This window comes from Nelumbo nucifera, chromosome 3, assembly GCF_055504915.1.
Source record: "Nelumbo nucifera cultivar China Antique chromosome 3, China Antique-T2T, whole genome shotgun sequence".
NCBI lineage: Eukaryota > Viridiplantae > Streptophyta > Magnoliopsida > Proteales > Nelumbonaceae > Nelumbo > Nelumbo nucifera.
The window spans coordinates 44923714-44991978 of record NC_142651.1 but is presented as its reverse complement, the minus strand read 5'-3'; the positions used below and the strand labels follow the sequence as shown (position 1 = coordinate 44991978).

General features: G+C 37.9%; 5 protein-coding genes across 5 annotated transcripts in view; 2 read left to right on the top strand and 3 right to left on the bottom strand.

The window, feature by feature from the left end:
• The window catches only part of LOC104611414 (small ribosomal subunit protein eS4z), a 4531-nt gene extending 172 nt beyond the window's left edge, over window positions 1-4359 (top strand). Inside the window, exons 2-5 of the mRNA XM_010278432.3 lie at window positions 1618-1695; window positions 1778-1958; window positions 3453-3550; window positions 3635-4359. Coding sequence (XP_010276734.1) covers window positions 1618-1695; window positions 1778-1958; window positions 3453-3550; window positions 3635-4078 — 801 coding nt within the window. The 3' untranslated portion in view covers window positions 4079-4359. The remainder of the gene's footprint in view (window positions 1-1617; window positions 1696-1777; window positions 1959-3452; window positions 3551-3634) is intronic.
• Window positions 4360-13689: 9330 nt separating this feature from the next.
• Window positions 13690-30281, bottom strand: LOC148801182 (uncharacterized). Its single transcript, XM_088901067.1, has 2 exons — window positions 29662-30281; window positions 13690-14784 (listed from the first exon to the last, which is right to left on the bottom strand). Exons 1-2 carry the CDS (start codon window positions 29899-29901, stop codon window positions 14344-14346), a joined length of 681 nt encoding a protein of 226 aa, XP_088757193.1. The 5' UTR covers window positions 29902-30281; the 3' UTR covers window positions 13690-14343.
• A 3577-nt stretch (window positions 30282-33858) lies between these two features.
• Window positions 33859-35889, top strand: LOC148801181 (F-box protein SKIP22-like). Its single transcript, XM_088900002.1, has one exon. The coding sequence runs from the start codon at window positions 34018-34020 to the stop codon at window positions 35551-35553; it is 1536 nt and encodes a 511-aa protein (XP_088756128.1). The 5' UTR covers window positions 33859-34017; the 3' UTR covers window positions 35554-35889.
• An 11855-nt stretch (window positions 35890-47744) lies between these two features.
• LOC104612838 (uncharacterized) lies at window positions 47745-51821 on the bottom strand. Its single transcript, XM_010280430.2, has 2 exons — window positions 51181-51821; window positions 47745-48861 (listed from the first exon to the last, which is right to left on the bottom strand). The coding sequence occupies exons 1-2, from the start codon at window positions 51754-51756 to the stop codon at window positions 48031-48033; spliced, it is 1407 nt and encodes a 468-aa protein (XP_010278732.1). The 5' UTR covers window positions 51757-51821; the 3' UTR covers window positions 47745-48030.
• Window positions 51822-53172: 1351 nt separating this feature from the next.
• LOC104612916 (uncharacterized) lies at window positions 53173-54045 on the bottom strand. The gene has a single exon (XM_010280577.2). The coding sequence runs from the start codon at window positions 54043-54045 to the stop codon at window positions 53173-53175; it is 873 nt and encodes a 290-aa protein (XP_010278879.2).
• Between the last annotated feature and the right edge of the window lie 14220 nt (window positions 54046-68265).

The following is a 68265-nucleotide window of genomic DNA, read 5'->3' as shown; positions in this document are numbered from 1 at the left end:
TTATGCCATTTCATGTCTTCAAATCTATTAGTGATCCAGTTCTCAGATCTTTCGTATTCAGTATCATACATTTTCTATGCTCCTGTAGAGATGGTTCTTGTGTCTGCAGTTTCGACATGGTAGTTGTCAGTGGAAGTGGCATATTAGCTAGAAGTCATATTGGAAGGAATTGTATTTTACCTTGGTGAAATATGGGCTCTGTTTAGGAGCTGCATATTACATCGGGGATAGCTTTATTGGTTCTTTTGTGCCCAATTGTCTACGAGTTTTCAAATAACTAGTACTGCTTCCTTTCTTTTGTTTGATGTAGAATTGCCTTTCTTGACACTACCCATTTATAGTCCACATTTTCTCTCAAAATACAGAGGTTTAATGTTTCTCTTCCAAATGATTACCGTGAAACTTAATTGAAGCTTCACTCAAATCATGAAGGAACAACATTGATCAAAACAAAAAGAATTTATAACAGAAATAATGTCGTTCTTGTACTTGGGATCGAATCTTGCCTGCACCTAGGTTAGGTTGGGGGTTTATGGGTTTGGGGGATGGGCTACCCACGTTGTGTAGCCCCTTGGAGCAAAAAGATAAAAATCCACTACTGATAAAAAAAGAAGCATCTTAAGCATTCAAAACCTTTGAATTTTATAGGGTTGTCACTTTGTATTTGGGGATGATTGGAATGCTCCAAATACTGTATTATCTTCTTCCTTTGAATGTCTGTTGAATATGCACTTTCCATGTACTTGGGTTTGAAGTCAATGGTTCTTGCATACAGTTATCCGTATCGTATTTTGTTGATATAAATTCTTGTAGAGATGGTTGTTAGATGGATTTGATGAGCGTGTGCTTAAATAATAATCCTCCGTTGTGGTCATGGTTCTTAAAATTTGGTGATTAAAGGTTTATGGTGTTGGTATTTCCCTGAAGTTACAAATGGGTTTCTAATAGAGAAAGTTTTATGTTTTTTTTTTGTTGTAATTCATCTTGGGCTAGTTCAGAAATAGGCTTTCCATCCTATTAGACTCTCTTTGGCTTGGGGTAGAAGCAGATAAAACAGGACAGAAGAGGACTCACAAATCACTACTTTCCGGATTTTATCCATTTTCCTCTGAAAACGGATCTAGCTGGAATCCAGAGAGCAGAAGAATTTTAGTCATGTTTCAACCTTTTAGTTGTTTTTTTTTTTATACAAAGGAATGATAAACCAACAGAGCCTAGGAAAAGCACTACCTGCAACAGCAACCCTTTTTAGTTGATTTTGGAATTTTCTGAGGGTCCTGGTCTTTCTTGTTCATTTGCTTTTGACTTCCCCTTTTGATTTCCAGTTCTATTCATTGAATCCAAACACACCTAGTATCAAGTGAATGTCTAACTCTAACCCTCCCTTTAGGTTAAGTATATATCTAACTCTTCCACATGAGCAGACGAGTTATGAAATTGCTATTTGCTTCCCGAAGATAAAATTTTGACACTTGGACTTTTGTTATATTTTATGTTATTCTTGGATCTTGGTTTGGTTGCTGAGTGATAAGTCTATTTTTTGTAATCTTTTTTTTGGCTTTCCTTTGGTTGTTAAATCTCTCCTCTAATTTTGAACGATTTACTTTTGGACTTCAGGCTAGAGGGTTGAAGAAACATCTGAAGAGGCTCAATGCCCCGAAGCATTGGATGCTTGACAAGCTCGGGGGTGCATTTGTAAGTTTAGACTTCCTTGGCAGACATTTCTTCTGTTAACATTTTTTATGCTTGTATGTTAATGAGATTACTTTTTTTATAGGCTCCTAAACCATCATCTGGGCCCCACAAAGCCCGTGAATGCTTGCCACTGATCCTTATTCTGCGAAACCGGTTGAAATATGCTCTTACATATCGTGAAGTTATTGCTATCTTAATGCAAAGGCATGTTTTGGTTGATGGAAAAGTTAGAACAGACAAGACATACCCTGCCGGTTTCATGGGTAAATACTCACCCACTTCTATGCACTATCCTTGTTATAGGAATAGTATTCACCACAGGGCTGCTTTTCTGTCTTAGATAAGTCTAATTAATCCATTAAATTAAAACTCTATACTTCTTGATCTACTAAAAAGTACATGCATCAATTTGGTATAATTACTAATTAGAAGAGGTTGTGTCCCCTGATTATTTCTAGAACATGAAGGCAGATTTTCCTTTAACTAAAAACTATGGTACTCATAAAAAAATCCATTATCTATTTTTTTCTCTTCCTGATTGTCATAGTAGGATATTTTTACTTTTCATGGTTATCATTCAGTGGTTTTCACCAATGAGATAAACTAGGGTAAAGACTTCTTCTTTGATGTCTTGTTCGAATCCACTGAACTGGCTTAACATGATCAACGAATTCTGACCAGTTATTTAAGTTTCAAATTGGCAAGTCATAAAGTGATTTAAGTATGCGCCAGTGGATATTTGAGAGGGGGGCTCTTAAGAAAAAAGGTCTAACATAATCATACAAGGGTAAAAGGTCTAATATTCCAAGTTTGGAATTCATCATTAACGTCAAACAAAAGTTTTTGTTTTTCTGAAGAATGGGAAGGAGAATAGTCATTATATTGTGAAAAACATGAATAGTCGGTGTTGCTTAGTGCTAGAAAATAGTTGACATTGAGTGATTATCACATTTATTTGCTTTGATGTTACTCTCAAGTCCCAACATAAAATCTCATTTTATCATGAGATTGTTGGGCTTGTTCCAAGTAAATGATGACACATGGATGTAATAATGGCATGTTTGATTCAGTGTTTTAAAAGGCGTGGGAGGCGTACGCACGCCTCCAGGCAAGGTGCTCCCAAAACGCCCTGAGGCGTATGCCAGAGGCGCTGACACCTCTGAGGCGTACGCCTCATGCACCTCTGATATAAAAAGACAGAAAAAAAAGAAAAAAGTAAAGGAAAAGAAAGGGAAGGGAAAGAAAAAGAAAGAGAAGAAAAAAAGGAGAAAAGGAAAGAAAAGGAAAGGAAAGGAAAGGGAAGGGAAGGGAAGGGAAGAAAAGATAAGGGGAAAGAAAGTGGTTTGTCCCCTGCCCCTTTGGCTGGGGGGCTTTCCGCTTCGACAAGACCCCCCCTTTCAACTAATTTTATGCATTTTTATTCTTCTTAATATAAAAGATTTTTATTAAAAATAAAGAAAAAATGAGATCCCCCATTCCTCTTCATCCTCCTCCTAATCCCCCTCCTCTTAAGGAGGCTTACGCCTCCTTGTGTTCGGGAGGCTTATGCCTTTTGCGTTCTGAACTATGCCTCACGTCTCTAGGTAGTGGAACGCCTTGCTTCATGCCTCCGCGTTTTAAAACATTGGTTTGATTATTCCATCATAAATTAAATGGTGCATCTTCTTTGCTGTATTTTTGCTCATGAATCTTGCGTTTTTATTCATTTACTTGTTTAGTATTTCATTTTTGCTTCTTTCCCTGATCATCTTTTGCAGATGTTGTGTCAATTCCCAAGACTAATGAGAATTTCCGACTTCTATACGACACAAAAGGTCGCTTCCGCCTCCATTCTATCAAGGATGAAGAGGCAAAGGTAAGACATTTTTTAAACCCCATCAAGGTGGTCTAGAAGGCAATTCCCATGAAATTCTCAACAACTAAATTTTGTTGTCTGCAGTTCAAGCTATGCAAGGTCCGATCAGTTCAGTTTGGAGACAAGGGTATTCCCTACCTGAACACATACGATGGGCGCACCATCCGCTATCCAGACCCTCTAATCAGGGCAAACGACACTATCAAGCTTGACCTCGAGACCAACAAGATCATTGATTTCATTAAGTTCGATGTTGGGAATGTGGTCATGGTGACTGGTGGTAGAAACAGGGGACGTGTAGGAGTCATCAAGAACAGGGAGAAGCACAAGGGAAGCTTTGAGACTATTCATGTCCAGGATGCAACAGGGCATGAATTTGCCACTCGTTTGGGTAATGTTTTCACCATCGGCAAGGGGACCAAGCCGTGGGTGTCTCTTCCCAAGGGAAAGGGTATTAAGCTTTCCATCATCGAGGAAGCAAGGAAGCGCATCGCAGCAGCAGCAGCAGCAGCAGCCTCCACTGCATAAGTTGGCGAGTTGCAACTAGGCAAAGTTCTCTTTAGAGCTTTTCTTTCCGAGTCTTTTCGTTCATACTTCTTCTGTTTTTAATGGTTGATTAAGTGGTAAACTGTTTCTCACATAGAGTTTAGGTTTATTGTTTTCTCCATCAGTACATCTTGTTGAAAATTTTGTAGACGTTCAATTTTTGAGAGAGGTTAAAACCGTTTTGCTTGGCACACTATACTATATTACCGTGTCTGCTCACCTACTTAAAGTGAAACGTGGCTGAGTAGTTGATATTTGTTGCCTATTGGGATTGCAAAGGTATCATGTTGAACTGGATATGCATAGAATATGGGATTGGTTCTTTATTTTTGGATTTTTTTGGTAATGCTTTTTTTTGGATTTATTTTTGAAATACCCTACCAAACACCTCCTAAACTTATTTGACATGTATCTTCACTTTGTGAAATGGCTTGTTATCACATGATATATTTAGATTTTTATGATGACAATTTTTGAATTTCCTCAAAACATATTTGAGGACCAAACTGCCCTTTATGCTACATGTTTTTACACTTGTTCTGTTCATAAGATTTCGACAAGTAGATCGACGACGGGAATTCAGAATTTTTTTAGGTATATTAGTAATTAAAAAGTGGAGCATGTTTGGTATTTCGTATTTGAGAATAAGGAATTTTGATATGCATTTAAAATGTAAGGGGCATTTACGTTATTGTTTACTTGTCAGTGGTTTTAACTTTGAACCTCTTCATTCTTCTAAATGGGCGTGGATGGTGGATCAGTGGATCTATTGTCTGCATAATTTTATATAGAAATACTTTGGCCATTTATTATATAGCATATAGCGCATATAGTAACCATTCAATTTATTCTGGGTGGACAGAGCCACAAGATTTTGTAGATGGAAATATGCGATTTTTTTGCAGATCAGAACCATCTACAGATTGTTTCTAATACACCATGATACGGGCGTTGCCGCCTCATCATAGCCACGTCAGCCACTCCGAATATTTTGTTCGAACCACTTGATCTTTCGTACAAGTTGTTAGTATTGTGTTGAGTGTCTCATCATTAATGTAACGGTCTTTGACTGCCCATGATTATAAATGATTGAATAATGAAAACGAATGATTGAACTTGCCTTATCATTATTAGTATTCTCTTGGGTCTCGTTTTTGGCCATCCCCTTTGAGTGGTGATTCTAACCATAGCTCGGGGAAACTCGAAGCTCTTTCCTCGACAACGGGAAGAGGTTCTTAACATCTTGGTATCAGAGTAAGCGAACCCCTGGGCAGCTCAGATACTGGCAATGGAGGATAGCGTAGGAAGCTTGGAAAAATCCCGTGAGGAAATGAATATGAAGTTCGTTGAAATGCTTGAGCGTCTAAACTACATCGCTTCACAACTGGACCAACAGGAGGAGTCTCAGCACCGGTCATCCACTGGTGGTGGCTTCGGGAAGTGGCTTTATCTCCCCGCAAAAGTTTTGGAAGGTGGAACTGCCGAAGTTCGGAGGCACCGAGCTAGATGGGTGGCTTCTCCTCATCTAACAGTACTTCCGCCTACAGGAGGTACACGAGGAGAGATGGGTTGCAGTGGCGAGCCTTGGGTTTGAAGGGTGGGCAGTGGAGTGGTATAGCTGGTACAAGGATCATCAAGCTGAGCCCACTTGGCATCAATTTATAGTTGCCTTGGATGTTCAATTCAATGGGCCCCTGGGAAGCAACCATGTGGGGCGGCTGGCAAAACTCTCTCAAACCTCCACCGTCCATGAGTATATGGAGGAGTTCCAGAGGATTTCCAGTCGAGTGAAGGGGCTGAACGAAGAATCTCTAGTCGGGTGTTTCATTGCGGGTCCCAAAACAGAGGTACGAGCAGGGATGGAAAAGTTCGAACCAATGACTTTAGCTAGAGCCTTTCGCCTGGCGCTGCTGGAGGAAGAAGAGCGGGCAACTCGAAGATGAACAATTAGGCCGGAGTACTTGCAACCACGTCTTGCAGCGGCAAGCGACCCTCAGGCGAGCAGACCGTCTCCAAGGAGGTTTCCGGAAATTCGCCGGCTCACACCAATGGAAATGAAAGAGAGGCGGGAGAAAGGATTATGCTACAACTGCGAGGAACACTATGTCCCTGGGTGTAAGGTATAAAAGTTGTTGTGGATCAACTGAGAAGCAGAGGAGGAGGAAGGTGACGACCCTGGTCCGACCCTGGAGGAAGAAGAATTGGAGCCTACACTGACCATCTCCCTGCATGCCATCTCCGGGGCTGAAACCCCACAGACTATGCGCTTAAACAGGATGGTAGGGGCACTTTTGGTGACTATTCTCATGGACTCAGGATCTTCATACAACTTCATGGACCTGAGGGTGGCAATGAAGGCGAGGGTGGTGCTCACTTTTGATGCCAGGTTCAGAGTGACGGTAGCAAACGAGGATCAGGTATCCGGACAGGGCCGCTACGATGGAGTTCGCATTCGGACACAAGGGGCTGAGATTATTGCAGATTTTTTCTTGTTATCATTGCCTGGATTGGATGTCATTCCTAGAGTCCAATGGCTTTGGACCTTAGGCCTAGTCACATGGGACTTCAACAGCCTCTCCTTAGAATACCAAGACCAAGCCGACATTCACCTTCTGCATGGCCACCGATCCCCTGAACTGAGAGCAGTAGTTGGGGATTGAATGGAGAAACAGGTACACAAGTCTGGGAGTTGTTTCTTGTTACAGATATTAGACAACCACAGCATGACGGAGCTCACCATTGATCCCGAGATCCAATCGGTACTAAAAGAATTCGAGGATGTCTTTAAAGAGCCGGTGGGTCTACCTCCTCCACGGGCCTTGGACCATGCCATTCCGTTGCATCAGGGGGCGGCACCGGTGTGTGTGCGTCCTTATCGGTATCCCCATTATCACAAAGGGGAGATAGAGAAACTGGTTTAGGAGATGGTCAACCATGGGATCATCTGGCCCAGCGCAAGCTTGTTTTCCTCACCAGTGCTACTAGTGAAGAAGAAAGATAGAGGCTGGAGATTTTGCGTAGAGTACCAGCAGCTAAATGCAGTAATGGTGAAGGACAGATACCCAATGCCTAACATTGACGAACTTTTGGACGAGTTGCACGGATCCCAGGTTTTCTCCAAATTGGACCTTCGAGCCGGGTACCATCAGATCCGAGTACGAGCCTCAGATGTTCCTAAGACAACATTTTGAACGCACGATGGGCATTACGAATTTCTGGTGATGCCCTTCAGGTTGTCCAATGCACCAGCCACCTTCCAAGTGCTCATGCACGAAGTCTTTCGGGGGTTTCTGAAGAAATTCGTCTTGGTTTTCCTAGATGACATCCTGGTCTACAACTGATCAACAAAAGAACATATCAAGCATCTCCGATTTGTTCTGGCAACTCTCAAGGCCCACAAATTGCACGACAAGAGAAGCAAGTGCTGCTCTGGGGTGGACAGGGTAAGCTACCTTGGACATGTGATTTCAGTCGACGGGGTGGAAGTGAATCCCAGTAAAATCGACTGTATGGTGAAATGGCCTAGGCCCAACTCCCCTACAGAACTCAGAGGATTCCTAGGACTCATAGGGTACTACCAGAAGTTCATCCAAGATTATGGAAAACTGGCTCGACCACTGACCGAACTGCTCAAGAAGGGTGCTTAGGGCTGGAACCCGGAAGCCAAGGTTGCTTTCCAAAGGTTAAAAGAGGCCTTGACATCCACTCCGGTACTGGCGTTAACAGATTTCAATTCTCCCTTCGAGCTGGAGTGTGATGCGTCAAGTGTTGGCATTGGTGCCATTCTATCTCAATAGGGGAGACCGATAGCCTTCTTCAGTCAGGCACTAAACCCCACCAACGCAGCTAGATCTACATATGACAAGGAACTCTTAGTAGTTGTAATGACTATCCAACGGTGGCGGCAGTATCTCCTGGGGCAACAATTCGTAGTGAAGAGCGATCATCAGAGCCTGGGATACCTGCTCAAGCAGAGGATCACCACTCCTTACCAGCAACGACTCCTCATCAAGATCATGGGGTATGACTTCACATTGCAATATAAGAAGGGTTGGGAGAATGCTGCAGCGGATGTGTATCCCGCTACGTTGAAGGGGAAGTGTAGGCCATCTTGAGCCCGTTGCTACAGTGGGTGGAAGAGCTACTCCAGGAATAGGAGTAGGACGAATGGGTGAAAGGGCTGATAGAGAAATTAAATAGGGACAGGCCCCCAACACAAAGTACATATGGAAGAACGAATTGGTATGGCGAAGGGGACGTGTGGTTCTTGGGCTAACCTCTGCCTACCATCGGAAGTTGTTTACCAAAGCTCACTCCGGTCCCTTGGGAGGGCATGTTGGTTACCACAAGACAATGCAGCAACTGGGAAGGATCTTCTTCTGGAAAGGGTACCGAAGGCAGGTGCATCAATGGATCCGCTAGTGCGACACATGCCAGCGGAACAAGAAGGAAAATATTCCCACTCCAGGACTACTGCAGCCCCTATCGATACCTGAGTACATTTGGAGAGACTTATCGATGGATTTCATCGACGGACTGCCGCCTTCTAATAAGAAGTCAACTATCATGGTGGTGGTCGACCAATTGACCAAGTATAGCCCTTTTGTGGCCCTATCAAACTCCTACACGGCTCAGGTGGTCGCTCATGCGTTCATGGAGGACATCTTCAAGCTTCATGGGATGCCCAGCAGTATCGTGAGTGATTGGGATCCAGTCTTCACTGGTTACTTTTGGAAGGAATTGTTCCGTCTCCAAGGTACGCAACTATAGATGAGTTTGGCCTACCATCTCCAATTTGATGAGCAAACTGAGGTGGTAAATCGGACCTTGGTGGCATATCTGCGCTGCTTCGTCGGACAGAGCCCGCAAACTTGGACCAAATGGCTAGCCTTGGCAGAGTGGTGGTATAACACCTCTTACCACTCCGCCATCCGCACCACCCCATTTTAGGCAGTCTATGGATGCCCTCCTCCCAATCTTCTCACCTACATTCCCAGTACCACCAAGGTTCAAGCAGTAGAAGAAGAGTTGAAGGATTGGGAGACGACACTGATGAAGCTAATGGAAAACTTAGCTCGGGCACAGGAAAGGATGAAGAAGCAGGTAGATCGACGGAGGACCGAGCGAGAGTTCGAAGTAGGGGATGAAGTCTTCTTAAGGCTACAACCATATTGGCAGGCTTTCGTCGCCGCCTGTCGCTCGCAAAAGCTTTCGGCCAAATATTACGGCCCTTACACCATCACCGAGCGTATCGGGCCGGTAGCCTATAGGCTGGCCCTTCCCGCAGAGAGTTAGATACACTCGGTGGTTCACGTGTCATGGCTGAAACGCTCGGTTGGAGATCCGGCCCGTATTCGACCCGAACTACCACCACTTACCCCTGGAGGAGACCTTCTTCCTCACCCGAAGGCAGTGCTTGATAGGCGTATGATAAAACAGTGGAACTGGGCAGTCACCAAAATCCTCATGCAGTGGGAAGGAACGAGCCCGGCCGGCGCCACGTGGGAAACTCGAAGCCAGATGCAATGTCGCTACCCGACAGCACGCCTCGAGGGCAATGCATTTTTTGAGGAAGGGATGATACGGGGCATTGCCGCCTCACCATAGCCACATCAGCTACTTCGAATATTCCTCTCCAACCACCTGATCTTTTGTATATATTGTTAGTATTGCACTGAGTGTCTCATCATTAATATAATAGTCTCCGATCGCCCATAATTATAAATGATTGAATAATAGAAGCATGTGATTGAACTTGCCTTATCATTAATATTCTTTTGGGTCTCACTTTTGACTATCCCCTTCGAGCGGTGATTCTCACCATAGCTCGGGGAAACTTGAAATTCTTAACACACCACGTCCCGAAAAGAGACGCCATGGTTTGAACCATGGAGTAGGTGAATTTCAACTTTTTTTTTTTGTCAAACTTCTTCACTTAGAATTTTAAAATTATCTAAGAGTATCCATAGAGTGCTTACTACTCAGTTTGCCCACGTGCCTACCTGATCAAGTGATCAGGAGTTCTTGTCAACATCAATGATTTGGTTTTAGTGCTTTTAAGGGATTGAATGGTAGAACTGTGGAGTATGCTTAAATTATTGGCATTGTTGGCAAGAGTGCAGAAAAAAATAACTTTTAAAAGGTTGTTAATTGGGGTATGTCCTTTCAAAACAAGTATAAAACTAAACTGTCAACCTAATGAGACCAGGTGGGAAAATATAGAATTCCTTGTCTTAATGTTAATTTTTTCTTCAATTTAATTCATTAGTTTTTTATGTTTTGTTTTATTTAACTCGAATTAATGGGTTTCCGATTAAGTGGTTCAACTCGGTTAAATTTTATCAAGACATTGACGGCCATGATGGCCATATATAAACTTTTTTTTTTTTCTTTTTTGCACTTAGCATTGATGGCATTGGTGGAAGAGATTTCACTTGGCACATCTGTAGATAAAAAAAAGAGAAGATTTTATTTTTCCATGGAGATAATGGCACTTGGACTTCTAATAAAGATGAAATCCGCAAAACTTTTCAAGAATGCCATTCTCAATGGAGGGTGTTTTACTGAAAATTCCGGCCCATCATATTGGCCAATCTCACTCGAACTCATCTTTACCCTAATCATTTAGACTCCCTTCTAAGGCCTCTCACATTTGAGGAGATCACCACAATAGTGAAGCAGATGCATCCTCACAAGAACCTAGGACTAGATGGTTACACAACTTCTTCTATTAACACTTTTGGAGTCACATTGGCTCGAATGTTTATATCCAACAGTCAACTTCCACAATAGTCTTCATATCCAACAGTCAACTTCCACTGGATTTCTTAAGTTTCAGACCAATTAGTTTGTGCAATGTGCTATATAAGATTATTTTTAAATGGTTAGTTTTGAGAATGCGACCAATTCTTCAAGATATCATATCTCCCTTGCAATCAGGCTTTTTGAAAAGTAGATAGATTACGAATAACATTCTTTTGGTTAAGGAGATTTTGCATGTTATAAAAACACAAAAATCATGGTTTTCAAAATTGGACCAGACCGGACGGTCAGACCAGAAAAATCGGGAACCAGTCACTTGACCAGTTTCGTTTTTCCCCAAACCCGCTTTTTTCCCCAAAACCGTTGATTTTGGTCAGCAAACTGCTGAATCGGCCGGTTAACCGTTTGAACGGTTTTGACTTTTTAAAATTTTTAAAATTTTTTAATTTTTTTTGTCAGAATGGGCCGGCCGTTTGGGTCAAATGGTCGGACCATTCGAATCGGTAACCAGACCCCTGACCGGTTCAATCACCAGTTCGATTTTAAAAACCATTACAAAAATAGTTAAAAGTTATATAGCCTTTAAGTTCGATATGTCAAAAGCTTTTGACAAAATGGATTGACAGTTCCTTTGGCAAGTTCTAAAATGAATTTTCCTTGTAAGTGGTGCCAATTAACCCATCAATGCATTTCTGTTTCTTCCTTCACCATTAGGATGAATGGTCAATCTTATGATCACACTTCCATTTTTAAATAGGCCTCAGATAGGGTGATCCATTATCTCCTTTTCCATCATAGGTATGGAGGTTCTTACTCAACTTTTGCATTCAGACAATATAGAAGGTGTGGAGTAATGCAAACAAGGTACTCCAATTACTAACCTATTATTTTTTTTTGGCTAATGATTGCATTATATTTTGTAAAGTAGACCTAACACAAGTCAAAGCCCTCACTTAGGACAATATTCAACTATGATAAATCCAGTGTGATGTTTTGTAGAAATGTCCTTGAACAACATAAAAAATTCTTGGGAGAATGACTGTTCAGCAAACCCTAAGAATTCTTAACCCCACTATACAATTGGGTATAGGTGTCAGCTCGGAATTGATGTCAATACACGGGCGGGCATTGTTTTTTAGGGTGAGGGTGTTTGTCATTTTGAATTGTGTAGGGTTGCGTAAAATTCAGAATTCTGCACTGTGGTCTCAAGTCCTTAAAGTTAGAAAGCCATTCTAGGGATCTAAGCACCTAGGATCCAAATTAACATTGAACACCAAATGTCAACTTTCCCATCAAGAATTGTTGGATTGCATACAATTCAAGTTGAATGCTTGGAGTTCAAAGCTCCTCTCTCAAGTGGTTGCTTTCCTATAGTAATAGTCCATTGTGTCAACTCATAAAGGAAAAATACTTTTCTAATCAGTCTATGTTCAATGTTAATTTGGATCCTAGGTGGAAGCAAGCCCGTGGCTTAATTCAGGAATTAAAACCCAACATCTTGTAGTTAGTCAAAAATGGAAGAGCTCATTTCAGCTCTTCATGATCTTTGGGTGCCGATCATTGAAGGAGGGGTTCCAAAACCAAGCAATAATGCACCTCATCACCATCTCTTGAACCTCAAAGTAGCAGATTTACTTCATCTAGATGGATCATGGAATTTGTAAATATTATACCAGCTTTTTGAGCCAACTTCTATACACCATATTACTTCTACACCAATTCAAATGGATAGAGAAAATGACATTGTGGTATGGAAGAGGAATAATTTAGGCACTTACACTGTAACACAGTAAAATCAACATATAGATCTTTCTTAAGTGCTTTATTATCTTCATCATCTACTCATTTCAATTGAAATCTACTATGAAGCTTAAGATTCCCTATCGTTTCCAAGTCTTTACTTGAAAAGCACTATGGGATGAAATACTAGTTAAAGCAAAATGATCAAAATGGATTCCAATACAAGATCAAACCTGTTGTCTTAGTAAGTCATAGAGGGAGACTTTTCAACACCTATTTTTCACATGAGTTGTTAACCTTTTCTTCAGTTGGTTAGGCTCTTTTATGGCAAACAAGAGATCTCCTGCTTTTTCAGCAAGTTCTGTGTTCTCTTATATCTAATTTGGGAAGCAAGGAATGAAATGGTTTTTGAAAACTCAAAACTGTCACCACTGGAAGTCATTTACAAAGCTTCAACTTGTGTTATTAGTGAAGGCAGCTCTACTCAGGATCTTACATGGCCAAACCCAATTGTAGAAAACACACCAGATCATGTCTTAATCCACATTGATGGTTCTCATGACCCTTTTTATAGGTTCTGCAAAACTCGATAGCCTTCATCCTCCAATGCACTTCCACCAATTTAACCATTGTTAAAGGAAAGCCATGTTGGGCAGAAGACAACTATATATGATGCAGAACTCAGAGCCTTAGTAAGTGCCTTAGGAAGCAGGTTCCAATGCTAACCTTACCAAGATCTCTACTCTCAAAAACTTATAAACCTTTTGAATAACAGGAACAATACTATGACATGGATAGATAGAACATCATTGGCTTCACATCAACAGTATTTCCAATCTACTATTTTTTTTGTCATGTTAATAGAACGCAGAACCAAGTTACTCACATTCTTGCTTATTTTAGCTTGTAAATGTGTAAAGTGGCTATAAGCTACAGTTCATGTTCAATTTTTAATGAATGAAGCTGCTTCTTTTCTTTGGAAAAAAGATGAGAAGTGTCGATGTCTATAAAATCCTATCAGAAGCAAAACATGGCAGTAATTTGTACTGATACTTGCAACTGACTTGTTTATTTTTGCTCATCGACAGCAGGTTGGGAGTCAAAACAAAGAGCTTTGAACTGCAAAATATTACGAAGGATTTCCGTATTATAACACAGTACTAGTGCAAGATGTTTCATTCAACAAACAAACAAACACATGTAAGATGTACACACAGACAAGAAAAAAGAAGGGCCGGAGGGAAAATCAAAGAGTCACATATCCAAATGCATACGTTCAAACTTGAGAGGGAGAAACAAATGCATAAACATGCTTCCATAGTTTCTTTTTCGTCCCCTCATATATATGCCTGATAGCATGGTGAATGTTAAATGTTGATTCCCTGATTTCTTCTCCTCCGAAGCAGTTTTACCAATTTTTTCAGCCCTCTTTTGGGCAGGCGAACGGTGTGGACCAGGAGAAGAAGGTCCATGAGGCTCAACCACACAATGATCACAATCTTCAACTTACGAAGCATACTATTATATTCAGATTCTGGTGCCAAGGCATGCATCTAATGACTTAATGTAGGTTAAAGCCTTTGCTGTGTTGGCGATCCACATGGTCACCATCAGAATCCACAAAAAAATCCTGTGTCTCATTGGTAATCCACTTATCAGCAGTAGAATTATGCTTAGAGAGGCTATTAATCCCGCTGTGTTAAAGTTGATGAATTCATGGAATACGTCTGAATACATATCAGCCATCACAGAGGTGCCTGCAAGTGTGAGTAAGCATCATTATTTTCTTGCCAAACTCCACCCGGAGGATTAAATCCTGCTTGAAAGGCCATGGTTGCAATAAGTGATACAACCACCATTAATATGTCTCGCTTCTTCTCCACCCAGTCTTCGTGGTTCCGAGGATTTTTCCACAATTTGAAATCCTGTTGTCTTTCATGGATTACTTGATCATCATGTTGTGCAGCTAGAGGGATCTGTACTACGGGACATGTTGATGTGGTGTGATGATGGGCTGTTGGAGGTATATCCCTGAATCTTAAAGCTCCGACACCTCGAATAGCCTCTTCGATGTCCATGTCCATCAAGTTTCTAGGACCATTTGTTAGAACATCCAAAGCCGTGAGGGAGTTGATGTTAAATAAGTTCACTTTGATGGCTGTTTTCTCTAGCAAAAACCTTACCATCTGCACTTTTTTTTTGCACCATTACATTCTCATCTTGGAAATGTATTAAAAGCAAGTATGATTAAGGAATTCTGTCTAAATCATTAGAACTAGGAGAAATGAAAGTTGAACTGCATAACATACAGCAGCTGAAAAGATTCACAATGTTTGGTAAGGACCTGATTGCTTTTTCCATTACCAAGAGATACGATTACATATAGGAAGGAAAAAAAAATGCACCATATTCACAATTAAGTTGAGGAAAATTGTCTAAAACTAACCATGACTTTTCAGCATTTCTCTTAGGTTCACCATAACTTTTCATAACATCCAAGAAATTAACCCCTTTATCAGTGCGTTTTTGTTTTCCAAAACTCAACATCCATTAGAGCACCGTTAGTGTTCATGACCAAACTGCCCCTGAATGGCCAGTCGGCCTTTTTAAACATATTTTATGACTAAAATTCCCTTAAGCACCCAACTTCCTTATATATAAGATTTCTCCTCATTGAGAGACGATTTGCTCTCATTGTGTTGCTTGGATATTCTAAGTAAACTAAAAGAATGGGTTTTGAGTCGAATAATAACAGGGATATTTCTGACATATTAAAAAATGGGTTGAATATAATAAAGGGAAAAATAAAAATTTACTAATACCGTTAGTCTGTTTAGCGTGAAGTTACTGACCTGGGGTTCCTTGGACGTTTTGAAGAGTTACAGTAAGTTTAGGAAAAATGCTAAAAAGTCATGGTACGTTTTAGACGATTTCTCTAAATAAGAAAAAGAAACTGACATTAATTAATTCTCATCTTATATTAACTATATTCTTAACATAAAAAGGAAAAATATTTTCTAACTGAATTAATTATAATTTATTCATTAAATTAATATTAGGGTAAAATACAAAAAACTCCCCTAACGTTTCTGATGTGATCGGTTCTGGTCACGTACCAATTTTTTTGTGATGTACCAATTTTTTGGCTAAGTACCTCGTCATTTGACTTGCTCCCAGGTGGCTTGTGACTCAGAGGATGATGGAGCTCCCTGGTGGCGAACTGCCTGGTGATGAGCTACTTGGTGGCGAACTCCCTGGTGGTGAGCTACCTGGTGACGAGCTCCCTGGTGGAGAGTTACCTGGTGACGAGCTCCTTGGTGTAGAGCTACCTGGTGACGAGCTCCCTAGTGGTGAGCTACTTGGTGACGAGCTCCCTGGTGGTGAGCTACCTGGTGACGAGCTCCCTGGTGGTGAGCTACCTGGTGACGAACTCCCTGGTTGTGAGCTACTTGGTGACGATCTCCCTGGTGGTGAGCTACTTGGTGATGAGCTCCCTGGTGGTGAGCTACTTGGTGATGAGCTCCTAGGTGGTGAGCTACCTGGTGACGAGCTCCCTGGTGGTGAGCTACTTGGTGACGAGCTCCCTGGTGGTGAGCTACTTGGTGACGAGCTCCCTGGTGGTGAGCTACTTGGTGATGAGCTCCCTAGTGGTGACCTATCTGGTGACGAGCTGCTTGGTGTAGCGCAACCCGATTGCCCTCTGCATGAGGTGATCTCCTCTCCTTTGCAGGCAGCGGGAGCTGAGGAACCTGTGAGAACTCAAATTTTTTATTCTCTCCCCCTTGTCTTTGGGGGTCGGAGTCCTTATATAGTGGTGACGAGCTCCTGTCAAGTCCGGCGTAACCGCCTCTGTCTCTCTGCCGCAGCCATTATTGCCAGAGCTGAGGTGGCGGGTGTAGGCTGCTACTGCGGAGTACGGCTTTGCCAGTCAAGGGACAATTCTCAGGACTGGCAGGCACGGCGCCGCCTAGCGAGAGGCGTGGGTGCAGGTCTCCGGATCTGTCAGGTATGGTTGTCAGGCAGGAGATCTTCCTGCGATACGCCGAGCTGCCCCTAAGTGGCGAGCTCTTCGTAAGATGCCAGGCTGCCTGCGGAGTGGCCAGCTGCCTGTGGCGAGCTGCCTATTCCGAGTTGGGGAGAGGTATGCTGAGCTCCCTAATGGCGAACTGCCCGGGGGAGAGCTATGCCGAGCTGTCTGTAAGTGGCAAGCTCTGCCGAGCTGCTCGAGCTTCCCGAGCTGCCCAGTTGTCAAGAGGCTGCACTTGGTTTGCATGAGGTGCCAGGTGTCACAATTTCATTGGAGGGCCAAATCCGCCCTCATCATTTGCCCCCCACTCCCGAGCCGAGAGTAACTCAGCGAATGGAGTAGATTTCTTCTTTTGGCCCATAAGTCGATGAGCTAGTAAGTGCTGATCCAATTCCTTAGGCTTTGGGAGCTGCCTGTATGTGGTGAGCTGCCTGTAAGGTGAGGAGGTCTCCGCCAGTTCAGTAGTGTAGCCCTTAGGCTATGGGGGCAACTTATAGTTCACTTTTGCTGATTTTGCTCATGCTGAGGAAGCGACTGGGTATTTAGCAATAGTGTGGCCTGTAGGCTTTGTGAGCGACTCGTAGTCCACTCTTCTTGACTTTGCCCATGCCAAAGAGGCGACTGGGTCTTAAGCAGTAATGTTGCCCGTAGGCTTTTGGGAGTGACTTGTAGTCCACTCTTTTTTGACTTTGCCCGTGCCGAAGAGGCGGCTGGGTCTTAAGCAGTAATGTGGCCCATAGGCTTTCCCTGTGAGGTGCCGAGCTGACCAGGTGCCGAGCTACCTGTGAGGTGTCGGGCTGACCATGTGCCGAGCTACCTGTGAGGCGCCGAACTGACCAGGTGCTGAGCTGCCTGCGAGGTGCTGAGCTGACCAGGTGGCGAGCTACCAGTGAGGTGGCGAGCTACCAGTGAGGTGCCGAGCTACCTGCAAGATGCTGAGCTGACCAGGTGCTGAGCTACCAGTGAGGTGCCGAGCTGACCAGGTGGGTGCCTTAGAGCTATGATTGCGCTGCATCAGCTTCATAATGCCGGTCACCCACTCCTACAAGAAGCTACTAGGAGCTCGACCTTCGGGGGCATCACTACTAACTTTAGGTCGCCAGCTCACATGGGAGCCTTGGAAGGCTCGACAGGTAAGGGCGCCTATGTAGTCTGTTGGCCGCCAACTCCCGCGAAAGCAACGAAGAGCTCATCTTTGTAGGGGGGACCTTGCGAAGAGGACTGATGAGGCTTTATCCGAATTGAAAGTAAAGTTACTTAGTCTGTTAGCTCCCTGCATAGTCTTTGAGTTCATAAAAAATGTAAACTATAGAGCGAGAGCTTCAATTTCTAAAACAATGAGGACTTAGCTTTCTGGGAGAAGAGGACTTAGCTTTTGTAAGATGAGTACTTAGCTTTTGTAGGATGAGAACTTAGCTTTCTGTAGCGTGTTCCCACAAATGGCGCCAATTGATGTAACCGGTTCTAGTCACGTACCAATTTTTTTGTGATGTACCAATTTTTTGGTTAAGTACCTCGTCATTTGACCTGCTCCCAGGTGGCCTGTGCTCCCTGGTGGTGAACTGCCTGGTGATGAGCTACTTGGTGGCGAACTCCCTGGTGGTGAGCTACCTGGTGATGAGCTCCCTGGTGGAGAGCTACCTGGTGACGAGCTCCCTGGTGGAGATCTACCTGGTGACAAGCTCCCTGGTGGAGAGCTACCTGGTGACGAGCTCCCTGGTGGTGAGCTACCTAGTGACGAGCTCCCTGGTGGTGATCTACCTGGTGACGAGCTCCCTGGTGGTGAGCTACTTGGTGACGAGCTCCCTGGTGGTGAGCTACTTGGTGACGAGCTCCCTGGTGGTGAGCTACCTAGTGACAAGCTCCCTGGTGGTGAGCTACCTAGTGACGAGCTCCCTGGTGGTGAGCTACTTGGTGACGAGCTCCCTGGTGGTGAGCTACCTAGTGATGAGCTGCCTGGTGTAGCGCAACCCGACTGCCCTCTGCATGAGGTGATCTCCTCTCCTTTGCAGGCGGCGGGAGCTGAGGGACCTGTGAGAACTCCATTTTTTCATTCTCTCCCCCTTGTCTTTTGGGGTCGGAGTCCTTATATAGTGGTGTCTGTCAAATCAGGCATAACAGCCTGTCAAGTCAGGCGTAACTGCCTCTGTCTCTCTGTCGCAGCCGTTACTGCCAGAGCTGAGGTGGCGGGTGCAGGTGGCTGTTGTAGAGTATGGCTCTGCCAGTCAAGGGACAACTCTCAGGACTGGCAGGCACGGCGCCACCTAGCGAGGAACGTGGGCGCAGGTCTCCGGATCTGTCAGGTACGGTTGTCAGGCAGGAGATCTTTATGCGATACGCCGAGCTGCCCCTAAGTGGCGAGCTCTTCGTAAGACGCCAGGCTGCTTGCGGAGTGGCCTGCTGCCTGTGGCGAGCTGCCTATGCCGAGCTGGGGAGAGCTATGCTGGGCTCCCTAATGGCGAACTGCCCGGGGGAGAGCTATGCCGAGCTGGGGAGGGCTATGCTGAGCTGTTTGTGGCGAGCTCTGCCGAGCTGCCTGTGACGAGCCATGCCGAGCTGTTTGTAAGTGGCAAGCTCTGCCGAGCTGCTCGAGCTGTTTGTAAGTGGCAAGCTCTGCCGAGCTGCTCGAGCTCCCGAGTTGCCTAGTTGTCAAGAGGCTGCACTTGGTTTGCATGAGGTGCTAGGTGTCACAATTTCACTAGAGGGCCAAATCCGCCCTCATCAGTTTCTTATAATCATAAAAACCTCCCTTATATTTTCACTTTAACAAAAACCTCTCCTGAATTTTAAAAGAATTCGGCAAAAACCTCCCTTCTAGCAATGACCTAGACGGAAAACATCAGACCGGTGCGTCAATTATGTTCTAAATTCCCATTTTACCCTTTTGCAAATTAGTTTGCATACATTTTTACTACAATACCCTTGTTGACCTCTTATCCTCTTTATCTCTCTCGTCAACCTCTTTTATCCTCTATCCTATCCCTGAATTCTATCGTCTAAAGAGGAGGAAAGCGGCATTTCTTTCAATCTTTCATCCAAACCCAAGTGGAACACAACCCTTGCCTTTTCTCCCTGTACAACTTTTTTTGCCGATTTCTTCCTCCTCTTTCAATCTCCCATGAATCTGTAATTTTGTGTTCAATTATGTTTCTCCTATTTATTGCCCTACTTGACTTAGAAAAGAATCTATTTATTGAAGTATAAAATTTAATGTGTTTTGGAGGTATGGACCTGTTAAATGAAAAATCTTCAAACTAGCAGCTGTTTGTGCTAATGGAATGTTGTTTTTAGCACAAAATTAATTAATGTTCACCATTCATTGGCCTGGCCGCTTGGCATTGACAACTCCAAGGTGATGCAAGATACTTATGGTGGGGAACAGGATGATATTGATTATTCGTATGAGGTTTCTGTAGCCAACCATCCACCATTACCAGTCAAGGAAGCTAATGGGAATGAGGGCTCATTCTCATGAGTTTTTTTTTTTTGTACACGGGTTTCCAAATCATAAAGCACATAGTGTGTTGTATATTTTTAGCCCCGAAATTTTCTATATGCAGGTTTCTAAATCATTCTTCTCTATAAATGCATCATTGTAAGTCATGTAAATAGACTTCACTTCTAGGAAGGAAATTCTTTCCAAAATTGGGTCATTTAAATTGAAAAACATCTCATATAGCCATAATCTACTCTCGCAACTGAAGCGTTCTCTCTTCCAAAGTTCTGTGATTCCAAATTTCAACTGAGATAAAGAAAACAAAGCAAGATGAATGATTTGATAACAAAACCCTTCCTTAGTGATAACGTAGACGTCGTCCATGGGCCCATGCATACCTACATAGCCTCCAAGCCCATTTACCAGAACCAAATTCTATGGGCTCTTGTATATAACTAACTAGGATAATCTTATTCCTACCCAAGATAAGAATTATCCTAAACAACCTAGGATAATCCTAATCCTATCCTAGATAAATCACAACGAACCCAAATAAGCTCTATCTCTTGTAATTCTCATCCTATGTAATCCTACTATAACTCAATCTCTATAACTATAAATAGGGCTGGTTCACCCCTCATCAATGCAGGTTAGCCTATTATTCCTTGAGCTTGTTTTCTCTTTGATTTATTGCTGTTATTATTTAATTTTCTTTGTCTATTTTAACTTGGTATCAAAGCCATGTCGACAAAGACAGGCACACATGGTAGCAGCCCAGCAGCCTCCAACAATAGCTCATCCACAAGTAGTGCACTCCCTTCAATCCAGAATGTGACTCATTATCTTCCTATCAAACTTGGAAGTGACAATTATCTATTGTGGCATGCCCAATTCCTTCCCATTCTTCGACACCACCACCTGTTGGAGCTTGTAGAAGGGAAGAAGAAACCATCGCCTAAAGTTATACCCAATCCAAATGGTACAGGGATGATAGTGAACCCTGAATTTGAAAAATGAACTGATATTGACCAGCTTATGTTGAGTTGGCTGATTTCCTCTCTCACTGAAGGAGTTATGGCGCAAGTGGTAAGTTTGTCGACATCATCAGAGGTATGGACTTCCCTTGCTCACAGTTATTCCACCCACTCCCGGTCCAAGGTACTGTAGTTGCGGAGACAACTACAAAATCTTAAGAAATGTTCTTTCTCTATTTCTGCATATATACAAAGTGCAAAGTCTATTGCTGATAGTCTGTCTACAGTACCTGAACCAGTTCCCAAATCCAAATTGGTACTTTACATTTTATCTGGCCTAGGGAGTGAATATGAGTTAGTGGTTACAACACTAACAAATCGGCTAGATACAATAGATCTTGGTATTGTTGATATTATGGGAGCACTTCTAAACCATGAAAGCTGTCTTGAGGACCTAGCTCTTGCGTCAGATCCTCGAAGTGCGAATCTTGTAGGCGTCTCTCCTAAGAAAAATAATTTTCAGAAGCCCCCACAATAGTTTTCACCAAATTTCAACAACAACAGAGGTAAGGGGCGTGGTTGTGGCTCCCCACAATATAATCATCAATCCTTCCAAAATCAGACACAACAATTTTCTGGAGGACGTGGAGGTAAAAATAATATTACTTGTCAGATTTGTAATAAATTTGGACATAATGCCCTATAGTGTAGAAAGGTGAAATACCTGCAATGATTCTTCTGCATTTCATGGAGGGGTAAATACCCTTCATAACCAGTATGAGAATAATTTTGATCCCAACTGGTATCCAGATTCTGAAGCTACTCATCATATGACTCTAGATCTAGACAATCTGCAAAGTCACACTGAGTATACTGGACCAGATCAAGTAAAGGTTGACAATGGTCAAGGTTTGAATATTCATCATACAAGATCTTATTCTATGATTTTTAATCAGCATGCTTTCTCTTTGAGAGATATTTGTCATGTTCCCTCCATTTGCAAGATCTATTATCTGTTAGTCGATTTACCATAGATAATAATTTATTTTTTGAATTTCACTGTGACTGTTGCTATGTGAAGGACTATACGGGGAGAATCATACTTCGAGGAGCTAGTAGAGACGGTCTATATAGCTTTCCTAGGTCAGCCACAATCTCTCCTGAAGCTCTTCTTGGAGAACACACCTCTCTTCATGGTTGGCATCTTCGTCTTGGTCATGCAGCTATGCGTAATGTACGACAAGTTGTTTCAAAGTTTGGTTTTTCATTTATTCGTTCTAGTGTTAATGAGTCTGTTTGTGAGTCCTATCAAAAGGGCAAGAGTCATAGAATGCCCTTGAAATCATCTAGTTCTCAATCTAAGCATCCATTAGATTTAATTTTTTCAGATGTATGGGGACCTGCTCTTGTTAAGTCGAATAATGGATTTTCATATTATGTCCTATTTCTAGATGATTTTTCAAAATTTTCTTGGTTGTATCCTATTGCTCAAAAATCAGATGTATGTGATGTTTTTATTAAATTTAAGACATGTAGAAGTTTTGTTCAATAGCAAAATCAAGGTATTTCAATTAGATTGGGGTGGAGAGTATCGCTCTCTCCCGGTACTTGGACTCACAAGGAATAACACATCATTTTGCATGCCCTCATACACACGAATAGAACGGATCAGCAGAACGAAAGCATAGACTTGTGGTCAAATCTGCCTTGTCTCTACTAACCTCCTCTAAGCTCCCCTTCTCCCTCTGGGCTAATGCAGTAGAAACTACAGTTTTCTTGATAAATCGATTGCCAATAGGGGTATTGCATGGTATGTCTCCTCATGAGAAACTCTTTCAGACTTCACCTGATTATTCTCTACTGCGATGGTTTGGGTGTGCTTGCTATCATTTTCTGCAGCCCTACAACAAAAATAAGTTTCAGTTTCGGTCCCTTCCATGTTTTTTTATTGGATATAGTACCTCTCACAAAGGGTACCGATGTCTCCATGCTCCTTCAGGGCGTGTTTTCATTGCCCACCATGTTGTATTTGATGAAGATTCACTTCCAGAAATTGCTGAAACAGAACCAAGCCCAACTCCTACTCCTATAGGAACTTTTATTTCAATACCGGCTTTGCTACAAACTACAACTTCAGCCGTATCTCCTGCCTCTCAGTCTCCTTCTGCTCCTGAATTCAGTTCTACTTCAGCAACCACCTCTCTAGTTTCAGGACCATTGGAGCAATCTTCATCTGCTCGGCCACAAAGGTATTGAAGCATTCAAGACTTACTAGAGTCTATAGCACCAATTTCGTAACCAATTTGCACTCACTCCATGCGAGCCTAGTTAATGAGCGGGACCCTCCCCTGGTCTCAACTTGTGACAAGGTACCTAATCCCTTCTGCTCTTGTCTCTCTCCTCCAAGAACAAGAACCTAAACACTTTAATCAAGCTATCAAATCGCCAAAATGGCAAGAGGCCATGCAAAAATAATATCAGGCCCTCGTTAAAAATGACGCCTGGCACTTAGTTCCGTATGATCCTTCCATGAATATTGTTGGAACTAAGTGGATATATAAAATAAAAAAGAAGGCTGATGGAACCATTAACCGTTATAAAGCCAGGTTGGTCGCTCAGGGTTTCAGTCAGGTATCGGCCCTTGATTACTTTGATACTTTCAGTTTGGTTGTAAAACCAGTGACTATACGAACAATCCTCTCTATTGCTCTTGCGCAAAACTGGCCTGTTCATCAATTAGATATTGACAATGCCTTCCTTCATGGCATCATGGATGAAAACATTTATGTTTATCAACCAAAGGGCTTCATTGATCCCATGTGTCCCACTTATATATGCAAATTGAAAAAGGCTCTCTATGGCCTCAAATAAAAACCGCGAACCTGGTATTCACGTTTGAGTTCTATCATCAAACAGATGGGATTTCGCAACTCGGCTGCTGATCCATCTCTTTTTATTTTCTCCTCCAACAAATTCACTCTCCTTCTGCTGGTATATGTGGATGGCATCATTTGGACTGGCACCTCTACTGCCGCCATTAGTAACTTTCTCAAATCACTCTCTATAGTTTTTCCATTGAAGGACTTAGGGTCCTTACACTATTTTTTTGGGAGTTGAACTAAGTTGCAAATAAGACAGTTTGGTTCTCTCACAGCAGCGTTACATCTTGGATTTACTTCGTAGGACCAATCTCGAAGGGGCCAAACCTGCGAGTTCACCCATGTCTACTTCTAGTCATCTGTCCAAAGACTCAGGTGATCCATTACCTAATCCCACGAAGTATCGTAGTATTGTTGGAGCATTATAGTATGTCACCATCACACGTCCAGATATTTCCTTCGTAGTCAACAAAGTTTGCTAGTTCCTTCACTCTCCCACTGATGAGTATTGGACAACTGTCAAACGAATCCTTCTGTATCTCAAAGGAACTCTCACTCACAGTCTCCTTTTTCGAGGGTCCTCATCTTGGCAGTTGACGGCGTACACAGGCACCGATTGGGCTAGTTGTCTAGATGGTCAACGGTCTATAGGAGGGTATGTTGTTTACCTTGGCTCCAACTTGATCTCTTGGAGCTCCAAGAAACAACCCACTATTGCTTGCTCCATCATCGAATCCGAATTCAGGTCTCTTTCCAACACACTCACAAAGTTGTTATGGATTCGGTCTCTGCTACGAGACATTGGCTTTCTAGCCCCTCCCCTATTATATGGTGCGATAATATGGGTGCTACCCACTTGGTCTTCAACCCTGTTTTCCATGCTCGCACAAAACATGTAGAGGTTGACTACCATTTCCTACGAGATTTTGTCACCAAGAAGCAGCTTTAGATTCGGTATATTCCCATAGCAGAGCAGATCACTGACATCTTCACTAAGACACTTTCCACAATCCGTTTTACTTCTCTTCAGGACAAGCTTCTTGTTACCCCATTCAGCTTGTAGAGAGATGATAACGTAGATGTCGTCCATGGGCCCATGCATGGCCCATGCACACCTACGTAGCCTCCAAGCCCATTTACCAGAACCAAATTCTATGGGTTCTTGTATATAACTAACTAAGATAATCTTACTCCTACCCAAGATAAGAATTATCCTAAACAACCTAGGATAATCCTAATCTTATCGTAAGATAAGATCTATCCTAGATAAATAACAACTAACCCAAATAAGCTCTATCTCTTGTAATTCTCATCATGTGTAATCCTACTATAACTCAATGTCTGTAACTATAAATAGGGCTGGTTCACCCCCCATCAATGCAAGTTAGCCATATTATTTCTACAAGAAAATTGACCTTTAGCAACAGTCCAAATATTGTTCTAATATAGAAAAAACTGTTGCCAAATGTTTTACTTACAACTGAACGAGCCGTAGCTAGTGAAGCCGTTGTTAAAAGTGTTTTGCAACAATCATTTGTTGCTAAATATGTTTTTTACAATAGTGAAGCCAATCGTTGGCAAAATTAGTGTTTTGCAACAACCGTTTCCAACCGTTGCCAAATAAATTGTTTTAGCAACAATGTATAAAAACGGTTGCCTATATAGTTTTTTAGCGACGACTGATTACTTATTGCCTAATGGCACCTAACAATTATGTTAACCATTGATAATTGTAAATTTACAACAATTGAATAATTGTGTCTAACAATCATCTTATACAATGATTAAGTTAATTGTCGCCAATTGTAAATTAGTAATAACTGAACAATTGTTTCTTATAAATATTTATGGCAACAATTTTTATGAATTGTTGTTGAATTAACAACAATCTAGCACTTGTTACCTTAAGGTTTCATACACAACAATCAAGTCAATCGTTGCTAATTGTAAAATGGCCACAATTGAATAAATGTTTCTCATAAATATTTGTGAACTGTTGTTGAATTACATCCCAACTACATTTATACATAAATGTGTTAAAAAATATATTACAATTTTCAAATTGCTATCTTAAATAATGCAATTAACACAGAAATTTAGTCCATTGTATCCACCCACATATTTAAGAGAAGACTGGTAACAACAAGGCAATTAATTCATCCATTGCATAGAGAGCAATTCAAATAAAAACGAGCCAAAAAAGGGGGTAAAGAGGAAAATCAAAATGACAGAGAACAAAACACACAAGAGAAAGAAGAAAGAAAAAGGGTGGTCAAATATAACCTCGAAGACTTCTCTTCCATCATCAGCTTTCGACCATCTTTATCGAAACTCATCATATCCTTTTCCTTCTTTTGAATTGAACCCTTTTCTCTATTAGCTATCTAAATTTGTCCATCATAAAAAATTATAAGATGCTCCTCTTTCTAATTTGTCGTAATCTCTCAAGTGCAGTTCTAATATTTGGCTTCTTGGCTTGGGCTGCTCTTAATTTGCATTCATTATTTTTCTATATGAGCTTGTTTAAAATTTATAACTTATGTATATAAAATTTATAGCCGTAAGGAGACAGGAAATACAATCCTAGATACAACCACAAAAACATGATCAGAATAACCAACATGTACAAACATTGTGATACAAGAATCCTGTTTTGGAACAAGATGTTGCTAGCAATAAAACTTATGAAATGGTTTTTCCATGTCACCACAAGCTATATTAATTATAAAAAAGAAAGAAAAATAGAAGTTAAAAGCCAATCAAATTTGTCAAACAGGGTCCAAGGGTGTGGTGAACCATTTCTATTGGAGGCCTAGTTGTCAATATCTTATGATTTATGATAGGATTTATATTTCAAATTGTGAAGACCATGGCTTTCAATTCAAATTTTGTATTTGAAAAAAAAAAACTATTCACAATTAGTTTTTAAATATTATGATCCATTTTACAAGTCTTATGATTTATGAAATTCATGAATTCAAATCAAATCAATTTTTTATTCCTCTGCTTATCTTAATATTCATTTAGGGTCTCTAGTTTTAAAAAATCCTTACTAAAATATGATTTCTTTAGGTTATGTAAGACCCTATTTAAAAACCTTATTGAGTTTATTTTCCATTATTTGTGGGTAATATGAAATTGTTCTAATGCTTCTAATGTATACTTAGTAAACTTGGTTGTATTAAGTGCACATATAATAGCAATGAGTTAAAATAGAGTAAAATTAGTTACCTGTCTATGTATATTTAAATGTTTAATATATGTGTTCCTAATTTTTTGATAAACTTCTAAAAATAATTGTTGGTCTTATCTCTTCTGAATTACAATTTGCGATACAATTAGGTTCTATTCAAAAGGGATATAAAGAGAAAAAATGGAACTTCCTACGAACAAAATCTCTACACGTTAACCTTTGAATTCATTTAGGACAATATCCTAATCCATTAAGAAGCGAAAAATAGCATCCATAGATGCACAATAAAGGCCTAAGGAACCATTGACCGAAAAATAGCATCCATAGGACCTACTAAACCAGATGGTCAAGGAAGAACCCCTTTCCATATCTATAGGAGGAGCAGCTTTAGCATATTCAAATTAGAAAACAATACTTCATGAAAACTAAGTAGTTGGGGGTTTCAGGTGTTATAAGCTGCAGCCATTCATAGCCGTGGGGATAGGTTGTGGTTCAATTTGTTGTCCACATGACATGTTTAGTCACAATCATGTCAAACTATAAATTCAAGATAACAACCTAGTGGCATTACTGATACGATGGCTGATGATGTAGCTTTGATAACTATTCCATCTTTTAGTACCTATTTATTTTGGGGGCCACCACAAGGCTGAGGAATATTATATTTCCTTGAATGCAGCACTCAAAATGATCAAAAAGATAGTAGATCATCTCCAGAAACGTAAGCAACCTTTCATATTAACCCTCTATTTGGATTTTATCTACTTCTCAAATCATCTGGAATTCAATAATGTGGGTTTCTCCTTTGTGCAAATAAAACACCAATAGTAACAATAGGTAGAACATCTATAGACAGACTATTCTCATAAGACAAAAATGACAAAACAAATGCAAAATTGATAGCAGAAAAAAAATACTTAATGTGGAATGCCTGCAAAACCCCCTCCAATTAGAAATGGAATGCTTGCAAAATCCATAGAGTTTCAAGAAAATAAAATACTTTGCTCATCGTTTTCTCCATTTCCAAGAAATAAGCGGTGGAAGACTGAAGGAGTGAACCTTTTATATGACAGTCAAGATGGAAAGCAATACTACAAACTCAGCCTAACTCACTCGACTTGATCTCAAGCTTGGGTTCGAGACCAAATCTTAGGGTGGGGCTTGGGTTGACCACAAACCCAGCCTAACCCACTCGACTTGCACCCCTAATTAGTACCTTTCCTTGGGCAGATTTTGATAATTAAAAATCTAATTTCTTGTAATGTTAATATATAATTGGGGTTGAGGTGGGGTAGGGAATCTTTATCTCCACCAGTGCAATCTCAATTCCCAACCCTACGGGTAGAATCTTACTTTGGCTAATTTGATTTAATTAATTCTGGTAAGCTAAGATTTCTTAAAATTTTCTCATGTTTCTCTTCTTACTCTTCTCTTTGTCAGTCAAGCTGGCGTATGTAAGGGCTCTTCTGGCAGTAATCAAATTTTAGTAAAACTCCAAACCATTTGGTTCAGATTTTAAGTGCAAAACTATATTCAGTTCTTTAATACGGGCTGACTCAAAAATCTACCAGCAACCCGTTCTAGGATTTGGGCTAGTGGTTCAAAAATTATTAGAATATCAATACTTTAAGACTATGATTGTATTAGCTTCTGTTTTTGCACTTTGGGTTGTGGTAAACATATGTGTTATACACATATAATAACAACTGTTACTTTTATAAACAAAAACAAAACAGTTTTAAGCCCATAACACAAATCCTTATTCTTTGTGCTTTGGGGCTTTAAAAATACAAATCCTGAAACTTATCTCCGAACACAACCTAAATTACTATATCCCAAAGATGTTACGCAGCTGGTAAAAGCATTTCCTTTTTTTTTTTGTACTGATCAAAATTCCCACCATCAAGATCTTTTTCTTTTTCATCCCCAAGCTTTACTTTACTATGTTTGGTTTGAAAGAAAAAGTAGGGAAAGGTGGGCAACCACCTTAAAATTTATTAACCATTATCAAAATTAAAAAAAAAAGAAAAGAGGTACTCCAAACCTAAAGTGTACAAAAGGAAGGCCCAAATTATCCTCATGATGAAGAAGCAATCTCACGGTTTAAAATGATTAAAAACTTAGAGCCCATTTGGCGTATTTTTCTGTGCGATCTTTTGGCTGTTTATAAGTCGGGAAGACCGATTTTTGGTATTTGGCACGCAAAAGATCTAGCCATCAAAAGACGAAACACTAAAAAGACGTGAAAAGCCCATTTTAGACTGATTTTGGGAAGCTCCAAACGAAGCTTTTCACGTCTTTCGCGTTTTATTCTCGCACGAAAAAACGCACATCTGCCAAACATACTTTGGACTGCTCAAATTTTCATGCAAAAGCTCAATACATCTTTAGATTGTCAGAACTACCAGAAGATTAATCTTCCCAAAAAAGTGCGCCAAACAGTCCCCTAATTAAATTGGTGCTTTAATTTCAACACCACTGGTATTTTGATTGGTGTGTTCTGTAAATTTTATACAGAGAGGTTTGAACTTAGAAGGTGATCCAACCATCATACCTCAATCTGATTGTTGGCTACTGCAAGATGGAGAATAGCGTTGCCATCATCATCATCCTTAGAGTTCACAAAATCAACATCTCCAATTCCAATTAATCCCAGCAACAACTCCAACACCTTCAATTGCCCATGCTTCACACAGAGATGTAGAGTTGTCCCTCCACAATCCACCAACACCCTCGAGATCACTTCTGGTCTTGCTTGAGCAAGCACCTCCACCACCTCAGCTTGGCCTTTCATGGCTGCCAGATGGAGAGGCGTTTCCCATCTCGATCACGAGCAATACAAACATCTATCATTCCCGTCGGCAGCAGCAACTCCTTCACGACTTCAACCTGGCCTTTTGCTGATGCCAAGTGTAAGGGTGTGTGACCTTGTGATCCATCTGGCCTCAAAGCAAGTTTAGGCTGGTTTGATAGAAGCACTCTAACGAAGTCGACGTGTCCAAGCACCGAGGCTATGTGTAAAGGAGTCTCAGTGATGCAAGCTTCAATACCTCAGTCAAGAATGAGTGGATCCTCTTAAGCGATTGAAGCAAGGAACGTACGTTCCCTCTTAGTGCGGCTTCACTAAGTCTTCTGTCCATTCTCGATCTCAATTATTGATTGTTCAAACAAGTACTACTCTCTTGTTGGTTGTGGGAATTTTTGTTATAATTTAATGCCTTAAATAGATGATTTGTGGAAACGTTACCATCTACATACTAGCGGAGACCCGTGCGATGCACGGCATTTATTAAACGAAAGTTAAATAATGAAAAATATCATTTACTAAAATATTCCTTATAGTTTTATAAATTTATTAAAATTTATCTTATATTTAGCATTTTACTAAAGCACCACTTATAATTTATAATGGATTTAATCAATTTTCCATTAGATGATAGTAGAAAATGACGATATTGATCCTAATATTGATTTAAATAAATTTAATCAAAAGAAAATAAAAATAAAAATACCATTTTCGCCCTTAATAAGATATGGGCAACCACTCTATTGGCTATATTTGGTTAATTTTGTTTTCTGTACATAAAAAAAAAGTGCTAAGGGTATTTTTAGAATAAAAATCATGGGCCTAATGGCAAAACAAAAACTCCTTAATGAAAGGTTGATTAAGTAAATAAGTTGTAAAATATATGGGATGTTTTAGTAAAATGAAAACTATAAAGTACGTTTAAGTAAATGTGTAAAACTATATGGTGTGTTGGAAAGGCAACGTGGCGGGGATCATATTCCTTGTCCCCGACCCCAACCTCGATTTTGATATTAGCCCCGATCCCTGACGGGGATGGGTTCCCCGTGGGGACCCAAATCCCCAAAATGTTTTCAGATAATAGTATTTTTTAAAATAAATAAAAAATTTAAATTGTAAATAATGTTTTAAATATGTTCTGATATATTTGCCATATTTATTAGTCTAAAATGTTTTAGATCCTAAATCTAATTTTTAAATTTATTTTTTAATAATTGCATTGTAATTTTTAAGTGGGTTCGGTTTTCACAAAAGGATAGTCGATTTCAGCTGACCAACTCCCTTACCTGACCAGGTCAAATTGGTTAGCCAAATAGCCTACGACCGAGCCGAACCAATTATTGAAAATATATTGATAAATAACAATAGTTTAATCTCCAATAATTATTGAAAATTTATAGCAAAAATACACAATTATTGAAAATATACTGATAATGAAAATTACAATAATTACAGAAATTACAAAAATACAATAAGTACTAAAAATATATTAACTTAGTAAATAAATAGTATAATCTCAAATAATAGTTTAATTTCTAATAAATATTAATCAATAACAAAAATACAATAAATATAATAAGTACAATAAATTAAATTTAAAATTTTCAATAATAGTAATTTAATCTCCAATAACTATTGAAAGTTTTCTGTTAAATAACAAAACAAAATAAATTTATACATAACCATTGCAAATACATTTATCACAAAAAATGACAAATAATTACTGAAATACAATAAATATTAATTTTAGTATATGTAATTATATAATAAATACATATTAAAAGTTTAAAATTATTATTAATAAATATTAAGTTTGTTGAAAGTTATTTTCTCGAATTATTATTTGAAATAAGTGAACTTAATTATTTACAATATTATGTAAAAATATTAGATTGCTATTAATTTTAATATTATGTTATAATTATTTTTCTACTTTATATATATATTTTTTAAATTTATTACATAATTTATTTATTTTAACTATTTAAAATCTAGTTATGTTAAATATTTTTTTTTTATTTAAAATGTTTAGTTATTTAAATACTTAAATTATATGTAAAATATTTAAATTTCAAAATATTAATTATTTATTGAATTTAATTATCCACAAAATTATAATTTATACTGTTATTACATAATTTCATTATTAATTTTGTAATATATTAAATTCTTATTAATTTCAATATTATGTTATAATTATTTTTCTACTTTGAAGATGTTTTTTTAATTTATTACATAATTTCGTTATTTTAACTATTTAAAATCTAGTTATGATAAATATTTAAATAATTTATAAAATATTTATATTTTTTTGTTATTTGAGTTTTATTTATTTAAATCTATTACATATTATTAAATATTTGAAAAACATCTAAATTGATAATCCAGAAAAACATAATTTAAATTGTTACAACATAATTTCGTGATATATTTTTTAAAAATATAAAATTAGTTTTTTGTGTTTTTAATATATATTTTAAAGTTATTATATAATTTTGTTAGAATATTTAAATAATTCTTAAATTTTTTAATCGAAACTTTCTTTAGATAAATTTAGATAAAAAGTAGGGGAGAGGATAAATAGGAATTAGAGATAATTTAGAAGATAAAAATGAGTTAGAGATAATTTTGAAAAAAGTGGGGGAGGTAGTTTAGGAGAAATTTTAGGATAATAGATTATTTAGGTTATTGGGAAAGTGCATCTCATTGGTTGTTTAAAAAATGAAAAGGAATTAAAAAATAAAAAAAATTCAAAAAAAAGAAAATTTCTAGACTTCCTTGTTTTAATATATATAGATTACATATTTTCATTCTTAATTTTGTAAAAATATTAAATTATTATTAATTTCAACATTATGTTATGATTTTTTACTTGCATAATTTTGTTATTTTAACTATTTAAAATATAGTTATTATTTAAAATATTTAGTTATTTAAATGTTTAAATAATATATAAAATATTTAAAAAATACTCTTTATTTGAATTTAAGATATTTATTTATTAAAATGTTTAAATAATTAAATATTTTTCTATATAATTATTTAGTTATTTTTAGTATTTATTATTTAAGATATTTAGTTATTGAAATAATATTTTATTTTTTAATATTAAGTTTTTATTATTTGAATAACATTTAATTTGAATAATCTGGAAAATCATAATTTGTATTGTTAGTACATAATTTCGTGATAAATTTTGTAGAAATATGAAACTATTAATAATATGAATATTGTTAAGTCTATTATAATTATTTTTTGTGTTTTAATAAATATTTTAAGGTCATTATATAACTTTTTAAAATTTAAAATTTTTAATTGAAACTTTTCTTTATAAAGAAATAGATAAAAAGTGGCAAAGAGGATAAATAGGAATTATAGATAATTTGGAGAGAAATTATCTAGTAAATTAGAGATATGTTAGGAGATAAATAAGATTTGGAGATGATTTTGGAGAAAGTGGGGGAAGTAGTTTAGGATAAATTTTTGGAGAAGAGATTGTTGGGGAAGGAGAGCATCTCATTGGTTTCTTAAAAAATGATATGGAATAAGAAAATTCAAAAATTCAAAAAAATGAGAAAATTTCTTGACCGCTTTGTTTTAATATATATATTTAAAATTATAAAAAAATATTTTTATTTATTATATATGAATTTGTATATAATAACAGTAATTAATTTTTTATTTTGATATTTAAAAAAAAACAAAGTAGAATCGAATTAAATTCGAATCTCATCCGAGTACAATAGGATTCGAATTCGAATCCGAGTAATTCAAATTCGATCGGATTTAAATTTGGATGAAAGCTTTCAACAATCGGATCGGATTCGTATTACGCTGAATCCGATCCGATTACGGCGCTATTCGTTAGTCGGTGCTATGATATAAGTATGGTGAGGCAGCATATATAGTATGACACTGGTGAACTTGTAACCAATGAATCGGTATCATAAAATGATAACAATCAGGTGATATTTTATCAAAATTCAAGGGCGGGATTTTGATTGGTCAAAGCACTTCCGGTATCATGTATTTCCGGCAGCATAGATCCTCTCCCTTTTAGAAATTAGAGGAGGCGAACGATCGTTGCGCTCTCTGCCTCTCGCCATGAAGCTCAGGGTAAGATGTTTAGAATCCAAGGAGACATTTAGGATCGAAACACCGTCTCCTTGCTCTCTGCAAGACCTCAAAAGTGCAATTAGCGAGAAGGTCTCGTCTCTCCCTGAGACGTTACACCTCTCCTTAAACAGGAAGGACAAGATCGATGATTCTTCTCCTCAAGCATCTCTCCAGTCTCTCGGCATCACCTCTGGAGATCTGATCTTCTACACTCTCAACCCCAATGATTTCTCGTCTGAAACCCTAGTTCACACACCAACTACGCGTGGAAGCCCGCAAATTCAGGCAAGTACACCTTCTGATGTCCATCTCGAAGAGAAAACCCTAAAGCATCCAGAAGTTTTGCAATCCCAAATTCATGATATCAATTCCAAAGAAACTCTAACACTACCTGAGGATCATCCACAGCAAGGAGAAGCCATGGATATTTGTGAAAATTTTAATGAAAAACCATTCGATATGGAAGATGTTGATGTCGACGAATCTGTCTTAGTGGGGAATTCTTCTTCTGTTCCTTGCTTTTTGAGAAAGGTCCTTAAAGAGGATGTTGCCAACGCGGAGAGCGGTCGTAAGCTCCTAATTTTGGCCGTTCATGCGGTTTTGTTGGAGTCCGGGTTTGTTTGCTTCGGTTCTGCATCTGCAAAGAAGATTGATGGAGTTCATCTTCCGGAAGGATGGGCATCCATGTCTACTGCTGTGCGTGTACATTACACACTTCCCGATCTCTTGGTTTCTGGATGTGACGTTCTGGAAACCGTTATTTTGAAGTTTCAGACTTTGGGGAAATTTGTTAATGTTTATGGGTCTTTAACCACAAAGGGTTCAGGTGTTTATGGTCTATCTTTGGATGAATCGCGTTTTGTTCCGTCAATGAATTTTGTGTGGACAATTTGCAACTCCCAGAGTGGTGTCATCGACAAAGATGGTTCTTCTAAATCATCTCATGAAAAGGAAGTCTTTGAATTCTGGAAGCTAGTGAAAGATGGGCTTGCATTGCCACTCCTCATTGATCTATGTGATAAGACTGGATTGGATCCTCCACCATGCTTCATGCGCCTTCCGACTGAACTTAAGGTACGGGTATTGGAGTTACTACCTGGTGTTGATGTTGCCAAGTTTGGTTGTGTTTGTTCAGAGATGAAATATCTTTCATCGAATAATAATCTATGGAAGCAGAAGTTCGAGAAAGAGCTTGGACTCGGTGATATGGAGGGAATACAAGGAGGGGGAAATTGGAAAGAGAGGTTTTCTATATGTTGGGAAAGGAGGAGGAAGAGAAAAGGGATTAAAACCATAAGAGAACAGCGCATCGTGCCAGAGAGACCACGTCCATTTGGGTTCCCATACTTCCCTGTGAGGAGAGACCCTGTTCCCTTTGGGGTTCCTCGTATTGTAGGAGGTGATTATGACATGCTCCCAGGTTTCGGTGCTCCTGTTCCTTTTGGATCCGCTCGAGATTTTCCGCGGTTTCCTGCACGGAGAAACTTCTCACCTCATTGTAACTTCCGTGGATTTAATGCTTAATCTAGCACCTTATGGTCTCTTATGCTCTAACTGCGTAATCTCTTCATCCTGTTGAGCTTCTTGTAAGGTGAGGGTGAGAGTTGCTGCCTAGGTACTCTATACCAGTGTCAGATATAGGTATTGATAATTATGTTCTTATCTACTGGATTTTCTACAAGAAAACAGAATGAATCCTACATTTCGATCTGCAATTTTCTATATATATATATATGGATGAGTCATTGAACCCCAACTTAAATGGCAGGATCTGTCTGCTAGTACTGATGGCAATGTAAATATTTTTGAAGCATTTGTTGTTTATAATACATAAATAAGTCACCTTTCCTGGTAATTAAATAGGATTCTTTAAGATGCTACATTGTATTGTGCATATATGTTTTGATTCTTAGCTCTAAATCATTTTCTTGCCAACAGATACAAGTTTGTATGCACAATCTTTTTTTCCTGGGTTCAAATTTCAAATATGGAAATAGATGGCCATTTACACATGTAACTGTTATTTCGTCAATCTAGCAATAGAGATGTCAATTTTTGTGAACAAGATATGGAGTTGCCTTGGAAATTTTGCAATGAATAAGTGCCAAACGATGAAAATTGAAAAATGGATGGAATGGAAATCCAGACCAAGGTTTTCACCTTACTTTCTGAATGCATTAAACTTCAAAACATTCACAGAGTGATCTCTACTTCAATCCTTTTTCTAATATCAAGTATCAACAGAAGACTAAGCTATGATTAGCATTATCGGTTGTCCTGTGATGACTGATGATACCTATACACTTGGCCATTTTATCACCATGCCAGCAGGTTCTGTCGCCACTTCTCCCTTTCTGTATCTAGGTTGTGATCATAGTGACCCAAAATAGGGCCTACTACCAGCAGTATTTCAGCCTGCATGTCCAAGTGCCAAGCTCTCAGTTGACTGGTGATTTCTCTTTCCCTGTGTTCTTTGGTCTTAGGCTCTTAGCTATGATAGAGATACTCAAAAAATAAAGAAATAAATAATAGTTCTGTTTTAAACTCTGAAAGGAATCACAATGGACTATTAACTTTGGCCATCAAATTTTTTAATTTTGTTTCCTTTGCTATTTACATCCAAAAAAAAAAAATGTAAAGGGACGGGAAAACAGTGCTCTTTATCTCTGTATTAAAAGGATCTAAATGATAGCCGAAATATTTCACACACACACAAAAAAAAAAAAAACCTTACATCCAATTTACAGAGAAACAAGCACAGCCTTACTGATAAAAAATGCCCTTTATCTCTCTATTTCTGGAATATGCAGAAATGAGTCGATATTTTAACAACGGCAGTTATCATGTAATGAGTAATGACTTTTCGGAGGTAAAAATTTACATCTTCATAGAGGCATGTTAATTAAGGCTTTGGAGTGACAAATGACAATTCGGAGCTGTAGCAGGAGTTTATATTTTGAATAACTTCAATAGATATATAATTTTGAGTGGGAGACCTGGTGGATTTCTAAACCATCAATTTTGATCATTCCCGCTGCATTTGGGTATGCAAAAGGCCGGTCTTTGTATTATTCCAAGTCACTAAGCTGAATAGTAACTATACTAGCGGAGGGGCCCTGCTTTGCAGGGGCTGGAATGGAACCGTTGATATGTTGATCCGTTGATTCGGTCTTTAGCTAAAAATTGTTGAATCCGTTAATGATCTATTGACCTAACTAGTCGAACTATTGACCCGTTGATCTGTTCAATGGTTTTTGGTTGTTTTTAATTTTTTTAATCGGCCATTTATGCAATCGATTCCGTTTTATCCTAATCTTGGCTCGTAGCAAAAAATCGTTGAATCGTCAACAATCCATTGACCTAGGCAGTCAAACCATTGACCCGTTCAATGGTTTTTGTTTTTTTTTTTATTTTTTTTAATTTTTATTATTAGAATGGGCCATCCATTCAAACTGAAAAGTTAAACCGTTGACTCGAAAACCGATGGATAGAACGATTCCGTTTTCAGGTTGTATAAGTCACACGCTCCAATGACGTAACACGTATGGTAATGCTTAATGGACCTTACACACTCAATATTTTGCATGTAATTTTTGTTGTCAGAATGGGTCATCTGTTTTTTTTATTATTTTTTTAATTGGAAATTGTCTAAGCAACCAGTTTCGTTTTACCCCAATCCTAGTCCCTGGCCAAAAACCATTGAATCGGTCAACGATCCATTGATCTGAATGGTCGAACCATCAACCCATTGACCCATTCAATGGTTTTTGGCAGTTTTTTTTATTATTTTTTTAAATTTTGTTGTTAGAATGGGTCGTTCGTTCATCGGATGGTTGAATCATCGACCCGAAAATCGGTGACCAAAACGGTTCCATTCTTGGGTTGTATGAGTCACACGCTCGAATGACATAACATGTATAATACTGCTCAATGGACCTCACACACTCAACTTTTTGCCTGTAATGTTTGTTGTCGGAATGGACAGTCCGTTTGAATTGGACAATCAAACTGCTGACCTGAAAACCGGTGGCCAAAACGGTTTCACAAATTTTTGCTTATAATTTTTTGTTGTCAGAAGGGGTCGTCCGTTCAAACCGAATGGCTGAATTGTTGATCCAAAAACCGATGGCCAGAAAGGTTTTGTTTTCGGGTTGTATGAGTCATATGCTCAAATGACATAACACGTATGATACTACTTAATGAACCCGAAAACTAGTAACCATAATGGTTCTGTAATTTTTTTACTTGTAATTTTTGTTGTCAAAACGGGCCATCCATTCGAATTGAACGGTCAAACCGTCGGTTGTCAAAACATTACTAACAACATTTATCAATAATAGTAAGTAATTATATTATTTAATTAAATAGTCATTAATGATAGTTTTAATAATATTATTTAGTTATTTTTAATATAACAGTAATTATTAAATTTATGAATAGGATTTATTAACAATATTTATTAAATTTCTAATTACTAAAATTAAATTAAATTAACAGTATTTATTAGTAATAGTCAGTAATTATAATATTTTATTAAATAATCAATAACAATACTTTTAATAACATTTTTAATTATTTTGAATATAACAATAATTACTATATTTATTAACAGTATTTATAATTTTAATTTAAAGTAAGATTTAAGTAAATATATATTTATTAATAATATTTATAATAACAGTAATTATTAATTATAATCACTAATTATATATTTATTAAATTACTGTAATAATCAGTAATTAAATTATTATCAGTAATTAATTACTGTAATTAGTAATTAAAGTAAAATTTAAGTAAATATCTATTTATTAACAATATTTATAATAACAGTAATCATTAATTATAATCACTAATTATATATTTATTAAAATACTGTAATAATCAGTAATTATTATTACAGTAATTAATTACTATAATTAATAAGTAATTATTGTTATTAATTAATAATTAATTACTAGAAATGTATGCATGTTATTACACTATTAATTAATAGTTATTATTATTAGTTAGTAATTAATTAATAATAATTATTATTAATTAATAATTAATTACTGAAAATGGATGCTCGCACGTGGGATATACTCGTACGAATAGATTCTATTTCCTGAGTGCAGAGAGCACCCATATCTTTTAATATATGTATATATGATGATCATTTTTCTCAACTAATATGCGTTTTTTATAACTTTTCTTTGCTTGACTCCGTATACAATATATAGTAAAGTAATATTTCCTTATCACAGAGACCCGTTCAGCAATTTTATTCATTTATTAGTGGGAACCTATGGGCTTTATGTTAAGCAAAGTTGAGGAAGGAATTCTATATATGACATTTCCAATTAGGAACCCATGTAAGACCAATTCAAGCATTATTTATTTATTTATTTTTTGGTTGTGTCTAGTTTATCTTATTGAAATCCTGCTAGTTGCAGTTTAGTGAAAGTCATCAATTTCCTATGTTCTAGATAAATTTGTATTATTTTTTTATTTTTTACTGATAAATAATATTTTATTAACTTTTAAGTTTTATTGACTTATTATTAATTTTGTATTACTTTTAGGTAAAATCATGAAAAAACCTCCTATTATAACAATACTATAAACCTCCCTAACGTTTTGACCCTAACAAAAACCTCCCCTATAATTTTGAAAAAAATGTGAAAATATCTCATGTATCTTGCCTTTTCATTAAAAAAGATGTTGAAATTACCAAGATGTCCTTATCATTGTTAAGGCATTATCATTCACAATTTAATGTTTCAATTTTACCCTTCACTAATTTACTTTGTGTGGCAACTTTCAAAGAGAAATTCTCCCTACTCGGAATCAGGTAAAAAGGCTAAAGTGAAAAAAGAAAAGGAAGTGGGTCTTTTCTTTACAAGGTATTTTAATAAATTTACATTTGAATGAAGTTGGCTAAGGATAACTTTTGTATTTATAAAATAATGCATTACATCAGTGTTTTCTATTTGGAAAAATAACAGAAGGAAGGTATTTTCACTTTTTTTCTAAGCACTAGGAGATGCTTTTGTTAATGTTGAAACACAAGGGAAATTTATAGGGTTGTTAGAAAACCCAAGGGAGTTTTATAATAATTATCCCTATTTTTGAATGGAGTTTATATTGATTTTAAATTAATTGAATTAATTTTAAAATTAATAAATCTGTATTAATCATTTGTTAATTTTTACTAACTTGTATTTTTATTAATCCTTATAAAAATTAGTTAATTTTATTAAGCTTTTATTTTTCAAAGGAATTTTAGTTACTTTTAAATTAATAAAAAATAATTATAAAACAAATAATTGTTATATAATTGTGTATTAATTTTCAACTCAATTTGATTCGGACAGTCGAAGAATTTGAATCATCATCTGGTCCTATTTTTCAATTCTGGATTTCCTAAAACCCGCTATTGTCTCAAAAACTGTGTAGACTTGGTTTAAACCTGTTCGACTTGGGCAATTAAACTGTTGACCTGGTTAACTTGGTCACATGTTCTGATTTTTATAAAAATAGAAATAAATTATACCTAAAATAAAACACACAAACACGAGAGAGAGAGAGAGAGAGAGAGAGAATTAATGGTGAGAGATAAAAAGTCTTAAAGGTGATTAGCCACTTGAGTAATTCTGTTTAATTTTAGAAATAAAAAAGTTCAACAAAATCCACAAAGAAAGATAGATGGCAATTTATACTACCTTGTTTTAATATATAGACTAGAGAATGACCCCTTGTACTATGTACGTGATTAGTATTTGGATATTTTTTATTTATGTATTCTGATAAATTTTATTTGAAACCCATTTTTTTATGTTTTAAATTTAGGTTATTATTTTATTTGATATTTTCATATATAAATTTGCTATTTAATTTAATAGATTAAATCGAGTTTTATTTCTAAATAATAACCTACTTTATGGATCCTATATTATTTGAAATGCTTTTATTTTTTTTCCTCTTAGTGGAGTTAATTATTACTAACATTTTTAAGGGTACATGTAATTACCATTTGATGCTCATAATTATTTGAGAGGATAAACACATCTATGAGAAAAGAAGCTTTTGTTTGGAAGTATTTCTTTTTTGGTAGACACTTTTTCTTGACGTCATCCATGCCCAGAAAGTGAGAGTATCCAATTTTAAGATGCTCTTTCTTGAGAAAATAAGATGACACTTGTTTGAAGGAAAAGTTCTGTAGTATTTATTAATTAATTAATTTATTTTTTATTTTTTTGCAAGCACAATGGGTGGGGGGGGATTAGCTAAATGCCACACGCTGTCAAGTAGGTTGTGGGAGCAATTGTAAGATTCCTCGTAAGCTTCATTCCCATGTACGAGTGCTTTTAATAGAGATTGATGGGGGTGAGTTAAAATTTTTCATTTGTTTTATTTGACTTTATATTTCGTGTCCTAACCCCTCTTCTTCTCGGGTTCTCCCTTCCTCTTCCACCTCCACTCTCTACTGCACCCTGTTGGTCACCATCAGGAATCCCCTCGCTGGTTGTCTTCAACCTTCACCACCGGTGCCCTCCCTCCCTCCCTCAGTATCTAGTCCTTGGATCTTGTTTGTTTTGCCACAAAGCTCAGGACATACGATCCTATGATGAGTAGTTCATTGGAGCTCAAACTCTTAAAGAGTTTCACACCTAGTCAAAACTTTTCCAAATAGACGGGAAAAGCATGCGATCTATTGTAGAATTCTTGTCACATCTAGACGGGAAAAGGTTCCCTTGAATATATTTTTTTTGGTAGGAAAGTTAAAATTCATAAAACTAAAGCAAAATTGCAATGGGGTTGGAAAATCCACCAAATTTGCTACCAAAGAGGGATCGTACCAGTATAGACACTTGACTCTGTTAGCCATTTTTTTTTCTAGATTGTGATTTTGCATATTACTTTCTAGCCTAGAGAAAGAAAAAGATAAACCCAGTTCCTTAAATCGTCCAAAATATCTTTACAAATAAAAAAGGCATCATGGGGCCCAGGAAGACTCTTTGAAGCCAGGGCTTGCACTAAGAGTTTGTTGTCGCTTTCAATCACAAAAGGACCTTGCAAATTTTCTTTGCTAACTTAATTCCTTTAAGGCAAGCTATAGCTTTAGGTTGAAGAGGTGATGCTACTGCAGAAGGACCAAAGATAATTGCTTCACAACAACCGACATGATTTCTGATTATGGTTCTAAAATCTGCCTTGCCTTCACAAACTAAACTTTCATCCACATTGATCTTCAAAACATTTATCTTTGGGGGCTTCCACAAAAAAACTGGCCTTTCTTCTTTAAGTGCCTGCAAAGAACCTTACCATTTTTTCAGCAAAATCATCATCCTTTCCTTCCAGGCCCTGATAAAGGATACAAGAGTTAAGTGCGGGTTAGGAGTTTCATTTTCAAAAACACATTTATTTATGCTCTTCCAAATTGTCTAAAGTAATAGAGCCTAATAGTTTAGCGGCTCTTCCTTCCTCTCTTTCATTTGACTGCAAATTACAATCCACTCTTCGGACCAACTTTTAAAATCATTTGATGCAAATTCTGAGTTACAGCAAAAAATGGAACCAAACCAAAGTTTCTTGGCATGGTCACATTTGAAAAGAGCATGCATAATTGTTTCTAGTTCCTTGGGACAAATTTGCTATATATTAGAATGTGAAATATTTCTTTTAGCTAAATAAACCTTGATTACTATTGCATTCCACAAGCATTTCCAAATGAAGTACTTGATCTTTGGGTCTATTTTTAGCTTCCATAACTCCTTCCAAGGCACTTTGCTTTGATTGGTGTTTCTAAGAAATGACTGATCTTCAGTTTGCATCTCAAACCTTTCCCTGCTTGCAAGGAAATAGGTTGACTTTATAGTGAATTTTCCAGTTGCACTTCCTTTCGAGATTAGTTTGTCCTCCCAATTACCAAAAGCCAAGGGAATTTTTTTAATTTGATTTTTCAGTTTCTTTTGTGAAGCATTCCCTAATGATATCTATGTTCCAGTATCTTCTTTCTTGATCTATGAGATCCTTTACCCAAGTAGGACCATTACTTCTTGGATTCGGACCCATTAGCCTAAAATCTGGGGAATCCTTTAACCAAGGATCTCCCCAAATTTTAACATTTTCTCCTAAGTTAACTTCCCAAAAAGCCCATTTCTTAAGAATTTCTTTTCCAGCTAAAAGACTTTGCCACCCCTAGGACCCTCTATCAAGCAAGTTATCATTTAGGAAATTTTTTTCCTTTTAAATATTTTGCTTTCATCATTATGCACCACAAGTTGTTTCCTTTTGTACAAAGCCTCCAAGCAAGCTTTGCTAGAAGGGCCTTTAAATCCCAAGCCACCATCATTTTTATTCTTGCTTATGATTCCCCATTTAACCCAATTCGCTTTTTTCTGCTTTGCTTGTGAACCCTATCAAAATTTTCTTTGAGATTTTTCCATCTCATTATAAATAGATTTTTGTTATCAGAAAACAAACATAATATAATTCGGGATGGCAACTACTACAGATTTTAGGACTTCTTTCCCTCCATTTGAAAGAAGAAGTTCATGCGAATTGGATGTTTTGGACTGAGTTCTCGTTGTCAAATGGTTGAATAGATCTTTCTTTGATCTTCCCACAGTTGTGGGTAAACCAAATAGATTTCCAGGATGATCCACCTTTTTGATTTTTAGTCTTCTAGCCAAAAGTTTTTGCTGAAAAAAACCTCAGACTTTGAGAAGTTTACTTATTGGCTAGAAGACTTTTCATATATAGTTTGATTGCCTACACCATATTTTGAATTTTAGATGGGGTTGCCCTCGTGAAGAGATAGCTGTCATCTGCAAAAAAAAAAAAAAGGGGGAAATTATTGGGCAATCGCTGTTTAGTTTCACACCTGAAATCCTTTTCTACAAAACAAGGTGATGAAGGTGAGTAGAGAGTGCTTCAGACACAAAGAGGAATAAATATGGGGATAATGGGTTTCCTTGTCTGATTCCCCTTTCTGGATGAAAGGTTCTACCCAGAGAGCCATCAATCAAGATTTGGTAAGACACTATTGAAATACACTCTAAGATCCAATCTACCCATTTATTGCCAAAACCTAGTTTTCTTAACACCCTCTCTAAGAAGCTCCATTTCACTTTGTCATAGGCCTTAGTCATGTCTAATTTTAGTGCCATCCAAACTTTCTTGCCCCCTGCTTTTCTCATAAAATCAATTATTTTATGGGCAATTAGGATGTTATCATGGATTTGCCTACTTGGGATAAAAGCACTCTGATTTTCACTGATTAATTTGTGCAATAGAGGTTTGACCCTATTAACTAAGATCTTGGCTATGACTTTATAAATAGTGTTGCAAAGGCTGACGGGCCTAAAATGAGTTGCTTCTATAGGGTGTTTGACCTTGGGAATTAAGGCAATGAAGGTCTTGTTAAGGTCTCTATTTAGGTGGGTAGTGCTAAAAAATTCTGAAATAGCTTTGCAAAGATCAGGACCTACAATTTCCCAATGTTTTTGGAAGAAAATATTCTAGAAGCCATATGGACTTGGAGTTTCTAGAGGAGCCATTTGGAACAAAGTTTCTTTGATTTCTTCCTCATTTATTTCCCTCTCTAACCAACTGCTTTCCTCTTCAGATATTTTCCTACTCATAGTTTCTAGGATCTCTTCTGGATCATGTACTGTTGATGATTTGAAAATGCTCTCAAAGTGTTGTGTTAGAGCTTCTTCTATTTGGTCTTCTTCATCAATCCAAACTCTTGGATCTTTTTTAAGACTAAGGATCCTATTCTTGCTTCTCATTTTCATGGTTTGTGCATGGAAAAATTTTAGATTCTTCTCCCCATGTTGCAGCCAATTCACCCTAGATTTTTGAGCCCACATTTGTTCCTCTCTCATGAGCTAAGTTTCCAATTCAGATTCTAGGATTTTGATCTTTATCTCATTCTTTGTGCTTCCTAAGTTCAATTCAGCTTCTATTTATTTTTTCGAACTTTCAATTTTGTGATGGACATTCCCAAAGACCACTTTGTTCCAGTGCATTAAATTTTGTTGCAGGCTTGAGAGATTGCTTTTAAATTTGTCTTGTGTTGACCCATTTGGTTTCTCTACCCTGCTGATTTGGACAATTTCCTTAAAACTCTCATGGGTTAACCACATCTATTCCATTCTAAAAGGCCTCTTCCTTCTTATAATTCCTTCAGTGTTACTAAAATTGGATAATGGTTAGATCCCATGGAGAGAAAGACTTTTACATGGGCTCCTTTGAATTTATTCTTCCAATTTAGATTGCTTACTGCTCTATCCAGTTTTGCTTATACTTTTCCCCTCCTCTCTTATTTTACCATATAAATTTGATTCTATGGATTTTTACTTCTGATGAACCACAACCACTGAGGAAACTCTTGTTAGAATTTAAGAGGGCATAATTACAAGGTTCCCTCCTTCCTTGTCTTGTTTGTTGAAAAAAAAAATTGAGGTCTCCACAACACAGCCAAGGTCCCCTAACTAGAGTGGACAGGAATCCCCCTTCATTCAGAAAAATTCTCCTTTTGTGCCTCTTTGGCTCTCCATAGATAAAAGTACAAAACCATTTGCCTCTCTCCTCACAGATTTTAGCATGAATAAAATGGTTATAATCAGCAAAGAGGATCTTGCTGATGATCCCTTCTTTCCAAAAAAGAACTAAACCCCCTTTTAGCCCCTCTGCATCACTACCCCAACAGCTCCAAGATTTAAAAAAACACAGCTTCTTTCTGCAATTTAAATAGGCCTCAGATAGGGTGATCCATTATATCCTTTTCCATCGTAGGTATATGGAAGTTCTTACTCAACTTTTGCATTAAACAACCAATTCAAACAATATAGAAGGTGTAGAGTTATGCAAACAAGGTACTCCAATTACTAACTTTTTTTTTTCCTGATGATTGCACTATATTTTGCAAAGTAGACTTAACACAAGCCAAAGCCCTGACCCAAGTTCTTAAGCCCTTTGAAGAACTCTCAGGACAGTAGATGAACTATGATAATTCTAGTGTGGTGTTTTGTAGAAATGTCCTTAAAGCAGCACCAAAATTCCTTTGTCAAATCCTTAAAATTAGAAAACCACTGTTGGGATCTAAGTACCTATAATAAATTAACATTGAACACCAAATGCCAACTTTTCCATCAAGAATTGTTGGATTGCATACGGTAATAGTCCTCTGTCAAGTGGTTGCTTTCCTACGGTAATAGTCCATTGTGTCAACTCATTTCTAATCAGCCTATCTAAAAAAAAGCACGACAAAGCTCCCTATGGTGGAAGGAGGGGTTCCAAAACCAAGCAATAGTGCACCTCACCATGTCTTGAACCTCAAAGTAGCAGATTTGCTTCATCTAGATGGATCATGGAATTTGTAAATATTATACCAAGTTTTTGAGACTTCTATACATCATATTACTTGGACACCAATTCGAATGGATAGAAAAAATGACATTGTGGTATGGTCGAGGAATAATTTAGGCACTTACACTGTCACACAGTGAGATCAACATATAAATATTTCTTAAGTGCTTTATTATCTTCATCATATCTACTCATTTCAATTGAAATCTACTATGGAGGCTTAAGATGATTCCCTATTGTTTCCAAGTCTTTACTTGGAAAGCACTATGGGATCGATGGAATATTTAGTTAAAGCAAAATGATCAAAATGGATTCCAATACAAGATCAAGCCTGTTGTCTTTGTAAGTCATAGAGGGAGACTTTTTCCATACCTATTTTTTACATGCATGCCCTTTCACATAGGGGTGATAATTGGACTGGATTTGGTCGAATCCGATCCAATACATCCAATGCGAGTCCATTACAAATGGACATGGTCCAATCCAGTCCGATGAATATTTTGGACCATTTTGGACCGGTCCAGAGATTGTCCAATCTGTTCAAATTCCTGTTAATTTAGATTGGTTTCAACTCAAACCTGGTCCATTAGTTGGCACCTATGTTCTTATCTTCTATCAATGAACCAATGTCTGGTTCTATCCAATATAAATTCATCATGGATGGACCAGGTCCAATCTAATATGTCATATTGGTCCGTCCAAATTGATTTTGACTTGGATGGTGCCCAACCCAAAACCGGTCCATTGACACCCCAACTTTTACATGAGTTGTTTGGTGTAATGCACAAATTGGCATTACAAAACCTCTTCTTTAGTTGGATAGGCTCTTTGAGATCACATTACGGCAAACAAGAGAATGAGAGATCTCCTGCAAAACTCGATCGCCTTCATCCTCCAATGCACTTCCACCAATTTAACCATTGTTAAAGGAGCCATGTTGGGCAGCAGACAGCTATGGTGAGTCTTAGTAAGCGCCTTGGAATTAGCAGCTTCGAATACTAATCTTACCAAGTTGAGCATTCACTCTGACTCTAAAACTTATAAACCTTTTGAATAACAAGAATGATAACTATGACATGGAAAGAGCAACTTCATTGATTTCACATCAACAATCTAATCAAGTATTTCCGATCAATATATAGTTTTTTTCTTTTCATGTTAATAGAACGCAGAACCGAGTTACTCACATTTTTGCTTATTTTAGCTTGTAAGCTACGATTCTGTATTCAACTGTCAATTTGTTCTGTTTTTTAATGAATGAAGATGCTGCTTTTTCTTTGAAAATAAAAACGAGAAGAGTCAATGTCCATAAAACCCCATCAGAAGAAAAACAATACTGCAGTAATATATGTAACTTTTGATTGGGTTTCCTTGCTCATTGGCACAGCTTGCATTGTCTGTAGCGGGTTGGGAGTCGAAACAAGGAGCTTTTACTTTCAAAACATTATGGAAGGATTCCCGTATTACAACACACTAGTGCAAGATGTTTCATTCAACAAACCAACTAATTAGCACACGTAAGACGTACACAGACAACCGAAAAGAAGGGATCAAGGTAGGTAAAAGCAAAAGAGTCACACACCGAAATGCACGCGTTTAGGTTTAGAGGGAGAAACACATGCATAAACCTGCTTGCATAGTTTGTTAAACGTTGATGCTCTGATTTCTTTTCCTCCGAAGCAGTTTTACCAATTTTTTCAGCCCTCTTTTCAGCAAGCGAATGGTGTGGATCAGGAGAAGAAGGACCATGACGCACAACCACACAACAACCACAATAACCAACTTTTTAAACATAGTTTCGTAATCAGATTCTGATGCCAACCCATCTAACGACATAAGGTAGGTTAATGTCATTGCTGTGATGGCGATCCACATGGCCACCATCAGAATCCACACAAAAATCCTGTGCCTCATTGGTAATCCACTTACCAGCAGCAGAATTATGCTCAGAGAGGCAATTAATCCCAATGTGTTGCAGTTGACAAACCTATGGAATGTGTCTGGATACATATCAGCCATCACAGAGGTGCCCGCAGTGTGTGGTGGTGTGATAGCATTGGTGCTATTATCACTACTATCTTGCCAAACTCCACCAGGAGGATTAACTCCTGCTTGAAAGGCCATGGTTGCAATAAGCGATGCAACCACCATTAATGTACCCCGCTTCTTTTCCACCCAGTCTTCGTGGTTTCGAGGCTTTTTCCTCAATTTTGAATCCATTTGTCTTTCATGGATTACTTGATCATGTTGCGCAGCTAGAGAGATCTGTACTACGGGATGCGTTGATGTGGTGTGATGATGGGCTGTTGGAGGTATATCCCTGAATCTTAGAGCTCCGGCACCTCGAAGAGCCTCTTCCATGTCCATATCCATCAAATCTCTCGGACCATTTGTTAAAACATCCAAGGCTGTGAAAGAGTTGTTGTTTACAGAGTTCACTTTGATGGCTGTTTTCTCAAGCAAAAACCTTACCATCTGCACATTTTTTTTCTTTTCCACCATTACATTCTCATCTTGGAAATGTATTAAAAGCATGTATAATGAAGAATTTCTGTCTAAATCATTAGATCTAGGAGAGATGAAAGTTGAACTGCATAACAACATACAGCAGCTGAAAAGATTCACAATATTTGGTAAGGACCTGATTGCTTGTTCCATTAACAAGAGATACGATTACATAGGAAGTAATAAAAATGCATCACAGATTCACAGTTGAGGGAAATTGTCGAAAACTCACTCACCATGACTTCTCAGCATCTCTTAAGTTCACTATAACTTTTCAAAACATCCAGGAAATTAACCCCTTATCAATGAATGAGTTTTTGTTTTGCAAAACTAAACATCCCTTAAAGCACCGTTAGTGTTCATGACCAAACTGCCCCTGAACAGTGAATCAGCCTTATTAAACATATTTTATGACTAAAATGCCCTTAAACACCTAACTGCCTTATATATAAGATTTCTATTCATTGAGAGACGATTTGCTCTCATTGTGCTGCTTGCAAGTATTCTAAGGAAACTAAAAAAATGGGTTTTGAGTCGAATAATAACAGGGATATTTCTAAAATATTAAAAAATGGGTTGAATATAATAAAGGGTAACTGATACAGTTAGTCTGTTTAGAGTGAAGTTAGTGATGACCTGGGGTTCGTTCGACGTTTTGAAGAATTATATATGGTGAGTTTAGAAAAAATGCTGAAAAATCATGGGGAATTTTAAATGATTTTCCTAAATAAAAAAAACTGACATTAATTAATTCTCATCTTATATTAACTATATTTTTAACATAAAAAGGAAAAATATTTTCTAACTGGATTAGTTATAATTTATTCATTAAATTAATATTAAATGGTGTTATTTGCAAAATTATTAATAGAAATTAATGGAATTTTAGGTTGTTGAGTTTTAAAATTAATTTTTGTTAACATAATATGTATGCGTGTAGTGAGCAGTCAACAGACATTGATGTGTATCTGACTTTGAAGATCTTGGCCTCTTGGGCTTGATTTGTAATCACATAACCTCTTAATCTAGAGAATGATAGGACGGTAGAATCTTACTTTTGGCTAATTTGATTTAATTAATTCTGGTAAGCTAAGATTCTTTATGTAAGATTTCTTTTCTTAAAATGCACTCATGTTTCTCTTCTTGCTTTTCTCTTTGTTAGTCATGCTGGCGTATGTAAGGGCTCTTCAGTTCTTCTGGTTGTAATCAAATTTTAGTAAAACTCCAAACCATTTGGTTCAGATTTTAAGTGCAAAACTATATTCAATTCTTTAATACGGGTTGACTCAAAAATCTACCAACAACCCGTTGTAGGATTAATTTTGGCTAGTGGTTCAAAAAATTATTAGAATATCAATAATTTAAGGCTATGATTGTATTAGCTTCTGTTTTTGCGCTTTGGGGTTGTGGTAAACAAATGTGTTATACACATACAATAACAACTGTTACTTTTAAAACAAAAATCAAAACGGTTTTAAGCCCACAAAACAAATCCTTCTTTGTGCTTTGGGGCTTTAAATAAACTTATCTTCGAATACAACCTAAATTACTATCATGGTGTTTTTTGGGACTGATTTTCAAGAAAAAACGCTTATACTTCTAAGACTCATTTTTTAGAAAAAAACGCTTCTATCACGTAGGTAGTGAGTAATACTATGCTGTTTGATAAGGTGATTTTCATCACCCTTTTTTCATGTATGTACTGACAGGTAAGCACCACATAGGATATACATCAGTCAACCGTTGGGAAAAACAATTCACCGATGCATGAAATGCCAAATTTGGCGTTTTATGCAACGGTGGGATTCCGATTTTTGAGGCATGTACCCGATTTTTTAATAATCGGCTGAATTGAGACGCCTATATGGATCCGATGTGACACCATTTTTTTGAAAAATAACCATGGTTCCAAACATCCCCTATATCCCAAAGGTGTTACCCAGCTGGTAAAAGCCTTTCTTTTTTTTTTTTGTATTGATCAAAATTCCCATCATCAAGATGTTTTTTTTCATCCCCAAAGCTTTACTTTAAGCCTAGTGGCTTAAAATTTATTAACCATTATCAAAATTATAAAAAAAAAAAAGTACCCCAAACCTAAAATAAAATGTACAAAAGGAAGGCCCAAATTATCCTCATGATGAAGAAGCAACCTGACATAGTCTAAAACGGTTAAAAACCTAGTTAAATTGGTGCTTTAATTTCAACGCCACAGGTATTTTGATTGGTGTGTTCTGGAAATTTTATACAGAGATCAAGGTTTGAAGTTCGAAGGTGATTCAACCATCATACCTCAATCTGCTTGTTAGCTACTGCAAGATGAAGAACAATGTTGCCATCGCCATCCGTATGGTTCACAAAATCAACATCACCAATTAATCTCAGCAACAACTCCAACACCTCCAATTGGCCATGCTTCACACAGAGATGTAGAATGGTCCCTCCACCATCCACCAACACCCTAGTTACTTCTGGTATTGCTTGAGCAAGCACCTCCACCACCTCAGCTTGGCCTTTCATAGCTGCCAGATGGAGTGGCGTTCTCCCATCTCGATCACGAGAAATACAAACATCTATCATCCCCGTCGGCAGCAGCAACTCCTTCACGACTTCAACATGGCCTTTTGCTGATGCCAAGTGTAAGGGTGTGTGACCTTGTGATTCATCTGGCTTCAAAGCAAGTTTAGGCTTGTTTGATAGAAGCACTCTAACGAAGTGGACGTGTCCAAGCACCGAGGCTATGTGTAAAGGAGTCTCAGTGATGCAAGCTCCAATACCTCTGTCAAGAATGAGTGGGTCCTCTTGAAGCAATTGAAGCAAGGAGCTCACGTTCCCTTGAAGTGCTGCTTCACGAAGTCTACTATCCATTGAGATCTCTCAATTGTTCTAATCAATTGATTTGTTCTAAAACAATGTTGTCACTTCACTTGCCGGAGAATTTTGCTGCCTTAAATAGGCAATTGGCGCCAACCTTAACATGACATCCACTTAATTGCCGTTTTCCTCAAGTTATATCTATTTTTTATTCCTTTTTTGCCCTTGTATTGACTACTTATTACACTATTACGAACGTAGACAGGTCAACGACCAAGTCTATATATTCTTGCACAAATTTGAGATACGTCTCGAGACTCGAGAGCAATGATCCAATGGATGACTAATGAAAATGAAAGGGTGTTAAGCCAAAACCCTCCATTCCTTGCACAGGGAATCTACTAATTCCAACTATCAGTAGGATGATTTTGACTTCTGCATCAAGTTTGTCGCATCGAAGACAATGATTTCTCGCAAGCGCAAGGGAAGAAAAGAACCTTCAATTCTGAATTAGGATGCGAAAAGTCTCAGAAGGGAGCTGTGTTGGAGCTTGGAAGCCTTGAGGTTGAGGATTAGCGAGTGGCGATCTGGTCATGGAGAAGGTACGTACGTAGACAATATATCTCTATATCCCCCGAGAGGCTGAGACATTCCGTTTGGCTGATTATTCAGGACTCCTGGACCTGTCGTCCTCTGAGAGAGTGAGAGGTTAGCCTGCAGGCAGCTGGTCAAGTGCTAGCCCCAGCTGCCAAGTCTTTGGTTTTGTACCCACTCTAGCTCTTGCAAACTCTTAACATTCTTCCCAAACCGAGCCTAAATACCAAATATAAGTGGTCCAACGGAAGGTCTGATGAGCAGCTGCACACAATAGGCGTGTACAAGGGGCTACGGAATCAATAAGAATGATACATCAGTACTGTAGTGTTTCATGCATGGCCCCATTGCACCCGGTAATGCCTCGTGTGTAGGGACGTGGAAATTGGGGTGTTCATTCTTCATTGTACGGTTCAAACCGTAAAACCAAATTGAACCAAATCGAATTTGCGCTTTGGTTCGGTTTCATAATTTTGAAAAATAGGGTTTATGGTTTCGATTTGGTTTATTAAATTTTATAAACCAAATCAAACCATAAACCGTTTTAATATAATATAATACTATATACATCGAATATTTTAGAATTTAAATTATAAATATATAATCAAAGTATTTATTTTAATCATGGTAATGCCTCCATGAATTCACAGGTTAATAACACAAATTTCTCTTGGATTTCTCTACAAATGCATTGCAAACCACAAATATTTGTGTGGAATCCTTGCGCATTTTCTTAAACAACACAATGTTTCAAATGTGTGGTGTTGAGTGCATTTGTAACACATACAACACACTATAATTTTATTATATATGTCATCGTCTGCACGGTGAAACCCAATTTCTTTATGCCATGCCTATCTCTACAAACGACAAGTGTCAATGGCTACGAAACCCTATCAGATGCAAGACATGGCAGTAATATGTACTGATGATACTAGCAGCTGATGTGTTTGTGTTTCTTCTCCTCCGAAGCAGTTTTACCAATTTTTTCAGCCCTCTTTTGAGCAGGCGAACGGTGTGGACCAGTAGAAGAAGGCCCATGAGACTCAACCACACAATGATCCCAATCTTCAACTTACAAAGCATACCATATTCAGATTCCAGTGCCAAGGCATCTAATGACTTAATGTAGGTTAAAGCCATTGCTGTGATGGCGACCCACATGGTCACCATCAGAATCCACACAATAATCCTGTGTCTCATTGGTAATCCACTTATCAGCAGTAGAATTATGCTTAGAGAGGCTATTAATCCTGCTGTGTTAAAGTTGATGAATTCATGGAATACGTCTGAATACATATCAGCCATCACAGAGGTTCCTGCAAGTTGTGATATATCTTCATTGTTTTCTTGCCAAACTCCACCCGGAGGATTAATTCCTGCTTGAAAGGCCATGGTTGCAATAAGCGATGCAACCACCATTAATGTACCCCGCTTCTTTTCCACCCAGTCTTCGTGGTTTTGAGGTTTTTTCCACAATTTGAAATCCTGTTGTCTTTCATGGATTACTTGATCATCATGTTGTGCAGCTAGAGGGATCTGTACTATGGGATGTGTTGATGTGGTGTGATGATGGGTTGTTGGAGGTATATCTCTGAATCTTAGAGCCCCGGCACCTCGAAGAGCCTCTTCCATGTCCATATCCATCAAATCTCTAGGACCATTTGTTAAAACATCCAAGGATGTGAAGGAGTTGTTATTTACAGAGTTCACTTTAATGGCTGCTTTCTCAAGCAAAAACCTTACCATCTGTACTTTTTTTTTTTGGCACACATTCTCATCTTGGACGGGTATTAAAGGTAAGTAAATTTTTTTTGGGTCATTTATTAAAACACCTCCTATAGTTACATGATTTTATTAAAACTTATGCTATAGTTTGTGTTTTACTAAAGCATTCCCTATTTATAGTTTATAATCAATTTACTTAGTCAATCTTCCATTAGATGAAAGTGGAAAATGGCAGTTTTAACCCTAACATCCATTCAAATAAATTTAATCAAAAGAAACTAAAAAATATATCAATTTTGCCCTTGATAAAACATGGATAACCACTATTTTTCTCTATTTGATCAATTTTGCTTTCTATACAAAATTGTGTTAGGGATACTTTTGGAATAAACAACCATCGATCCATACCTTTGAACATTTTCCACTCAATTCAGGGGTGCTTTTGGAATAAATAACCATGGGTCCCTGCCCTTGAACATCTTTCACTTGGTTTAGGTGATCATGTTATTATTTTCAGATGGCAAAACAAATAGTTAGTTTTTAATGAAAACTATAAGTTTAAGTAAAATGTAAAACTATAAGGGATGTTTTAGTAAAATACAAACTATAGGATAGGTTTAAGTAAATTTATAAAATGATATATAAGGAGTGCTTTTTTTTTATATGTTCTGAAGGGTTAGACAATGGGAGGCATAGACCATCTCCCCCAACCCATAACCCACCCCACCCCTAAAAAAAAAAAAAGGGTGGACGCCGGATTCGATCCCAAGTGAGCTGCATAATGTTTGATAAGGACTTGAGTGCTTTTTACATTAGCAAAAGACACGATTACATAGGAAGGAATAAAATTGCTTGACAATTAAATAAGAAAAAAATTGGCATTAATTCTCTTCTTATATTAACCATATTTTTATCGTAAATAAAGAAAAATATAAGGCTACAACTTGGATTGGATTAACCCGAACCCAACCCAAAAAAGTCAAGTTGGGTTGGGTTGCATACCACTATATATACTACTATTTTATAATTAAAATTTATTAATTTCTTTTCCTGAATAATAGGACGGGTAGAATCTTACTTTTGGCTATATAATTTGATTCAATGCACCTAAGCCAAGATTCTTTACGTAGATTTTCTTTCTTAAAACTCTCTCATGTTTCTCTTCTTACTTTTCTCTTTGTTAGTCATGCTGGCGTATGTAAGGGCTCTTCTAGTAGTAATCAAATTTTAGGAAAACTCGAAACTATTTGATTAAGATTTTAAGTGCAAAACCATATTCAATTCTTTAATATATACGGGCTGACTCAAAAATCCACCAGCAACCCGTTATAGGATTTTGGCTAGTGATTCAAAAGAACATTAGAATCTCATTAATTTAAGGCTATATATATGATTGTATAAACTTCTGTTTTTGAATACGCATATATATGACAAGTGTTACTTTGAAAACAAAAATCAAAAACAGTTTTAAGCCCAAAACACAAATCCTTCTTTATGCTTTGTGCTTTGTAGAAAATTTTATACAGAGATCGAGGTCCCTGGTGGTGAGCTACCTGGTGACAAGCTCCCTGGTGGAGAGCTACCTGGTGACGAGCTCCCTGGTGGTGAGCTACCTAGTGACGAGCTCCCTGGTGGTGATCTACCTGGTGACGAGCTCCCTGGTGGTGAGCTACTTGGTGACGAGCTCCCTGGTGGTGAGCTACTTGGTGACGAGCTCCCTGGTGGTGAGCTACCTAGTGACAAGCTCCCTGGTGGTGAGCTACCTAGTGACGAGCTCCCTGGTGGTGAGCTACTTGGTGACGAGCTCCCTGGTGGTGAGCTACCTAGTGATGAGCTGCCTGGTGTAGCGCAACCCGACTGCCCTCTGCATGAGGTGATCTCCTCTCCTTTGCAGGCGGCGGGAGCTGAGGGACCTGTGAGAACTCCATTTTTTCATTCTCTCCCCCTTGTCTTTTGGGGTCGGAGTCCTTATATAGTGGTGTCTGTCAAATCAGGCATAACAGCCTGTCAAGTCAGGCGTAACTGCCTCTGTCTCTCTGTCGCAGCCGTTACTGCCAGAGCTGAGGTGGCGGGTGCAGGTGGCTGTTGTAGAGTATGGCTCTGCCAGTCAAGGGACAACTCTCAGGACTGGCAGGCACGGCGCCACCTAGCGAGGAACGTGGGCGCAGGTCTCCGGATCTGTCAGGTACGGTTGTCAGGCAGGAGATCTTTATGCGATACGCCGAGCTGCCCCTAAGTGGCGAGCTCTTCGTAAGACGCCAGGCTGCTTGCGGAGTGGCCTGCTGCCTGTGGCGAGCTGCCTATGCCGAGCTGGGGAGAGCTATGCTGGGCTCCCTAATGGCGAACTGCCCGGGGGAGAGCTATGCCGAGCTGGGGAGGGCTATGCTGAGCTGTTTGTGGCGAGCTCTGCCGAGCTGCCTGTGACGAGCCATGCCGAGCTGTTTGTAAGTGGCAAGCTCTGCCGAGCTGCTCGAGCTGTTTGTAAGTGGCAAGCTCTGCCGAGCTGCTCGAGCTCCCGAGTTGCCTAGTTGTCAAGAGGCTGCACTTGGTTTGCATGAGGTGCTAGGTGTCACAATTTCACTAGAGGGCCAAATCCGCCCTCATCAGTTTCTTATAATCATAAAAACCTCCCTTATATTTTCACTTTAACAAAAACCTCTCCTGAATTTTAAAAGAATTCGGCAAAAACCTCCCTTCTAGCAATGACCTAGACGGAAAACATCAGACCGGTGCGTCAATTATGTTCTAAATTCCCATTTTACCCTTTTGCAAATTAGTTTGCATACATTTTTACTACAATACCCTTGTTGACCTCTTATCCTCTTTATCTCTCTCGTCAACCTCTTTTATCCTCTATCCTATCCCTGAATTCTATCGTCTAAAGAGGAGGAAAGCGGCATTTCTTTCAATCTTTCATCCAAACCCAAGTGGAACACAACCCTTGCCTTTTCTCCCTGTACAACTTTTTTTGCCGATTTCTTCCTCCTCTTTCAATCTCCCATGAATCTGTAATTTTGTGTTCAATTATGTTTCTCCTATTTATTGCCCTACTTGACTTAGAAAAGAATCTATTTATTGAAGTATAAAATTTAATGTGTTTTGGAGGTATGGACCTGTTAAATGAAAAATCTTCAAACTAGCAGCTGTTTGTGCTAATGGAATGTTGTTTTTAGCACAAAATTAATTAATGTTCACCATTCATTGGCCTGGCCGCTTGGCATTGACAACTCCAAGGTGATGCAAGATACTTATGGTGGGGAACAGGATGATATTGATTATTCGTATGAGGTTTCTGTAGCCAACCATCCACCATTACCAGTCAAGGAAGCTAATGGGAATGAGGGCTCATTCTCATGAGTTTTTTTTTTTTGTACACGGGTTTCCAAATCATAAAGCACATAGTGTGTTGTATATTTTTAGCCCCGAAATTTTCTATATGCAGGTTTCTAAATCATTCTTCTCTATAAATGCATCATTGTAAGTCATGTAAATAGACTTCACTTCTAGGAAGGAAATTCTTTCCAAAATTGGGTCATTTAAATTGAAAAACATCTCATATAGCCATAATCTACTCTCGCAACTGAAGCGTTCTCTCTTCCAAAGTTCTGTGATTCCAAATTTCAACTGAGATAAAGAAAACAAAGCAAGATGAATGATTTGATAACAAAACCCTTCCTTAGTGATAACGTAGACGTCGTCCATGGGCCCATGCATACCTACATAGCCTCCAAGCCCATTTACCAGAACCAAATTCTATGGGCTCTTGTATATAACTAACTAGGATAATCTTATTCCTACCCAAGATAAGAATTATCCTAAACAACCTAGGATAATCCTAATCCTATCCTAGATAAATCACAACGAACCCAAATAAGCTCTATCTCTTGTAATTCTCATCCTATGTAATCCTACTATAACTCAATCTCTATAACTATAAATAGGGCTGGTTCACCCCTCATCAATGCAGGTTAGCCTATTATTCCTTGAGCTTGTTTTCTCTTTGATTTATTGCTGTTATTATTTAATTTTCTTTGTCTATTTTAACTTGGTATCAAAGCCATGTCGACAAAGACAGGCACACATGGTAGCAGCCCAGCAGCCTCCAACAATAGCTCATCCACAAGTAGTGCACTCCCTTCAATCCAGAATGTGACTCATTATCTTCCTATCAAACTTGGAAGTGACAATTATCTATTGTGGCATGCCCAATTCCTTCCCATTCTTCGACACCACCACCTGTTGGAGCTTGTAGAAGGGAAGAAGAAACCATCGCCTAAAGTTATACCCAATCCAAATGGTACAGGGATGATAGTGAACCCTGAATTTGAAAAATGAACTGATATTGACCAGCTTATGTTGAGTTGGCTGATTTCCTCTCTCACTGAAGGAGTTATGGCGCAAGTGGTAAGTTTGTCGACATCATCAGAGGTATGGACTTCCCTTGCTCACAGTTATTCCACCCACTCCCGGTCCAAGGTACTGTAGTTGCGGAGACAACTACAAAATCTTAAGAAATGTTCTTTCTCTATTTCTGCATATATACAAAGTGCAAAGTCTATTGCTGATAGTCTGTCTACAGTACCTGAACCAGTTCCCAAATCCAAATTGGTACTTTACATTTTATCTGGCCTAGGGAGTGAATATGAGTTAGTGGTTACAACACTAACAAATCGGCTAGATACAATAGATCTTGGTATTGTTGATATTATGGGAGCACTTCTAAACCATGAAAGCTGTCTTGAGGACCTAGCTCTTGCGTCAGATCCTCGAAGTGCGAATCTTGTAGGCGTCTCTCCTAAGAAAAATAATTTTCAGAAGCCCCCACAATAGTTTTCACCAAATTTCAACAACAACAGAGGTAAGGGGCGTGGTTGTGGCTCCCCACAATATAATCATCAATCCTTCCAAAATCAGACACAACAATTTTCTGGAGGACGTGGAGGTAAAAATAATATTACTTGTCAGATTTGTAATAAATTTGGACATAATGCCCTATAGTGTAGAAAGGTGAAATACCTGCAATGATTCTTCTGCATTTCATGGAGGGGTAAATACCCTTCATAACCAGTATGAGAATAATTTTGATCCCAACTGGTATCCAGATTCTGAAGCTACTCATCATATGACTCTAGATCTAGACAATCTGCAAAGTCACACTGAGTATACTGGACCAGATCAAGTAAAGGTTGACAATGGTCAAGGTTTGAATATTCATCATACAAGATCTTATTCTATGATTTTTAATCAGCATGCTTTCTCTTTGAGAGATATTTGTCATGTTCCCTCCATTTGCAAGATCTATTATCTGTTAGTCGATTTACCATAGATAATAATTTATTTTTTGAATTTCACTGTGACTGTTGCTATGTGAAGGACTATACGGGGAGAATCATACTTCGAGGAGCTAGTAGAGACGGTCTATATAGCTTTCCTAGGTCAGCCACAATCTCTCCTGAAGCTCTTCTTGGAGAACACACCTCTCTTCATGGTTGGCATCTTCGTCTTGGTCATGCAGCTATGCGTAATGTACGACAAGTTGTTTCAAAGTTTGGTTTTTCATTTATTCGTTCTAGTGTTAATGAGTCTGTTTGTGAGTCCTATCAAAAGGGCAAGAGTCATAGAATGCCCTTGAAATCATCTAGTTCTCAATCTAAGCATCCATTAGATTTAATTTTTTCAGATGTATGGGGACCTGCTCTTGTTAAGTCGAATAATGGATTTTCATATTATGTCCTATTTCTAGATGATTTTTCAAAATTTTCTTGGTTGTATCCTATTGCTCAAAAATCAGATGTATGTGATGTTTTTATTAAATTTAAGACATGTAGAAGTTTTGTTCAATAGCAAAATCAAGGTATTTCAATTAGATTGGGGTGGAGAGTATCGCTCTCTCCCGGTACTTGGACTCACAAGGAATAACACATCATTTTGCATGCCCTCATACACACGAATAGAACGGATCAGCAGAACGAAAGCATAGACTTGTGGTCAAATCTGCCTTGTCTCTACTAACCTCCTCTAAGCTCCCCTTCTCCCTCTGGGCTAATGCAGTAGAAACTACAGTTTTCTTGATAAATCGATTGCCAATAGGGGTATTGCATGGTATGTCTCCTCATGAGAAACTCTTTCAGACTTCACCTGATTATTCTCTACTGCGATGGTTTGGGTGTGCTTGCTATCATTTTCTGCAGCCCTACAACAAAAATAAGTTTCAGTTTCGGTCCCTTCCATGTTTTTTTATTGGATATAGTACCTCTCACAAAGGGTACCGATGTCTCCATGCTCCTTCAGGGCGTGTTTTCATTGCCCACCATGTTGTATTTGATGAAGATTCACTTCCAGAAATTGCTGAAACAGAACCAAGCCCAACTCCTACTCCTATAGGAACTTTTATTTCAATACCGGCTTTGCTACAAACTACAACTTCAGCCGTATCTCCTGCCTCTCAGTCTCCTTCTGCTCCTGAATTCAGTTCTACTTCAGCAACCACCTCTCTAGTTTCAGGACCATTGGAGCAATCTTCATCTGCTCGGCCACAAAGGTATTGAAGCATTCAAGACTTACTAGAGTCTATAGCACCAATTTCGTAACCAATTTGCACTCACTCCATGCGAGCCTAGTTAATGAGCGGGACCCTCCCCTGGTCTCAACTTGTGACAAGGTACCTAATCCCTTCTGCTCTTGTCTCTCTCCTCCAAGAACAAGAACCTAAACACTTTAATCAAGCTATCAAATCGCCAAAATGGCAAGAGGCCATGCAAAAATAATATCAGGCCCTCGTTAAAAATGACGCCTGGCACTTAGTTCCGTATGATCCTTCCATGAATATTGTTGGAACTAAGTGGATATATAAAATAAAAAAGAAGGCTGATGGAACCATTAACCGTTATAAAGCCAGGTTGGTCGCTCAGGGTTTCAGTCAGGTATCGGCCCTTGATTACTTTGATACTTTCAGTTTGGTTGTAAAACCAGTGACTATACGAACAATCCTCTCTATTGCTCTTGCGCAAAACTGGCCTGTTCATCAATTAGATATTGACAATGCCTTCCTTCATGGCATCATGGATGAAAACATTTATGTTTATCAACCAAAGGGCTTCATTGATCCCATGTGTCCCACTTATATATGCAAATTGAAAAAGGCTCTCTATGGCCTCAAATAAAAACCGCGAACCTGGTATTCACGTTTGAGTTCTATCATCAAACAGATGGGATTTCGCAACTCGGCTGCTGATCCATCTCTTTTTATTTTCTCCTCCAACAAATTCACTCTCCTTCTGCTGGTATATGTGGATGGCATCATTTGGACTGGCACCTCTACTGCCGCCATTAGTAACTTTCTCAAATCACTCTCTATAGTTTTTCCATTGAAGGACTTAGGGTCCTTACACTATTTTTTTGGGAGTTGAACTAAGTTGCAAATAAGACAGTTTGGTTCTCTCACAGCAGCGTTACATCTTGGATTTACTTCGTAGGACCAATCTCGAAGGGGCCAAACCTGCGAGTTCACCCATGTCTACTTCTAGTCATCTGTCCAAAGACTCAGGTGATCCATTACCTAATCCCACGAAGTATCGTAGTATTGTTGGAGCATTATAGTATGTCACCATCACACGTCCAGATATTTCCTTCGTAGTCAACAAAGTTTGCTAGTTCCTTCACTCTCCCACTGATGAGTATTGGACAACTGTCAAACGAATCCTTCTGTATCTCAAAGGAACTCTCACTCACAGTCTCCTTTTTCGAGGGTCCTCATCTTGGCAGTTGACGGCGTACACAGGCACCGATTGGGCTAGTTGTCTAGATGGTCAACGGTCTATAGGAGGGTATGTTGTTTACCTTGGCTCCAACTTGATCTCTTGGAGCTCCAAGAAACAACCCACTATTGCTTGCTCCATCATCGAATCCGAATTCAGGTCTCTTTCCAACACACTCACAAAGTTGTTATGGATTCGGTCTCTGCTACGAGACATTGGCTTTCTAGCCCCTCCCCTATTATATGGTGCGATAATATGGGTGCTACCCACTTGGTCTTCAACCCTGTTTTCCATGCTCGCACAAAACATGTAGAGGTTGACTACCATTTCCTACGAGATTTTGTCACCAAGAAGCAGCTTTAGATTCGGTATATTCCCATAGCAGAGCAGATCACTGACATCTTCACTAAGACACTTTCCACAATCCGTTTTACTTCTCTTCAGGACAAGCTTCTTGTTACCCCATTCAGCTTGTAGAGAGATGATAACGTAGATGTCGTCCATGGGCCCATGCATGGCCCATGCACACCTACGTAGCCTCCAAGCCCATTTACCAGAACCAAATTCTATGGGTTCTTGTATATAACTAACTAAGATAATCTTACTCCTACCCAAGATAAGAATTATCCTAAACAACCTAGGATAATCCTAATCTTATCGTAAGATAAGATCTATCCTAGATAAATAACAACTAACCCAAATAAGCTCTATCTCTTGTAATTCTCATCATGTGTAATCCTACTATAACTCAATGTCTGTAACTATAAATAGGGCTGGTTCACCCCCCATCAATGCAAGTTAGCCATATTATTTCTACAAGAAAATTGACCTTTAGCAACAGTCCAAATATTGTTCTAATATAGAAAAAACTGTTGCCAAATGTTTTACTTACAACTGAACGAGCCGTAGCTAGTGAAGCCGTTGTTAAAAGTGTTTTGCAACAATCATTTGTTGCTAAATATGTTTTTTACAATAGTGAAGCCAATCGTTGGCAAAATTAGTGTTTTGCAACAACCGTTTCCAACCGTTGCCAAATAAATTGTTTTAGCAACAATGTATAAAAACGGTTGCCTATATAGTTTTTTAGCGACGACTGATTACTTATTGCCTAATGGCACCTAACAATTATGTTAACCATTGATAATTGTAAATTTACAACAATTGAATAATTGTGTCTAACAATCATCTTATACAATGATTAAGTTAATTGTCGCCAATTGTAAATTAGTAATAACTGAACAATTGTTTCTTATAAATATTTATGGCAACAATTTTTATGAATTGTTGTTGAATTAACAACAATCTAGCACTTGTTACCTTAAGGTTTCATACACAACAATCAAGTCAATCGTTGCTAATTGTAAAATGGCCACAATTGAATAAATGTTTCTCATAAATATTTGTGAACTGTTGTTGAATTACATCCCAACTACATTTATACATAAATGTGTTAAAAAATATATTACAATTTTCAAATTGCTATCTTAAATAATGCAATTAACACAGAAATTTAGTCCATTGTATCCACCCACATATTTAAGAGAAGACTGGTAACAACAAGGCAATTAATTCATCCATTGCATAGAGAGCAATTCAAATAAAAACGAGCCAAAAAAGGGGGTAAAGAGGAAAATCAAAATGACAGAGAACAAAACACACAAGAGAAAGAAGAAAGAAAAAGGGTGGTCAAATATAACCTCGAAGACTTCTCTTCCATCATCAGCTTTCGACCATCTTTATCGAAACTCATCATATCCTTTTCCTTCTTTTGAATTGAACCCTTTTCTCTATTAGCTATCTAAATTTGTCCATCATAAAAAATTATAAGATGCTCCTCTTTCTAATTTGTCGTAATCTCTCAAGTGCAGTTCTAATATTTGGCTTCTTGGCTTGGGCTGCTCTTAATTTGCATTCATTATTTTTCTATATGAGCTTGTTTAAAATTTATAACTTATGTATATAAAATTTATAGCCGTAAGGAGACAGGAAATACAATCCTAGATACAACCACAAAAACATGATCAGAATAACCAACATGTACAAACATTGTGATACAAGAATCCTGTTTTGGAACAAGATGTTGCTAGCAATAAAACTTATGAAATGGTTTTTCCATGTCACCACAAGCTATATTAATTATAAAAAAGAAAGAAAAATAGAAGTTAAAAGCCAATCAAATTTGTCAAACAGGGTCCAAGGGTGTGGTGAACCATTTCTATTGGAGGCCTAGTTGTCAATATCTTATGATTTATGATAGGATTTATATTTCAAATTGTGAAGACCATGGCTTTCAATTCAAATTTTGTATTTGAAAAAAAAAAACTATTCACAATTAGTTTTTAAATATTATGATCCATTTTACAAGTCTTATGATTTATGAAATTCATGAATTCAAATCAAATCAATTTTTTATTCCTCTGCTTATCTTAATATTCATTTAGGGTCTCTAGTTTTAAAAAATCCTTACTAAAATATGATTTCTTTAGGTTATGTAAGACCCTATTTAAAAACCTTATTGAGTTTATTTTCCATTATTTGTGGGTAATATGAAATTGTTCTAATGCTTCTAATGTATACTTAGTAAACTTGGTTGTATTAAGTGCACATATAATAGCAATGAGTTAAAATAGAGTAAAATTAGTTACCTGTCTATGTATATTTAAATGTTTAATATATGTGTTCCTAATTTTTTGATAAACTTCTAAAAATAATTGTTGGTCTTATCTCTTCTGAATTACAATTTGCGATACAATTAGGTTCTATTCAAAAGGGATATAAAGAGAAAAAATGGAACTTCCTACGAACAAAATCTCTACACGTTAACCTTTGAATTCATTTAGGACAATATCCTAATCCATTAAGAAGCGAAAAATAGCATCCATAGATGCACAATAAAGGCCTAAGGAACCATTGACCGAAAAATAGCATCCATAGGACCTACTAAACCAGATGGTCAAGGAAGAACCCCTTTCCATATCTATAGGAGGAGCAGCTTTAGCATATTCAAATTAGAAAACAATACTTCATGAAAACTAAGTAGTTGGGGGTTTCAGGTGTTATAAGCTGCAGCCATTCATAGCCGTGGGGATAGGTTGTGGTTCAATTTGTTGTCCACATGACATGTTTAGTCACAATCATGTCAAACTATAAATTCAAGATAACAACCTAGTGGCATTACTGATACGATGGCTGATGATGTAGCTTTGATAACTATTCCATCTTTTAGTACCTATTTATTTTGGGGGCCACCACAAGGCTGAGGAATATTATATTTCCTTGAATGCAGCACTCAAAATGATCAAAAAGATAGTAGATCATCTCCAGAAACGTAAGCAACCTTTCATATTAACCCTCTATTTGGATTTTATCTACTTCTCAAATCATCTGGAATTCAATAATGTGGGTTTCTCCTTTGTGCAAATAAAACACCAATAGTAACAATAGGTAGAACATCTATAGACAGACTATTCTCATAAGACAAAAATGACAAAACAAATGCAAAATTGATAGCAGAAAAAAAATACTTAATGTGGAATGCCTGCAAAACCCCCTCCAATTAGAAATGGAATGCTTGCAAAATCCATAGAGTTTCAAGAAAATAAAATACTTTGCTCATCGTTTTCTCCATTTCCAAGAAATAAGCGGTGGAAGACTGAAGGAGTGAACCTTTTATATGACAGTCAAGATGGAAAGCAATACTACAAACTCAGCCTAACTCACTCGACTTGATCTCAAGCTTGGGTTCGAGACCAAATCTTAGGGTGGGGCTTGGGTTGACCACAAACCCAGCCTAACCCACTCGACTTGCACCCCTAATTAGTACCTTTCCTTGGGCAGATTTTGATAATTAAAAATCTAATTTCTTGTAATGTTAATATATAATTGGGGTTGAGGTGGGGTAGGGAATCTTTATCTCCACCAGTGCAATCTCAATTCCCAACCCTACGGGTAGAATCTTACTTTGGCTAATTTGATTTAATTAATTCTGGTAAGCTAAGATTTCTTAAAATTTTCTCATGTTTCTCTTCTTACTCTTCTCTTTGTCAGTCAAGCTGGCGTATGTAAGGGCTCTTCTGGCAGTAATCAAATTTTAGTAAAACTCCAAACCATTTGGTTCAGATTTTAAGTGCAAAACTATATTCAGTTCTTTAATACGGGCTGACTCAAAAATCTACCAGCAACCCGTTCTAGGATTTGGGCTAGTGGTTCAAAAATTATTAGAATATCAATACTTTAAGACTATGATTGTATTAGCTTCTGTTTTTGCACTTTGGGTTGTGGTAAACATATGTGTTATACACATATAATAACAACTGTTACTTTTATAAACAAAAACAAAACAGTTTTAAGCCCATAACACAAATCCTTATTCTTTGTGCTTTGGGGCTTTAAAAATACAAATCCTGAAACTTATCTCCGAACACAACCTAAATTACTATATCCCAAAGATGTTACGCAGCTGGTAAAAGCATTTCCTTTTTTTTTTTGTACTGATCAAAATTCCCACCATCAAGATCTTTTTCTTTTTCATCCCCAAGCTTTACTTTACTATGTTTGGTTTGAAAGAAAAAGTAGGGAAAGGTGGGCAACCACCTTAAAATTTATTAACCATTATCAAAATTAAAAAAAAAAGAAAAGAGGTACTCCAAACCTAAAGTGTACAAAAGGAAGGCCCAAATTATCCTCATGATGAAGAAGCAATCTCACGGTTTAAAATGATTAAAAACTTAGAGCCCATTTGGCGTATTTTTCTGTGCGATCTTTTGGCTGTTTATAAGTCGGGAAGACCGATTTTTGGTATTTGGCACGCAAAAGATCTAGCCATCAAAAGACGAAACACTAAAAAGACGTGAAAAGCCCATTTTAGACTGATTTTGGGAAGCTCCAAACGAAGCTTTTCACGTCTTTCGCGTTTTATTCTCGCACGAAAAAACGCACATCTGCCAAACATACTTTGGACTGCTCAAATTTTCATGCAAAAGCTCAATACATCTTTAGATTGTCAGAACTACCAGAAGATTAATCTTCCCAAAAAAGTGCGCCAAACAGTCCCCTAATTAAATTGGTGCTTTAATTTCAACACCACTGGTATTTTGATTGGTGTGTTCTGTAAATTTTATACAGAGAGGTTTGAACTTAGAAGGTGATCCAACCATCATACCTCAATCTGATTGTTGGCTACTGCAAGATGGAGAATAGCGTTGCCATCATCATCATCCTTAGAGTTCACAAAATCAACATCTCCAATTCCAATTAATCCCAGCAACAACTCCAACACCTTCAATTGCCCATGCTTCACACAGAGATGTAGAGTTGTCCCTCCACAATCCACCAACACCCTCGAGATCACTTCTGGTCTTGCTTGAGCAAGCACCTCCACCACCTCAGCTTGGCCTTTCATGGCTGCCAGATGGAGAGGCGTTTCCCATCTCGATCACGAGCAATACAAACATCTATCATTCCCGTCGGCAGCAGCAACTCCTTCACGACTTCAACCTGGCCTTTTGCTGATGCCAAGTGTAAGGGTGTGTGACCTTGTGATCCATCTGGCCTCAAAGCAAGTTTAGGCTGGTTTGATAGAAGCACTCTAACGAAGTCGACGTGTCCAAGCACCGAGGCTATGTGTAAAGGAGTCTCAGTGATGCAAGCTTCAATACCTCAGTCAAGAATGAGTGGATCCTCTTAAGCGATTGAAGCAAGGAACGTACGTTCCCTCTTAGTGCGGCTTCACTAAGTCTTCTGTCCATTCTCGATCTCAATTATTGATTGTTCAAACAAGTACTACTCTCTTGTTGGTTGTGGGAATTTTTGTTATAATTTAATGCCTTAAATAGATGATTTGTGGAAACGTTACCATCTACATACTAGCGGAGACCCGTGCGATGCACGGCATTTATTAAACGAAAGTTAAATAATGAAAAATATCATTTACTAAAATATTCCTTATAGTTTTATAAATTTATTAAAATTTATCTTATATTTAGCATTTTACTAAAGCACCACTTATAATTTATAATGGATTTAATCAATTTTCCATTAGATGATAGTAGAAAATGACGATATTGATCCTAATATTGATTTAAATAAATTTAATCAAAAGAAAATAAAAATAAAAATACCATTTTCGCCCTTAATAAGATATGGGCAACCACTCTATTGGCTATATTTGGTTAATTTTGTTTTCTGTACATAAAAAAAAAGTGCTAAGGGTATTTTTAGAATAAAAATCATGGGCCTAATGGCAAAACAAAAACTCCTTAATGAAAGGTTGATTAAGTAAATAAGTTGTAAAATATATGGGATGTTTTAGTAAAATGAAAACTATAAAGTACGTTTAAGTAAATGTGTAAAACTATATGGTGTGTTGGAAAGGCAACGTGGCGGGGATCATATTCCTTGTCCCCGACCCCAACCTCGATTTTGATATTAGCCCCGATCCCTGACGGGGATGGGTTCCCCGTGGGGACCCAAATCCCCAAAATGT

Excerpts from the sequence above, each read along its gene's own strand:
- LOC148801182 (XM_088901067.1), bottom strand. The coding sequence starts at position 29,901 with ATGAAAGGCCAAGCTGAGGTGGTGGAGGTGCTTGCTCAAGCAAGACCA. Across the intron at positions 14,785-29,661 it reads TAGCCAACAATCAGATTGAG|ATGGTAAGGTTTTTGCTAGA; the intron begins GTATGATGGTTG and ends AAAAAAGTGCAG.
- LOC148801181 (XM_088900002.1), top strand. The coding sequence starts at position 34,018 with ATGAAGCTCAGGGTAAGATGTTTAGAATCCAAGGAGACATTTAGGATC.
- LOC104612838 (XM_010280430.2), bottom strand. The coding sequence starts at position 51,756 with ATGGATAGTAGACTTCGTGAAGCAGCACTTCAAGGGAACGTGAGCTCC. Across the intron at positions 48,862-51,180 it reads TAGCTAACAAGCAGATTGAG|ATGGTAAGGTTTTTGCTTGA; the intron begins GTATGATGGTTG and ends AAAAATGTGCAG.
- LOC104612916 (XM_010280577.2), bottom strand. The coding sequence starts at position 54,045 with ATGGTAAGGTTTTTGCTTGAGAAAGCAGCCATTAAAGTGAACTCTGTA.